Raw genomic sequence first — 70,328 nt, forward strand, 5'->3', positions numbered from 1 at the left:
TCAGCCACCTTGTGACCTGGTCCTGACAACCAGTGGCCAGCAGCCTCTGTGCAAGGCAGGGCCTGGCAACCGATCAGACCAGGGGCCAACCAAGAATGCCCACATAGCCCACCACAACAGAAGGATCCACACAGCCCTCACAGGGGGAACTCCTAACACATATAGCTTGGGTGATGAGAGGTGAGTGCACTGCTGGGATGCATGGGATGTTTCCTACAAAAGGCCACTTCTCCAAGGTTGGGAAACATAACCAACCTACCAGATACATAAAAATACAAACAGCAACTTAGACAAAGTGAGGCAACAGAGGAACATAGTACAGACAAAGGAGCCAGATAAAACCCCAGAAGAACAGCTAAGTGGAGATAGGCAACCTACCTGAGAAAGAGTTCAGGGTAGTGATTGTAAAGATGATCAAAGTATTCAGAAAAATGGATACACAGAGAGAGACGTTAGTTTTTAACAAATAGTTAGAATATATAAAGAACAACCAAACATATGAAGAAGACAATAACTGAAGTGAAATATACGTTAGAAGGCATCAACAGTAGACTAAATGATAGAGGAATGGAACAGCAAGCTGGAAGACAGAGTAGTGGAAATCACTGCCGCTGAATAGAAAAAAGAATAAAAAGAAATGAAGACAGTTTGAAAGAACTCTGGGACAACATCAAGTGCAGTAATACTCGCATTATAGGGGTTCCAAGGAGGAGAAGAGACAGAAAGGAGCTGAGAACATATTTGAAGACATAGTAGCTGAAAACTTCCCTAACCTGGAAAAGGAGACAGACATCCAAGTCCAGGGAGTGCAGAGTCCCATACAGGATTAACTCAAAGAGGAACACACCAAGACACGTTGCAACTAAAATTGCAAAAAATTAAAGAGAATATTAAAAGCAGCAGGGAAAACCAACAAATAACATACAAGGGAACTCCCATAAGGCTATCAGCTGACTTTTCAGCAGAAACTCTGCAGGCCAGAGGGGAGTGGCATGATATATTCAAAGTGATGAAAGGAAAAAACCTACAGCCAAGAATACTCTACCAAGTAAGGCTCTCATTCAGATTTGAGAGAGAGATCAAAAGCTTTACAGACAAGCAAAAGCTAAAAGAGTTTGGCACCACCAAACCAGCTTTACGACAAAAGTTAAAGGAACTTCTCTAAGCAAAAAAGAAAAGGCTGCAACTAGAAACAAGAAAATTATGAAATAGCTTACCAGTAAAGGCAAACATACAGTAAAGGTAGAAAATCATCCACACACAAAGCTAGTAGGGAGGTTAAAAGATGAAAGTACTAAAATCGTCTATATCCATGATAAGCAGTTAAGGGATACACAAAACAATTAGATGTACAACGATATCAGAAATAGTAATCATGAGGGGAGGAGAGTACAAATGCAGGGTTTTAAAAATGTATTTAAAATTAAGAGATCAGCAACTACCCACCTCCTAGATAAATGGAAATAAAAACAAAAATAAACAAATGGGACCTAATGAAACTGAAAAGATTTTGCACAGCAAAGGAAACCATAAACAAGATGAAAAGACAACCCTCAGAATGGGAGAAAATATTTGCAAACGAAGCAACTGACAAAGCATTAATCTCCAAAACTTACAAGCAGCTCATGCAGCTCAATATCAAAAGAAAAAAACCAAACAACCCAATCCAAAAATGGGCAGAAGACCTAAATAGACATTTCTCCAAAGAAGATATACAGATTGCCAACAAATATATGAAAGAATGCTCAACATCACTGATCATTAGAGAAATGCAAATCAAAACTACAATGAGGTATCACCTCACATCAATCAGAATGGACATCATCAAAAATTCTACAGGGGCTTCCCTGGTGGCGCAGTGGATGAGAATCTGCCTGCCAATGCAGGGCACACGGGTTCGAGCCCTGGTCTGGGAAGATCCCACATGCCGCGGAGCAACTAGGCCCGTGAGCCACAATTACTGAGCCTGCGCGTCTGGAGCCTGTGCTCCGCAACAAGAGAGGCCGCAATAATGAAAGGCCCGCGCACCGCGATGAAGAGTGGCCCCCACTTGCCGCAACTAGAGAAAGCCCTCGCACAGAAACGAAGACCCAACACAGCCATAAATAAATAAATAAATAAATAAATAAAAATTGTATAACTTAAAAAAAAAAATTCTACAAACAATAAATGCTGGAGAGGGTGTGGAGAAAAGGGAACCCTCTTGCACTGCTGGTAGGAATGTAAATTGATACAGCCACTATGGAGAACAGGATGGAGGTTCCTTAAAAAACTAAGAACTACCATATGACTCAGCAATCCCACTACTGGACATATACCCCGAGAAAACCATAATTCAAAAAGAGTCATGTACCACAATGTTCATTGCAGCTCTATTTACAATAGCCAGGTCATGGAAGCAACCTACGTGTCCATTGACAGATGAATGGATAAAGAAGATGTGGCACATATATATAATAGAATATTACTCAGCCATAAAAAGAAACAAAATTGAGTTATTTGTAGTGAGGTGAATGGACCTAGAGTCTGTCATACAGAGTGAAGTAAGCCAGAAAGAGAAAAACAAATACCGTATGCTAACACATATATATGGAATCCAAAAAAAAAAAAGGTTCTGAAGAACCTAGGAGCAGGACAGGAATAAAGACGAAGACATAGAGAATGGACTTGAGGACACGGAGGGGGGGAAGGGTAAGCTGGGATGAAATGAGAGAGTGGCATGGACTAATATATACTACCACATGTAAAATAGACAGCTAGTGGGAAGCAGCCGCATAACACAGGGAGATCAGCTCGGTGCTTTGTGACCACCTAGAGGGGTGGGATAGGGAGGGTGGGAGGGAGACACAAGAGGGAGGGGATATGGGGATATATGTATACGTATAGCTGATTCACTTTGTTATAAAGCAGAAACTAACACACCATTGTCAAGCAATTATACTCCAATAAAGATGTTAAAAAAAAATAAAAGGAAGTAATCAGGCAAAAAATAAAGAGATCAGCAACTTAAAACAATCATATATAATACAAAGACTGCTATATTAAAACCTCATGGTAACCTCAAACCAAAAATCTATAGTAGATACACACAAAAAAGAGAAAGGAATCCAAATATAGCACTAAAGATAATCATCAGGGGGCTTCCCTGGTGGTGCAGTGGTTAAGAATCCGCCTGCCAATGCAGGGGACGCTGGTTCAATCCCTGGTCCAGGAACATCCCACATGCCATGGAGCAATTAAGCCTGTGAGCCGTAACTACTGAGCCTGTACACCACAACTACCGAAGCCTGTGTGCCCTAGAGCCTGTGCACTGCAACTACTGAGCCCACGAGCTGCAACTACTGAAGCCTGTGCACCTAGAGCCCGTGTTCTGCAACAAAAGAAGCCACCGCAATGAGAAGCCCACGCACCTCAACGAAGAGTAGCCCCTGCTTGCCGCAACTAAAGAAAGCCTGCGTGCAGCAGCAACGACCCAACACAGCCTAAAAATAAAAATAAAAATAAAATTAAAAGATAATCATCAAATCACAGGAGAAAAGAAAGGAACAAAAAAACCTGCAAAACAAACCCCAAACAATTAACAAAATGGCAATAAGAACATACATATCAATAATTACTCTAAATGTAAATGGATTAAATGCTTCAATCAAAACACATTTTTTATACTTTTATGTCACCATCTAACAAATTTTATAAAAAATCATGACAAGAGTTTTTACCATAATCAACAGAATATATTTTGTATAATATTTTAAGTGATTAGCCAAAAGGACACAATTTTACATGCACTAAGTATCACTGCAATAGATCTCACTAATCCTATATTCATTTAATTTCTGGATTCAGGAGTTAGGTCTTATAATCACAAATATGAGTTTTTATCAAAGGAGCCACAAGCTATCTCTTATACAAGAGCCTTGACACTTGACAATAGTCTATGGCTTTTATCTCAAGATGGGGGGTGGATATATGCATTACCTCTCCTTCCTCTCAAAATATTATTGAATGCAGAGGGAATATAAGTATAACTCCATTGAGTCAAAGGCAATCAGAATAGGTGCCATGAGTGAACCAGAACCATCAAGGAACTTTTGGAAAATGTTGAGCAGATAGTCAGATTGAAGGTGAAATCCATGAACAGAGAAGTCCCAAAACATAAGCTGGTCGAAAAAGGAGATGGCACTGTTATTAAAGGGTAGTGATGTGGAATAAACTCTAACCCAGATCTATGATGACACAACCTAAATCTTCAAAACGTTAACTCGATTTCTGAAAGGGGATGCAGATGGGTTTTATTTTCTCCTCAGCCCTACTGTGATTCTAAAAGTTTGGCAATATCTATATGTGGGAAATGCCCTTGATTGTTTCTTTTCTTTCTCTGGACTAGTTTCAGCCTTTTTCATAGCGTTTGTGTTTCTATGACACTTTCACTCTCTGAAATCAGAAAGTGATCATGTCCTAACTTGATTTAACTCATTACAGAGGTGTTTCCAGGCCTATGCCATCCATATCTCTCCAAGATCTGCTTTTTCTGTTTCACAAAGAAAAATCTGACTCCTAAAAATGATAGTGCAGGCAAGAAAATAGTGAGTCAGGGTGACTCATATATACATATATTTCAGTTTTAAAATAGCAGGAATGCTGCCTCCTTTTTTTTTTTTTTTTTCCTTGTCTCCTCTCCTTCCTGAATTATGCAGGATGGTATTTTGAGACAAAGCTTCTTTAATCAGGAACAGGAACTTTATTTTAATCTCTTAATTTTTTTGTAACACTGTGGAGATTTTTCACTTTGAGGTGGCTGAGCGTGTGTTGGGTAGGGACTGTAGCTTAGAACTCCACTCCCTAAATTAGGAAACTTCAAGTCTCTGTCAGCTCCTGAAAGATAGGGATCTTTCCCCCTAGAGAATCCCTATGGTGAAGCACCTGAGTGGAGGGAATGGTGACATTAAATTTTGACTGAGACAGAGAAGCACAGGTGCGTGTGTGTGTGCGTGTGTGTGTGTGTGTGTGTGTTTTAAGGGTTGCTATATCCTGACCAAGGAGAACCAACAAGGTTCTTAGCTGACATTAATATGATCCCAAAGGCCCCTTTGCCAAAAAAGTTTCTTGGTATGTTAGGGGCTGCCAGAAGGTGATGAGACTGGAAATATGGGCTGTAGCTCCTGCCTCTACATCCAGCTCCACTGACTGCAAACTTTAAGCAGGGCTTGCAGGAATAGCGGGATTCTGAGTTCACCTTTGTCACCACTAAATAAAATCTACAGCCTGTCCAAAGTATAGTGCTGATGAGGCTAAGAGTCTCATCCCAAAGGTGCCAGTGAGTCAAACTTAGCCCCATGGTTACATGCTACTCTGCTACAAATACATGCTAAGATGTCAGAGGGTTTGGTTTAGTGTAACCCATCACCACTGCTGGATGGGAGGGAGAGTGACACAATGGAAGGTGTGAGTCACAGAATTAGAAGACTAGGACTTACTAACTGTGGGTTTGGGGCCTCAAGTTCTTTATAAGACTGGTCTAAATAATGACTAATATTTAAATTCTCTGTCTCTCAAGTCTAAACCCATGGGTTCCCCAGACAATGGGAATGTAATATCTTTATTCACTTACTTAACAAATACTGATTGCATGCCTGCTAGGTGCCAGACAATGTATCAGGCTCTGGGGCTTTGGCAACGAAAATACGGTCTCAGCCCTCATTGATTTTTACAGTCCCATGGCACCAAGAGACATGAATCAAATTTATCACCAAAACAAATGTGAAAATTGCAACTGTGACAAGAAGAGGAGTTACATGGTGCTGAGGGACCCTTTAATGGGGGTGGGGTGGAATGACAGCCAGGAAAGTCAGGGAATACTTTCCTGAGGAAATGGCACTTGAGCTGAGACCCAAAGAATAATTCGATGTTAACTGGGCAAAAATAGGATTTTAACAGGTTCTAGAGAGAAGGAATAGTATGTGCAAAGCCTGTTGTAGGAAGAGCGCAAAGAACATTTGAGAAATAGAAAGCCAGTATGGCTGGAGTAGAGACAACAAGGAGCATGGTACGAGATGAAGGTGTAAAGGAAGGTAATCACCAGACTATGCAAGGCTGGCAGACCATGGTAAGAGGATTTGGCTTTAGAATAGGATGTGTATCTTGAAGAGAGAAATCTGATTTCATTCCTGGAGAAGAATGAAAATAGATAAAGATGAACCAATTAGTAGTTGATGGTGTAGGTCAAGCAAGAGATAATGATACTTTGAACTAGGGTGCTAATATGAAAATGGAAAAAACTAGATGGATTCCAGAGATATTTAAGAGGTTAAGTAAAGATGATTTGGTAAAGAATTGTATAAATAAGGCAAGAGAGAAAGAGATCAAGGATACCTTTCTAGTTTATACATCTGGATGGATGGATGGTAGGGAACACTATAATGGGGGTGGGGAAAGGAGACTATGAGTATGGACTTGTACATGTTGGAAAGATATCAAGTAGGTAGTTGATATGTGGGTCTGGAGCTCAAAAGGGTCTGGATTGGAGACATAACAATGAGTCATCTATATATAAATGGTACTTAAAGCTATATGTGTAGGTGAGATTGTTTAGAGAAGAGACTGAGAAGAAAGCCTATGACTGAGCCAACAAGGAATTTTAATGTTACATTCTTATATTCTTTTCCATTATGGCTTATCATAGGATACTGAATATAGTTCTCTGTGCTATACAGTAGGACCTTGTTGTTTATCCATTCTATATGTAATAGTTTACATTTGCTAATCCCAAACTCCCAGTTCTTCCCTCCCCCACCTCCCTCCCCCTTGGCAACCACCAGTCTGTTCTCTATGTCTGTGATTCTGTTTTCTGTTTCATAGATAGGTTCATTTGTGTTATATTTTAGATTCCACATATAAGTGATATCATATGGTATTTTTCTTTCTGACTTACTTCACTTAGTATGATAATCTCTAGGTGCATCCATGTTGCTACAGATGGCATTATTTCATTCTTTTTTATGGCTGGGTAGTACTCCATTGTATATATGTCTTCTTTATCCATTCATCTGTCAATGGACATTTAAGTTGTTTTCGTGTCTTGGGTATTGTGAATAGTGCTGCTATGAACGTAGGGGTGCATGTATCTTTTTGAATTATAGTTTTGACTGGATATATGCCCAGGAGTGGGATTGCTGGGTCATATGGTAATTCTATTTTTAGTTTTCTGAGGAACCTCCATACTGTTTTCCACAATGACTGCACCAATTTACAAGGAATTTTAACTTTAAAGACTGGTTAGGGCTTCCCTGGTGGTGCAGTGGTTAAGAATCCACCTGCCAATGCAGGGGACATGGGTTTGAGCCCTGGTCTGGGAAGATCCCACATGCTGTGGAGCAACTAAGCCTGTGCGCCACAACTACTGAGCCCGCATGCCACAACTACTGAAGCCCGTGCACCTAGAGCCCATGCTCCGCAACAAGTCACTGCAGTGAGAGGCCCACGCACTGCAATGAGAGGCCCACGCACCGCAACGAAGAGTAGTCCCTGCTCGCCGCAACTAGAGAAAACCTGTGTGCAGCAACAAAGACTCAACACAGCCAAAAATAAATAAATTTATTTAAAAAAAAAGAAGACTGGTTAGAGTTTGAGTCTCCAAAGGTGAAAGGGAAGAGTGGTCAAAGAGAAAGGAGATATACCAGGAAGGTGTGGTATTACTGAAGCAAGAGAATAAACTCTCAAAGATTTAAGAAAGAGGCTACAACTCTCAAAGGTTGCTCAGAGTCAAGTAGGATAAGGACTGAAAATGTCCATTAGATTTAATGACATGGAATCACCGACCTCAGAGAATCCATTTTAGTGACACGATAGAGCTGAAAATAAAATAGAAAATAGTAGAGTTTAAAAGTTTGAAGGGACTGGCTGGAAGTAAAATAGAAAATAGTAGAAGAGTCTGAAAGGTTGAAAGGAATGCAAAGTTCTGAACTTGTAATTTTGGAGCATGAAAGAGTGAGACTTGACTGGAGAAACAGCATAGGACTGCTGGGTAGTTTAGAGGGCTCATTTGAGATTGGAGTCTGTAAATTTATAGTTAAAATCTGACTTACTGTGAGACTTCCCCCCAACTAGTCCTCAGCTACTTGAATGCCAGCAGATAACTGGGTTTATCCAAGGTTGGCATGCAAAGATAAAAGAACCAGAGAGTTTGATCTATTGAAAAGGGTGTTTCCAAAATGATGTACCTCTGCTATCTAAGTTAGATAGATAGAGGTAGATAGGAGAGGAAGAGAAGAAAGGAAAAATCATACATCGATTTGGAATGATTTGGAAAAATCATACATTAGTGTAGGGGTGTGTGCATCCTGATAAGATCAAAGAAACATTGAAGTAGAAGTAGCTGAACAAGCAACACAGGAGAGGAGGCTGTAGTTAGAGTGGGGTATTTGAATTAGTGACTCTGGAGGTGGCACAGCTACAGTTGATGATCAGATCCAGGATCCAAGGGAGTTTGTGGCTGAAGAAGGGTGGAGGTCACTAGAGATTAAAGGCCTTGGGTTTGACTCCATCAAATCTCTTTCACTTGCAATTGATGGAAAACCTAAATCAAACTGGGATTGGGAAAGGGGTATACAGAAGTTTTTGTTAAGAAGCAACATTGTGAAAATGACTATACTACCCAAAGAAATCTACAGATTCAATGCAATCCCTATCAAACTACCAATGGCATTTTTCACAGAACTAGAATAAAAATTTCACAATTTGTATGGAAACACAAAAGACCCCGAATAGCAAAGCAATCTTGAGAAGGAAAAACAGAGCGGAGGAATCAGGCTCCCTGACTTCAGACTATACTACAGAGCTATAGTAATCAAGACAGTATGGTACTGGCACAAAAACAGAAATATAGATCAATGGAACAGAAGAGAAAGCCCAGAGATTAATCCACACACATATGGTCACCTTATTTTTCATAAAGGAGGCATGAATATACAATGGAGAAAAGACAGCCTCTTTAGTAAGTGGTGCTGGGAAAACTGGACAGCTACAAGTAAAAGAATGAAATTAGAACACTTCCTAACACCGTACACAAAAATAGACTCAAAATGGATCAAAGACCTAAATGTAAGGCCAGACACTATAAACCTCTTAGAGGAAAACATAGGCAGAACACTCTATGACATAAATCACAGCAAGATCCTATTTGACCCACCTCCTAGAGAAATGGAAATAAAAACAATAATAAACAAATGGGACCTAATGAAACTTAAAAGCTTTTGCACAGCCAAGGAAACCATAAACAAGATAAAAAGACAACCCTCAGAATGGGAGAAAATACTTGCAAACGAAGCAACTGACAAAGGATTAATCTCCAACGTATACAAGCGGCTCATGCAGCTCAATATGAAAAACACAAACAACCCAATCCAAAAACGGGCAGAAGACCTAAATAGACATTTCTCCAAAGAAGATATACAGATTGCCAACAAACACGTGAAAGGATGCTCAACATCACTAATCATTAGAGAAATACAAATCAAAACTACAATGAGGTATCACCTCACACCAGTGAGAATGGCCATCATCAAAAAATCTACAAACGATAAATGCTGGAGAGGGTGTGGAGAAAAGGGAACCCTCCTGCACTGCTGGTGGAAGTGTAAACTGATACAGCCACTATGGAGAACAGTATGGAGCTTCCTTAGAAAACTAAAAACAGAACTGCCATATGACCCAGCAATCCCTCTACTGGGCATATACCCTGAGAAAACCATAATTCAAAAAGAGTCATGTACCACAATATTCATTGCAGCACTGTTTACAATAGCCAGGACATGGAAGCAACCTAAGTGTCCATCGACAGATTAATGGGTAAAGAAGATGTGGCACATACATTCAATGGAATATTACTCAGCCATAAAAAGGAAACGAAATTGAGTTATTTGTAGTGAGGTGGATGGACCTAGAGTCTGTCATACAGAGTGAAGTAAGTCAGAAAGAGAAAAACTAATACCGTATGCTAACACATATATATGGAATCCAAAAAAAAAAAAAAAAAAAAGGTTCTGAAGAACCTAGGGGCAGGACAGGAATAAAGATGCAGATGTAGAGAATGGACTTGAGGACATGGGGAGGGGAAAGGGTAAGCTGGGACGAAGTGAGAGAATAGCATTGATCTATATACACTACCAAATGTAAAACAGATAGCTAGTGGAAGCAGCTGCATCTCACAGGGAGATCAGCTTGGTGCTTTGTGACCACCTAGAGGGGTGGGATAGGGAGGGTGGGAAGGAGACACAAGAGGGAGGGGATATGGGAATATATGTATATGTATAGCTGACTCACTGTTATACAGCTGAAACTAACACACCACTGTAAAGCAATTATACTCCAATAAAGATGTTAAAAAAAAAAAAGAAAAAAAGGTGAAGAGGTAGTTTAGCTTCAGGCAGAGCTCGTAGGATGTGATCAGGATCTGACTCTCCATCTTTCAGCTCTGTTGTCCTCTATATGGGTTCCAATCTCAGGCAAGCTCTGCTCTAGTGGGAGCAAAACGGCTGCCAGCAACCTCCAGACTTTCATCCTCACCAGTCTAAGATGAGCAGAGAAGAATAAGTGTCTCCTCCCCAACTATTTAAGTCAGAGTCCTGGGCCTCATTCTTACTGGTTCAAATTTGGGTCACATTTCCATCTCTAAACCAATCACTGTGATCACAGGCACTTAGTGCTGTGATGGGCCAGACCTGAGTCTCATTTCGACTTGGAAGATGGTTCATCAGAGGAAAAATGGGGTGTTCTTACCAGAAGAAGAATCAATGTATCCTGGCCAGTAAAAACAGATGTCTTACTTCTTCTAGTGTTGAGCAGGTTGTTCATGAGGCCATTCATGTTGGGAGCAGAGCTTGGCGTAGAGAGGAATCCCATTAAGCCAGAATCTTTGAAAGAGGAGGCATGGCCTGGCGTCAGTGACTACATGTGTAAAACAGAACTTGGAGTGTTTGTACAGTGCCTATTAATAACTCTTCAGACTTGAAAGATCCTTGAGGGCAAAGGATTTTGTATCCCTGGTACCAAGTAGTGAGCCTGATACTCAAAAAATGCTTGTAAATGATGGATGGATGGATGGTAGATGAATGGATGATGAATGAACAAATGAATCACTGAGTTTGAAAATATCTTAGGAATAGGCTCACAGTATTTGACAAAGTTTTCAACACACAAATGCATTTTGAAAATGTATCTCTTCAATTATGTCAGAAATGAAGCATTGTGAAAATAGCATGGACTCTGAAGTCACACAAACCAAGATTTGAATTCTGGCTCTGTGTGACCTCGTGCAAATGATTTAGCCACCCTAAGTCTGTTTCCCCATCTATAAAATTGGGCAGTGTTAGGGTGCCACCCTGAGGGGGAGTAGCCAATGAAACAATTTCCCAAGAAGATCCATGGGTGGCATTCATTATTTTGATAACTTATTATAAATGAGGCCTAGCTCTCAGCCTGACAGAATAAACTTCATCAGCACTCGGAGAGGGAAGTCATTTCCCAGACAGAGGCCCACATTAACCAAATTAGAAAGGCAGAGAAATCAGAATGCCAATGTATTAACTTACCATGAGAAGTTATTTGGAGTATTCACGTAACTAGCACATTTTCTTCCTGCGCTCAGCTCTATTGGGAAGTAAAATCACAACCAGAAGATTGCTTGTGCTCAGGCAAGGGAACTTGGGGTGGCCCCTGCATGTAGCGATGGACCAGCCATTGGGAAACCCTAGAAAGAAAGTTCTTGGGTGGTCACTGACAAGGTTTATCTCTGTCTCCTAGAATGAGTTTGTATATCTTTGCTTTGTTCATTATATATTTATGTCTTGGAGGGCATCTTCTTTCCTTCACTTGTAATGTCTTGGGAAAAGGCTCACCTCAGCCCCTAAAATGTCAACAATAGAGAAGAACACCTTTCCCATCAGTGCAGCCTGCATCAGCAGCGAGGGTCTCCCTGGCCCTCAGGATCTGGGTCAGACGGCTTAACTACCCAAGTCCACAGCCTGTGACATTCCCAAGCCCATCCCAGATTTCAGCAAGTCCCTGGGAGACTGGTGTTCTTGTGGTCTCCTCTCCTGCTCGCTCATGATCTCTGCCCAGAGTTATGTTAATCCAGACATGAATCACAGATTCTTCACCGGCTTCCACCAAAATAAAAAAATAAAAAATTCCACTTACACAAAACATTCATGAGTAGACTTTTCTAAAGAACCAAGGAGGTAGGGTGAGGTCTCAGGAAGGATTCATATACACACATGAGACGGCAAGCTGTTTAGAGCCCTATTAGACCTTCCTATTCTTCTAAATTTCCTCTGACCACACTGACACGGGGGTTCCTATTCTCACCAGCAGACCCAAGTCTCACTTCCCCACGCCTCTTTTCTGCCTCCCCCCCCCCAATCCCCACCCCAATGGAAAGTCAAAACAAACGCTCCACCTCTCTCCCTGTCTGCTCGACCCTGACACAGGCACAGCAGCCCCGGCGAGCAGGAACCTAAAGTCATACAAGGGCGACTCAAGTCAGAAGAAGGTCCTCTCTGCAGGAGTGTGTACTTAAAGGAGGAAGCAAGTCAGCCAGGGAAACCCGTCTCCACCTAGTCCAAGGCAGTGAGCCCGTGAGACAGAAGGAGAACAACTGCAAAGAAATAAAGGGTCCTGGGGACTTTATTCAGAAGCAAATGATCCTGGTGACTGTTCTTGTGGGATCTACCCCCTGCCAGAGTCCAATTTTAGCATCTGCAGGGACACACAGGGCTGGCAGGACCTCCCCCTCTCTCCCTTGGCGCTGGGGTTTAAGGACAAAGCCTCCAGGCTGGGACCCACGCTGGTTTGGGTCCTGTGCTGGCTCGGGTCCTGTGCTGGCTCCTGGACCTTTAATTCAGGTGCTCAAAGCAGGACTCTTCTCCAAGAGGCCTTTGTCTTGGAGGAAGGGCTGAGCCTAGCTGCTCCTGAGGGTTTTGTCTGGGGGTTTTGTTTGTTTTTTTGTTGCTGTTGTTGTTGAACTGTGGTAAGAACACTTAACATGAGAGTTTCCCTCTTAACAAATTTTAAAGTGTATATAGTGTTACTGACTGTAAATACAATGTTGTACAGCAGATCTCTGGAGCTTCTTCGTTTAGCTTGACTGAAACTTTATGCTACTTGATTAGTAATTCCCCATTTCTCCCTCCCTCCGCCCCCAATCCCTGGCACCCACCATTCCACTCTATGAATCTGACAATTTTAGATACCTCATATGGGAACTCATGTAGCATTTGTCTTTCTACAACAGGTTTATTTCACTTAGCATAATGTCCTCAAGGTTGATCCATGTTGACACAAATCTCAGGATTTCCTTCTTTTTAAAGGCTGAATAACATTCAGTTGTATTTATATACCACATGCTCTTTTTCCGTTCATCCGTCAGTGGACACTTAGGTTGCTTCCACATCTTGCCTATTGTGAATAGTGCTGCAACGAACACAGGAGTACTAATCTCTCTTCAGGAACCTAAAAATAGGACTTCCCTGGTGGCGCGGTGGTTAAGAATCCGCCTGCCAAGGCAGGGGACATGGGTTCGAGCCCTGGTCCAGGAAGATCCCACATGCCGTGGAGCAACTAAGCCTGTGCGCCACAACTACTGAGCCTGTGCTCTAGAGCCCGCAAGCCACAACTACTGAAGCCCGCGCGCCTAGAGCCCATGCTCCGCAACAGAAGCCACCGCACCGCAACGAAGAGTAGCCCCCGCTCGCCGCAACTAGAGAAGGCCCGTGCGCAGCAACAAAGACCCAATGCAGCCAAAAATAAATAAATTTATATATTAAAAAAAAAAAAACCCTAAAAATAAACAAGTGGGACTACATCAAACTAAAAAGCTTCTGCACTGCAAAAGAAAAAAAATCAACAGAGTGAAAAGGCAACCTACAGAATGGGAGAAAATATTGCACATCATATATCTGAAAGGGAGTTCATCTCCGACATATATAAGAATTCCTACAATTCAGTTGTAAAACAAACATGGGCTAAGGACTTGGATAGACATTTCTCCAAAGAAGATACACACATGGCCAAGAAGCACATGAAAAGATAAGCTAATCATCAGGGAAATGCAAATCAAAACCACAGTGAGGTTATCACCCCACACCTGTCAAGATGGCTATTTATCAGAATAGATAAGTGTTGGTGAGGAGGTGAGACATTGGAACCCTTGTGCACTGGTGCTGTGAAAGGAAAATGGGGCAGCTGCTATGGAAAACAACGAAGTTTCCTCAAAAAAATAAAAGCAGCACTATGATCTAGCAATCCCACTGCTGGGTCTCTATCCAAAAGAATTGAAATCAGCACCTCAAAGAGATACCAGGGCTCCTGAGTTTTAAAATTTTCTCTCAAAGTCTCTGCTACCCAGCTCCCCACAGCACATAGGTCCCTGTCACTTTTAAACCCCAAAATAAAACCTCACCGCCAACCCCCCCCCCCCGCCCCAACCCGCTGATCCCAGGCACCTCACTGCTTGCCCCAAACCGCCTTCCAGGGACAGAATTTTGCCCCCTGCCTCGGGGGGCGGGGGTGTCTCAGGCCAGGCCAAGTCCCAGGGGAAGGTGCCCAGCGACCTGCGGGAGGTCCAGGCACGCCCGGCCGTGCGGAAATCGGCCCTTCAGGCGGCCGCGCTGCCCGGAGCAGCGTGACGCGGGGGCGCAGCGGAGACTCCAGACTCGCCGCGCGCTCCCCCGCGCCCGGCTTCCCTGGGCCGCCGCCAGTCCTGCTCCGCCGCCGGGGGCGGAGCGTGGCCCTTTTTGGTCCGGGGAGGCGTGGCCGCGGTGCCGGAGATCACTCGGCTGCCTGGCTGGCTGCTGTCACTTGCGCCCTGCGCCTGGCTCAGCTCGGCTCGCAGGTTTCCCCGCGCGCACCCGGACTGCGCCCCCGCCCTCCGGAACAACAGCGGCAGCGGCAGCGGGCAAGCCCCTCCCTCCATCCCCCATCAGACAGACCACATGGGCCTGGGGACCATCTGCCCGTGCAGGGGCCCCCTGCCTCGCCTCCAGGCATGGACCTGGGTCGAACCCGTGGTGGCCTCCACCCAGATGGCCACCTCTCTCTACGACGCGGGGCTGCTCCTCGTGGTGAAGGCGTCCTTCGGAGTCGGGGTCTTGTCCAACCACAGCTCCAGCCCACCGCCCCCGGGGGCTCTAGAGAACCAAGAGCAGAGAGCCATCTCCAACTTCTACATCATCTACAACCTTGTGATGGGCCTGACACCCCTGCTGTCGGCCTATGGGCTGGGCTGGCTCAGCGACCGCTACCACCGCAAGATCTCCATCTGCATGCCTCTGCTGGGCTTCACGCTCTCCCGCCTCGCGCTGCTGCTCAAGGTGCTGCTGGACTGGCCCGTGGAGATGCTATACGGGGCGGCGGCGCTGAACGGCCTGTGTGGTGGCTTCTCGGCGTTCTGGTCGGGGGTCATGGCCCTGGGATCCCTCGGCTCCTCGGAGGGCCGCCGCTCCCTGCGCCTCATTGTGATTGACTTGATCCTGGGCTTGGCGGGATTCTGCGGGAGCATGATCTCTGGGCACCTCTTCAAGCAGATAGTCGGGCACTCCAGCCAGGGCCTGCTGCTGACCGCCTTCAGCGTGAGCTGTGCCACCTGTGCCCTTTTCTACAGCCTCTTGGTGCTGAAGGTCCCTGAGTCCAAGGCCAAGCCCAGCAAGGCTGTGGATACGGTGTCTGGCACAGTCGGCACCTATAACACCCTGGATCCTGATCCGACAGACACGCAGAGTGTGGTGAGGCACCCTTCATCTCCTGCAAAAGCAAAGCCCGAGAAAACCATTATTGCCCTGCTCTTTGTGGGTGCCATCATATATGACCTGGCAGTGGTGGGCACAGTGGACGTGATACCCCTTTTTGTGCTGAGGGAGCCTCTGAGTTGGAACCAAGTGCAGGTGGGCTATGGTATGGCTGCAGGGTACACCATCTTCATCACCAGCTTCCTGGGTGTCCTGGTCTTCTCCCGTTACTTCCAGGACACCACCATGATCATAATAGGAATGGTCTCCTTTGCGTCTGGAGCCCTTCTCTTGGCTTTTGTGAAAGAGACATACATGTTCTACATTGGTGAGTCTGGCATTCTTGGGGAGGCAGGACAAGGACACGGCGCATCCCCCGAGTCACGGGGCTGACCCCAGGGATGCTGTGGTCTAGGTGTCCCAGCTCAGCACCGGAGATTATACCTGCTACCTAGGAGACACAAGGGAGACAGGATTATGTGCACTTGAGTTTGTCGGTATTGTTACCTGTGTGGCCCCTGAAATGTTACCAGAGTGGTGCCCATAGCTCTAGGAAGTCAAGGGAGGGCTGGTCAGTGGTGCCTGGAGTCAGCAGGAGAGCCTTCGGGATGCCCTCGAGTGGAGGAGATGGGGTTGAGTTTCTTCTCCCCAGTTTTAAAGGGATAAAACTTTAAGTAATCCAGCTGAAAAAGTCCTTTAATTAAAATCATTTCAATCATTTTGGGTCAAGCACAGGCTTTTTAAAAAGAGAGAAAAATTCTCCATAAATGCCTTCCACAACCAATGTAATACATTCATTCCCTCAAGGAAGCAGAATGAAGTTCCCATCTGAGAACAAAGACAACCACAAGCAGAGAGCCCTGGCCCATGCTCCAACAGACCTTTCTACAATGATAGACATGTTCTGTATCTGTTCTGCCTAATACAATAGCCATTAGCCACGTGTGGCTATGAAGCCCTTGAAATGTGGCCAGTGCAACTTAAAGAACAGAACTTTTCATACTATTTCATTTAAATTAATTTAAATAGTCACGTGGCTGGCTAGTGGCTAACATATTCGAACAACTCTAGGTGGTTCCCAGAGACCGTCCTTTGGCGGAGGTCACACAACTCAGAAAAACCCCTCACAAAATGGCAAGATTACCTTTAGCCAGCTCCCAGTTCAACAGGCCGTGTGCAAGGGCCAGAGTCCCCCCTCCCCTTCCCTCCCCACCACCTCACACACACACACCCCCGCCAAGGGATAATGAACAGGGCTTGAGGGAAGGAGGGGTGTGGCAGGTGTGTTAGTGGCACACATTTCTAGATGCAGTTTGCCAAAGCTCCTGGGACCACCTCCCAGAGGTGACGATGAACGGCGAGGGCAGACACCTCTCTCCCAGGAGGCAAGGAGTTGAGTGACATCAGCTCCACTTCCCTAGAAACAACTTAACTCTACCAATAAAGACACCCTTCATCCTCTGTCACCACTGTGCTTGGCACCTTGCAGATGGGTCTGCAGCAATGTGCTCAGAGAATCAGCCTGCCCAGGGCGGGCGGAGGAGGTGGGGGGGGGGGGCGGTCCTAGTCTGCCAGCAGAGAAACCATTTCTTCAAGGCCACATAGGACTGTGGGAGAGGGGGGTTCTAGAGGAGGCCTTTGCTCTATTCTAATTTACTCTTTGGCCAAGGCTGGGCTACAGTGAGGAGTGTTCTCCTGTGATTCCTTTCCAGCTCGGGCCGTCATGCTGTTCGCTCTCATCCCCATCACAACCATCCGATCGGCAATGTCCAAACTCATCAAGGGCTCCTCTTATGGTGAGTGAAAGGAATTTCTCGGAGGTTCTCTCTGTCTGGACGGTTTCAGAGCCACTTGGCTTGAGGCACAGGGTTTGGACTGGCAGAAGGCACAGGAGAGAGTTCCAGAAGCAGCCGTGAAGACACTAGAAACACACTGGTGTCCATCCAGAGTGGAGGGAGTGAGAGCAGCAGGGTGGGAAAGACTCGGAAAGTCAGCCTCTGAAAAGCCACAGTCAAAGGGAGATACTACCATCCACGGGCCACGGGAAGAGTCAGCTGGGTGGAGGCAAGAATCCTGTAAAATGAGCCATGAAGACAGAGGGAGTCTGGGAAGGGTGAGGGGTCTCCTGAGAACCCCCCCCGAGACTCAGCTCTCAGGGAACATGGAGGGACAGCTTAGTAACCTTGGTAACCTTGGTCCCTTCCACAGGAAAGGTGTTTGTCATCCTGCAGCTGTCCCTGGCTCTGACCGGGGTGGTGACATCCACAGTGTACAACAAGATCTATCAGCTCACCATGGAGAAGTTTGTTGGCACCTGCTTTGCACTCTCCTCCTTTCTCTCCTGCCTGGCCATCATCCCGATTGGGTAAGACAGGACCAGCATCTGCTCTTTGGGCTGGGGCCTGGGGCTTAGGTCAAGGACTGTTGGAACATTTCCAGCCCATTATCATAAAGTATTATTTATTTTCAACAATTACACAATGGGTTCTGAGTAGGCTCTCTCACAGTGAAAAAGTTCTCCTGTTCCCCCAAACTAATAGTCTGGCAATTTGGAAATTCCCTGAAGTTATAAGTAATAAACAGAGGGCCCTAACAAGCTGGCTCACTTCCTGGTGGTTTTGTAATACAATTTATTTATAGGCAACTCATATACTTCCTCGTAATCAGGGGCTGGGATTAGAAACCTTCTTGTACCACTCAGACCTCTTTTGTTTAGTCTCCTTTAGGTGAGAGTCAGCCGGCCTCACTTCCAGGTACTCCTTCTTCTCTGTACCTTCCAAGGGCTTGGCAACTTCTGTGCTCAGTGCCCTTTAAATCTCACGGCCACCGGACTGTGTGAGCTCCCCTGTAGGACGTGGGCAGTTCCTTTGACCTCTCTGGGGGAATTGTCTTGCTTGCAAAACAAGAGCGCTAAAGTCTGGAAGATAACAGGCAGGAGGAAGGCTAGAGAAGGAAAGGAGGGGCACTCCAGGCCCATGGGGAGAGTGCCAGCCTAGATCATCACCAAAATGGACCACATGGAACAGTCTGGTCTTCGACCAGCCCCATCCAAGGGAAATATGGTATGAGCCACAAGTACAAGCCATATTATGTGATTTAAAATTTTCTAGTAGCCACGTTTAAAAACAGTAAAAGTAGCAGGTGAAATGATTTTAATAACATTTGATTTGGCCCAATAGATCCAAAATATCTTTGTAATCAATTTATGAAATCAATGAGTCTTTTAAACTAAATCTTCAAAATCTGGTATTTTATACTGACAGCACACCTCAATTTGGACTCCATTTGAACACCTTTCAAGTGTTCAGTAGCCAATGTAACAACTAGTGGCTACATATTAGCTCAGTTTTGGTCTGTTTAGGCCCTTTTATCCTTTCCTAAGGTGTGGTTATCTCACACTTGTATCAGTCCTACCAGAGGATTATTGATATCCACAGCAAGATACAAGGGACTTGATATCGATTTGCATTTTAAAGGGACCAGTAGCACACCAGAGCCCTACATATCAGTAATGGTGGTGTTACAGGCAGCAGAGTAGACCAGAATTGAAGGCAGGTTGAAAGTGGGAAAAGTGGATGGTGGAATTCTCACCATCTTCTTTGAATTCTCACATCACATTGCATAGGTCCCTGCCTGCATAGAAGGCTGAGCCTCCTGAGACAGGAGCCATCAATCATGAAGGCTCTTTGCTTTATTTCATAGCTGAGAAAATATAAGATATGAGGATCAAACAGCTGAGAGAATTTGTACAAAACAGCAGACTCGATTACTAGTGCCTTCTTGGGCCAGTTCTCATTTTCTCAAGGTGTAGGACTGAGCCAGACCTGTCCTCAAGCTGCCCAGCCCTTAGGCCTTTTCATGTGCCGCTGTTTTCATGAGAGTCTCAGCTGAGTAGGTTGGGTTTAGCTAGAGCTGACCCACAGTGCAAACTTCTCAGGAGTCCCAGCTCTTTGTCCATGTGAGTAATGGGTTAGTAGCCGTGCCACCTGGAAGTTATCCAGTCCTGTCTGATTGGCAGTTGGTTGAAATATAGTCTCTTTGACCTAAACAAATCAACAAAAAACAACAAAAGAAAACAAGTCTGACTAGTTAATGTGTGTCATAGCTAGAGATATAAGCACATGAAAGCAATGAGAATATGCAATAATTGGTTCCTTTCTGCAGTTTCATTGCTTCATATGTGTGCTAAGGAGATGCTTTCCCTTTTTAAGAGACTTTGGGGTGCATGAAACAGGTGTGCTGCCCTTGACACCTACCCCCCAACGTACTATGTAATATGCACTTGGACCCAGTCCTACACTGTGTGCATGGAATCTTGATTAAGATATGCATGATCTTCATGATCTTATATCACAGAAACAGGGACAGAATCTTGAACCAGTCATAAGTAACTGAATGCTCATGTGAATTGAGGCACTTAAGTAGTTGCTAATTGTTTTCCTCTGTTGTAGACATTTAGCTATAGAGGGACCCATGTGCAAACGAAGCCTCCTTTGCTTGCTGTACACTGGAATCACCTGGAGAGATTTAAAAACTACTGATGTCTGGCTCCTACCCGCAGAGATTTTGACTCAGTTGATCTGGGATGCAGCCTGGGCACAGGAATTTTTTAAAGCTCTCCAGTTTATTCGGATATACAACCAAGGTTGAGAACCTCTGGCATAAAGGGAGTTTTTCTATTACCTTTCCCTTCCACGAAGTCACAAGTAAATAAGATCCTGAAAAATTATTACAAGAGGCCAAGGCTGCACCATCAATCATTAAGCGCTATTAGCAGGAAAGACCAGAACTCTCTAACCACAGAAAGAAAAGCTACATTCCAATGACATAAAAGCCCAGGAAGACATGTCAGAGCAGGGAGTGGAGGAGGCCATGGAGGGCAGAAGGCTGGGAGGAGAGGTTCCTGGGCTGAGCTGCCAACAGCCCAGCTGCAGGAAGGGAGTGTGGCCCCAGCCCTTCCTGGTACCAAAGTGAGTCAATTTCATGTCACTGTGAGAACCTGCCCTCTCCTGCCTGCTCGTCTTTACATGCGACAGGGAGATGCTGCGGGAATCACTGTCTGGCTCTGCCCATCCGCAACCCACTGGCCGCCTGACACACATGCGCTCGGCTGCGGCCTCGTGCTCCTTAGAGAAAACAGACGCCATCAGAGGGGAGTGGGCTCATCTTCTCCAAGCCTACGTTCTTTTGCACCCATCCTGTCCTTCTCCTCCCCCCAACCTGTCTCTGAAAGATAATAATAGCAAACACTTAAACAGCCCTTATTATGTGCCAGGCACTACTTTAAATATTTCATATATTTTAACCTTGTCAAACAATCCTCTGAGACAACTACCATTTTATCCCCATTGTGCAGACGAAGAAACCGACTCTCAGATGTCATGTAACTTGCCAAAGATTACAGAGCTAATAAGTGGCAGAGACAGGATTTGAACCCAGGCAGTTGGTTCTCAGCCACTACTTGACTCGCTTCTTAGAAGTCACTGGGTATCTGGGTGCCACCTCTCCCCTCTCCTTAGAGAGCTTACTTGCACTACTTAGCTGCTTCCTCTCCTGAATTCTTCCTATCAGAAGTGACACGTGATCTACCACCCTCTCTCCTCCTCCTTTTTATGGCCAGGTTCTCCAGTGCTGGTCTGCACCTGCTGTCTCGTCCTCACCTCCCATTTACTTTTCAACCCACTATACAGACTGATTTCCCCCTTCAGTGCCACCAGGGCTACGCTAAGATCTGACTTCCTCACAGCTGAATGCAGTGGACTCCCTGCCATCCTCATATTGCGTGGATTCTCAGAGGCCCCCGGCACTGTTGGTCACTTTCCTTGGAAGGCACTTGTCACTGTCACTTGACTTTCTTAACACCTCCCCTCCCGGGTCTCTCCTACCTCTCTGACTTCTCTATAAACCTCCACATGGAAGAATTCTTTGGGGCTCTGCTCTGGGTTGTCATCTCATGTCATGTCCTCTCTAAACAATCTAAAGTATGTTCAAAACCTCAAATTACCATTTCAATTTCCAAAATTGGGTCCTTGATGCCCTCCTAAAGTCTGCTCCCCTCCAGTCTTTCCCATCTCATTAAATGGCACCAGCACTCACCCAGGGTAGAAACTGGAGAGTCACTAATGTCCTCTCTCTTGTTCATCTCCCCACACCTCCCATCCATTAAGCCTCACTGATTCTACCTCCAACATATGCCTCCAATTCATCCTTTTCTCTTTATCTCTACTGCTGCCACCCAAGCACTTGGGGGACCAAATTCGCCTCTGAGCCATTCTCCCCACATCCACACGTGTTCCCCTCTCATCCTCTCTCCGTCAGGTGGCCAGAGCAGTTTCCTTAGAGTGTACATCAGTTCACATCATCTCCTGCCCAAAGCTCTGCGCTTGGCTTTCACTGCTCTTAAGACCCAAATTTCTTACCGTGGACCACAGGTCCTTCATAATCTAGCCTCCCATTCTATGCTTCAGCCCCAGGAGCCTACCCTCATGCTCTTCCCCCTTCCTTACCCACACATCTTTCTTAACACAACTTAGTTGTGGTCTTAACTTGAACACCATTTTCTCAAAGAGGATTTGAGAAAATCCCCTTCTCAATCTAACTTCGATCCTTCTATTATATGCTCCCCAAGCCTCCTATACTTTTCCTTCATAGCATGAGAGTTGATGATTATTTAGTGATTATCATGTTTTACAAGCTTGCTCACTAGACTGTAGGCTCCCTGAGGGCAGGAACCACACCTGTTTGGCTCACCTCGTATCCTGTGTCCAGCAGAGAGCTTAGCGTGTACTCAAAGTATTTAGTGAACGAACAATCTGTCAGAAGGGTGTGACACCTACTAGCCAGCACTGCTGACCATCTGTATCCCAGAGCTGCCTGTTGACTGGCCATGAAGTCAGGGGTTGGCCATCACCATATCAATGAAAATTGATCAACAGTCAATCTAAGAAAGAAATAGAAAATTTTAGTCATGCTATCCCAAGGATTATAACCCGGGAGACAGTATTTCAGAAAACTCTGAGGACTGTTCCACCTGTTAGAGGTCAAGGCACAGTTACATAAGTTGTTTTTTGGGTTTTTTTAAAATTAATTTATTTTATTTATTTTTGGCTGCATTGGGTCTTCATTGCTGTGCACGGGCTTTCTCTAGTTGTGGCGAGTGGGGGCTACTCTAGGTTGTGGTGCACAGGTTTCTCATTGCGGTGGCTTCTCTTGTTGCAGAGCACGGGCTCTAGGCATGTGGGCTTCAGTAGTTGTGGCACACAGTCTCAGTAGTTGTGACTCGCAGGCTTAGTTGCCCCGCGGCAATGTGGGATCTTCCCGGACCAGGGCTTGAACCCGTGTCCCCTGCATTGGCAGGCTGATTCTTAACCACTGCACCACCAGGGAAGCCCTACATAAGTTTTTCAGACAATGGGTTATACATCAAAGTAACATATTGCGGGGGCGGGGGGGGGGGGCGGCGAGGGATAAACTAAGAGTTTGGGATTAACATATACACACTACCGTATATAAAGTAGGTAAACAAGGACGTACTTTATAGCACAGGGAACTATATTCAGTATCTTGTAATAAACTATAATGGAAAAGAATATATACATGAATCACTTTGCTGTACACTTGAAACTAACACAACATTGTAAATTAACTATACTCCAATTTGAAAAGATTTCCCAATATGGACCAGAAAAGAAAACCAAAGTAACATACTGACAGTTTACATAGTCCAACAAGGTGAGCAGTGGGTTATTATGACCCCTTACAGGATTGAGAAAGGAATGTTAACTCCTAGGGAGTTACCTTGCTGGCACCAGGAGGAAATTGCTTTTTTTTTTTTTTTTGGTGAGTAGGAATTCCTGTGTCTTTTAAGGGGATCTAGTTAGCGTATAATGCAGGCACACAATGCACACTAAAGGGGAGGAGGCAGTTGCTCAAATGGGCAGAGAATCTTATGTTTACAAGTTTTCTTGTCCTGCCTTAATTTAATTCATCAACCACGTGGCTGTGCCGTCGTGGTCCACAGTAGGGAGGGGTGAGCTGTGGAGTCGGGCCTGCAACCGGAGTTCATGTGGTCCTGGGCTAGCAGCCTCTAAGTCTTGGCTTGCCTCTTACCAGCTCTGTCATACCATGAGCTCTAAGTACAGTAAGTGCTCCCCCCTGGAGAGCCCTGGGGCTCATGGAAGGTGGGGAATCAGTGTTTGGAAGTTTCCACAAAGCTTTTCCTTAGAAGGGTTTGGATTTATGCTCACACCCCATCCAGCAGCTCCAGATGTGGTCCATCCATCAGGAAGAACTGTGTGCCAGCTTAGAACCTGAGGTTCCTAGAGCTCAAACAGTTGAGAAAACCGGGGACACCAGAGGTTGAAGGACATGCCAAAGGTCACACAGATCCAAGACTTCAACTAGAGCTCCTCATTCCTATGCATTCACTTATCTCCAAATATTTTTAAACAATGTAATGATTTATGGAAGAGAGAAAAGGGCTATGGAAAGGCAAAAGAGGATGCAGCTAATTCTGCTTGGGGTGAGCAAAACTTGATCTTGAGGTCCACATGGGAGTTCATCATCGGGCAGAAGTGAGATGGAGAGAGACTCCAAGAAAAGGAAAATGTAGATGCAAAGGGCTCTTGATGTTATGGGACAGGAAGGAGGCTGGAGTGAGAGAAGTTCCCTCGGGCCATCTCCCTTCATGCCGTACAGCATTCTGCTGCCATAATGGATAGAACCTCCTAGTCTACCAGTGATAAAGAGATGGCCAGAGACCTCCCCGCCCCATTCCAGCTGTTCTCTCATAATTCTCTATTGTAAATTCTTACAGCATCGTGGCCTATAAGCAAGCCTCATGGTTGCAGCATGGAGACATCGCAGAGAAAGGAAGGTCCTGATCTGCGGGAGCCGGAAACACCAGCAATGGCTGGGGCCCTCTGAAGACCAAGGAAGGGAACAGGAACTGGAACCAAAGTAACCCATTGCTCAAGAAACCCGAGTTCCAGCCAGAGTCAGCCTCAGAGTGACTTGCTCTGGCTCAAGGGTCCCTGGTGGGTAGGGAAAAGCATTTCCCCTGATGGAGTAACTTTCTCAGCTTTCAGACGTCACTATCAGTCAGAGGTTAGGTTCTGCAGACAGTAGAGTGTGAACTTTCAAGGGTGATATGAAGGCCACACACACAGCCACACCAGACACTGAAGCCCCTTTTCTTCCAGGAACGGAAGGGCTTCAGTGTCTGGTATGAGGGCTCCAACATATGGTAACTAGTCACCCAGGAGTCCTGCGTGAGAACTGAAAGGCACACATTTTCAACAGCCTGAGGGGAATAGGGAAGGGATGTTTTGTAAGAACTGCCAACAGTGAACGTCAGTCAATATTTTTTAAATTAAAATAGAAACTTGAAAAAAAGTTAGTCTTCTTCCCGGAGGCCTTGTTAGCTGTGAACAACTCCAGAGAAATCTGGAGCTCAGGCATTTGACTTCAGGGTAGTTTTGCTGTTACTGTTGTTTTTAAGAAGCAAATATCAAAAGGCTTTCTTCAAAGGAATATAATTGGATACTTTCAGTCAACAGTATTTCCTAAAGGGAGAGGGGTGATATACTAAGAGCCATTTTATTTTGAGGTACTTATTTTTATAGCCTATTTTAATTATGTGTATAAAAGACTCACCTCCTAATAAAATCAACATTGACAGCATGAGTGTGTGAATCATTCTTTCTTTGGTCAGTTTCCCACTAGAACTCAGACACAGCATTCTTAGACTAGCGTTAAACTTAAAGCTTGCAAATGCTTAAAAGCTAGCATTTAAATCTCAGAGCATTTGGGCTCAGAGTTGTATAGCTGATCCCTTGCAGGGACTGGTCAAAACTTTATGGCACATCTACTAAGGTCCCGGCACCATGCTAGGTGCTGAGGTACAGCAAGAACACGACAGCTCCTGCCCTACCAGTGTATTATCGAATGGGTGGAGCAGACAGAACAGGAGGCAACAATGATGTATCCTATAATAAACGCTAACATAAGGGAGCATATAATCCAGATACAAGAGCGCAGGGAGGGCTTCTCAGAAGAAGTGGCATAAGACTGGAAAGATAAGGAGTTACCAAGGTGGGACGTTGAGGGACATTCCAGGCAGAAAGAACACGCTGGAAGGCCTGAAGGTGAAAATATCCCAAAATATACGAAATCAATGTGAGGGGAGAAAAGAGGGACGGAGGGAGAGGTATCCAGGGCAGTGGAATCAAGAGGTGAGATTGGAACAGTGAGGAGGAACAACATCAAGACAGAGCCTTTAAAAAGTCTCTTTATACCTAGAATAGTCGAATTCAGAGTCAGAAAGTACACTGGTATGCCAGCAGGTGGTGGGGTGGGGAGGCGGAATGGGGGGTCAGTGTTTAAAGGGGACAGAGTTTCAGTTTAGGAAGGTGAAAAATTCGGGAGATGGATGATGGTGAGAGTTGCACAACAATGTGAATGCACTTAGTGCCACTGAACTGTACAGTTAAATATGGGTAAAATAGTATGTTTTATATTATGTGACTTTTACCACAATAAAAAAAATTTTTTTTAAGTTTCTCTTTAGAAATGCAAATCAACACTACAATGAGATACCACCTCATGCCAGTCAGAATGGCCATCATTTAAAAGTCTACAAATAGCACATGCTGGAGAGGGTGGGGAAACCCTCTTACACTGTTGGTGGGAATGTAAATTGGTGCAGCCACTATGGAAAACAGTATGGAGGTTCCTCAAAAACTAAAAAGAGAGTCACCATATGATCCTGCAATCCCACTCCTGGGCATGTATCTGGAGAAAACCGTAATTCGAAAAGATATATGCACCCTAATGTTCACTGCAGCACTACCTACAACAGCCATACATGGAAACAACCTAAATGTCCATTGACAGATGAATGGATAAAGAAGATGTGATACATATGTACAATGGAATACTGCTCAGCCATTGAAAAGCATGAAATAATGCCATTTGCAGCAACATGGATGGACCTAGACATTATCATACTAAGCGAAGTAAGTCGGACAGAGAAAGACAAATACCACATGATATCACTTATATGTGGAATCTAAAATGCAATACAAATCAACATATCTATGAAACAAAAACAGGCTCACGGATATAGAGAACAGACTTGAGGTTGCCAAGGGAAAGGCGGGGGAGGGAAGGAATGGTAGTTTGGGATTAGCAGAGGCAAACTATTATATAGGATGGATAAACAACAATGTCCTATGGCATAGTACAGCGAACTATATTCAACATCCTGTGACAAACCACAATGGAAAATAATATGAAAAAGAATATATATAACAGAAGAAATTAACAACATGGTAAATCAACTCTACTTCAACAGAAAGTTTTTTTAAAAGGAAAAAATAGTTTCTCTTTAGAGTAATGGCATAGGTGTTGAAAGGTTTTAAGCAGGAACATGGAATGCTTACCTCTTTATCTTAGAAAGAGGACTCCGGCAGCACTGAGAATGAATTGGTGGAGGAAGGAGTGAGCGAGGCTTGCAGAAGGAAGACAAGCAGAGAGGCCTCTGCATGAATCCAGGTGAAGGATGGTGGTGGACTGACACTGGGTAAGAAGCTATGAGGATGGAGAAAGGTTAGGTGGACTTGGAGAAATATTTGCAAGCTAAAGGTCAACAGAAGTTGGTGATGGATGAACTGCAAAGGGTGAGGTAGAGGGAGGCAAGAATGACTCAGATCTGGGGTTCAGGCAACCCCAAATCTCCTTCCTAAGGAGGCAGAGATCCTCGCTGAGACAGGCAACATCGGCAGAGAAGGTGGGATGGGGCAGACGAGTTCAAGGCCATGCTCTACCTCTCTAAACAAACTCTCACCAATATGCTCATTCCTCTGGACTCCTGGCCTCCCCAACCCTAGCCCCGGAACCGGTTCCCCAACCTAAATGAATCTAATCATTGGCTTCTCCATTCCTGTCCTAAAAAACTTGCTCTCCACATCTAGAAAAATTTCCGTACTTGTCCACATTGACCCTGCCATAAACTTGTGGGTTTTCACCTAAGCTGGGCTCTCAACACCCTAGTATTGACTCTTTTTCAACCCCACCTGTCACCAGGGTAGTAGTGTCAAACCTTTTCAGCTTTCTCCAGGTCTTCTAGCAGATGTTCTAACCCATTAGTTCTCAGTGTGGTTCCTGGATCGGCGTCATCAGCATCCCATGGGAACCTGTTAGACATGCAAATTCTCAGGCCCCACCCAAATCAAACTCTAGGGCTGGGGCCCCAAAATTGGTGTTCTCACAAGCTCTCAGGCTTAGGAACCACTGTTCTAATCTATGGGCCTTTTTCTCCTTACAAACTTTTGCTGAGTCCCCCTCCTCCTCTCCCTGCATCCTTAATTCTTGAGGCCCCCAAAGCCCTGCCCTTGGTTCCCTTCCCAGGTCATCTAGTCTACCAGAGCTCTCTTTCCGGCAATCTAGTCAACACCTTCCCCTGGGTTTCCTCAGACGTTAAGTCCAAACCAAATTCTTCTCCTACCCCACCATCTAAGCCTATACTTCACCTTCTGTTTTTCTCTTGATTGATTTCATATTTCAGTAAATGGCATCACCTCCCAGCTCCCAGGCTGGAAATCTCCAAGTAATCTCTGACCCCTTCCCCTCACCACAGAAATCCATCTCCCTTTCTATCACTTCTTTTTTATGATCTAGTCCCATCTATTCCCCCAGACCTTCAGTCTGACTACAATCCTCCAGCATACTATTTTCATAATCTTCTTAAAAGGAAAACAGTTTAAAAAATGATATATCTCCCTTTTAAATTTTCAACTGGCAAAGCACACAGGAAGGACTGTTACCGGAACATCCTTGATATTTAAGTTGGCCATATTTGAACAATAGGACAAGTCTTTCCATAAGGGTTATCACATAATGAGGGCCCAGCAGACACTTAGGTGCTTTGTATACATTACTGCTAGTCCTATCAGCAACCCTTCAGGAAAGGCATGTCTTCATTTCAAAGGTCATAATACTGAATTTCAGAGAGATGTGACTTGCCCAAAGCCACATACCTAGAAAGTAGAAAAGCTGACATTTGATCCCAAATCTTTTATCCCACACCTTGCTGCCTCATTTTGTATAACTGAAGTCTTATATTAATGGTGTCTACTATCAGTAAGCCAAGTTTAGCACCAGTTTAAGTCCATTTCCAGTGCATTGCCATCATTAGGTAAGCTTAACTGAGCATTCTGGTCTCTAATTTACAACACACTCGAACGCTCTAATGAGCTACAGAAGTTTCTTCTTTCTTTACAGATTTTTTAAAAACACAGGAATCAAAAAAAAAAAAAAAAAATCAGGAAATGACTGGCTCTGACTCAGAATATGACATTGTGCTTTGCTACGGGATAGAATATGAAGAAATCCTTCATGTACTTACCTGGGCTGGCTGCCAGCCTTCCTGCCAATCACGGTTACAGATGGACACTGGGTGGTTTCTTCATGTCCTCAGATTGGTGCCACCTTGTAAGATGTAGGAGAGGGCAAACTGAGGATAAGTCCAAAAAGAAATGAAGAATAAAAACAGTTAAATTATAGGTTTTTTTCCTGTCGCTATGCATATCCTGATTCTTGAAGGCAAATGGATAACTCTTCAGAGAAAATAAGAAAACAGAACAAGAGGCACGCATGTTTTCCTGTCCTATAAAGCCGTACAAACGGAACGTGACTCAAGGTAAAGAAAGCGTCTTTTATAGGTTTATTGGTCCATTACTTTAAGTTAATTGAGGTAAAGAAACCTGTTTTAAATTTACAAGCTAATAGTTTATCAAGCAATACAAATTCTTTTGTTTACCTTGAAATGTAATACTAATCCCATAGTACACAATGGACAGAATTTTTTATACGCAGATATATGAAAAAAAGTGGACAAAAACCTCATGCCAGCATCAAAAATGCAACAAGAACTTTTTTCTCTTTATAATCTCTGGGTTCCATAACAAAGGAAAAAAAAAAAGGTGACGTTCTTTTTAAAGTTTGGTAGCTTCATGAAACAAAGACTTTGATCTGTAAATAAGTTGCCTTCTCATCTACAACACACATTCTCAAGCACATTTCCCCCCCCCCCCCCCCACAGCTTTTGATTTGGCTTAACAGCAGCATGGAGAGAAGAGAACACATTTACACGGAGGACTTGATCAATACCTCAGGGTTTTTCTTTTAAAATTTTAAACGTAAAGAATGATTTCTAAAATAATAAACAGTCCCTAATTTGGACATGACCTAAGCAAAAGGGTTTTTTTGCTTGTTTGTTTGTTTTTCCAACAGTTAAAATACAAGTTAGAAAGTTTGCTGGCAGTTTATTTCACGGGAATGTATCAGATGTACATCATGTCTGAACGCATTCCCGACACACAGACGTCAAGGGAACAGGTACAAGGGTACAACGGACAGGGTGCTATAGGACAGGACCAAAACCTCAGGGGTGCCCAGGAGAACGGTGCTGACTGCTAAGAACTGCTGGTTTGTTATTCGATGGGGGCCCAGCTGACACGGGCCTTGTTTTATCCCACTGAGTCACATTTTTTTGTTTGCAATGTACTTTCCCCTCCCCACTTCCCCACTGGGGAAAAAGCAATCCCCCTTCCCTCCTTGGAGTATCATCTGTGACTGGAGGGATGGTCTGAGACTGTGAGCCAGCCTGTCACACAGGGGAGCGGGCAGGTGTTACCTGCTCACACCTGGCCTACAGGCCGCCCAGAATCACCTGGTGAGAGGGCAGCGCCGCCCAGAGAGGCACACGTGCTGTACCCAATCACTGGTTTTAATAGTAAAAGCTCTATGACAAAGGACTAAATTACGTGAGTCAACAGCACGTTTCGTGTTTTTGGCATTTCAACCTGCGGAGAACTTCTATGTAAAATATGCTGCTCTGAGGCCCCCACGGTATCTTTTAAGAAGCTGTTCTACAGAATCAGGGTAAACATTTAATATTGTCATAATCTATAGAGTTCTCTGTATCTAAGTGATTTGTCGATGCTGATACCGTAATATCAAAAATGTGCCAAAAGGCACTAAATTAATCTTTCACACTTTAAAACAACAACGACAACAACAAAAAAAGGTTTTGTGGTCCCTGTGTTTCCTTACATTATCAAAAATATCATTTGGCAATAGCAATGCTTAGCTTTCTCCTCCCAAAAGGCAGCCCTAATCATGAACCTCAATTTCTTGCTTGTTTCTTTAAGAGGAACAAAGACTGGCTATGTTAGGCCTCAAGTACTTAAACTGAACAACTGATTACAACTCTAAAAACCCTTTCTATCCAGAATCTAAAAAACAGTAGTTGAAGAATAAGGCATATTAGCAGGTGTTGACAACTTCTCAAAAAGTAGAGTTAGGCTTTTAACAGTCTGTGGCATTTCTAAAAGTCTGGATTTGTTGACTTTCAAGTGCTAAATACACAAACTGTTTATGAATGAGACAAATATCTTACTGGTTTGTTAACGTTATTTCTTCAAAGCACTTATTTACAGACTATCTATAGTAGTAAAAACTACCTCGATAACATATTTCTTTTGCCACACAGAAGGGGTCAGACAGTCACACCCAGAGAGCATTTCAAAGACATATGATTAAGAAAAAACAGTCACACCCTCTGTAACTGCTCCCCACCCCAAACCTTTTCTAATGTAGACAGCCCTGCGCATGCTCTGATCTGTGCAACTATGGAGAGACCAGATATCCTTAATACAGAAAGCAAACCACCTATTGGGTGGGTTGATGAAAAATCAGGTTCCTGGTTTATTCACTGAATTAACAAACCACAAAGAGGTGAACAACTCCCAACACACCCAGCTCAATCTGTAGGTCTGGCCCGGGGGATGGCAGGTAAATTTGAGGGAAATGTCGTCTGAATAGAGAAAACACAGTAAGTGAGAGGGCGTGTTCAACCTGGTGGCACACTGAGGATTTTTGAAAGTGAGAAGGTACACCCAAATTCCCAAAATAATTTTGCAGATAGGGAAGGCCAAAGCAGTGTTACCCCAGCCTTAGGATGAGATTACCCAGTTTCCACAGACCTTGAAAGTAGGTGTCTGGGAAGGTGGGGACCAGGACTGGTGTGCTGTACGCTGACAACAGGCAGACCTGTGTTGGGTCTTGGGATGGGTTAAAACTGGGCTCTACTCTGGCTGCTCTAAAGGGCTGTTTCTGCTCAGAAGACAGGCTGCTCTGGCCCTGGCTCTCCCTCCACTCTCACCAGCTCAGGACACAGGGCAGAGAATGACTCTTGTGTGGCCCTTCGAATGGCATCGAAACAGAGCCAGGTGCCCATGATTTCAATGCTATCAACAGCAGGGCCAAGTCACACAACCTCTGGGTGCCTCTTGGGCTGATACGGTCCCCAGAGAAAGTCCATGTGCACACCGCCACACGGCACCGTGCCCTTCTCTAAACAGAGCAGCCCATCGTCCCAACACAAATGGCAGCCTCACAAGAAACGAGCAGCAGGTGTGCGTTTAATTCCCTCGTGTGGACAGCCACTGAGAAAACACAGTCAAGTCAATAACACGAAGGACACACTCTGGGTGCGGCTGAAATTTGGCATGGAGACAAACTTAGGTTACATTCACCACCATCCCCAGAGTCGTGCTGGTTTTTGTTATTTCGGTTAAAGAAAGGTGTGTGGTGGGTTCAATGAGCAGCACGGTGAAATACGAGCCCGTCACGTCCATAATCGCACTTTTCTGAGGTCACCAGGAATCATCGTTAAGTCTTAAAAAATGATAAAATCCAACCCCAAACCTGGCTCGAGCAGGAGCAGTGGTTCCTTGCTTTGAGCAGAGTAGCCTAGAGTCTTCTTGGAGATCCAGCGTGTGGTAAGGACGAGCGGTGTCCATATCTGCTGCAAATCGCAACTGCTCTCTTCAACCTCATCTGCATCTTTAAGATCTGCTCAGTTTCTAGGAATTCTCGCTTCTGCCCTAGCCTGGATTTCTAACCCAGGTGAACGGAACCTTTCACTTTCCCGGCCCAGGGACAGTTGACAGGGATGACTTTCCACTCCACTGCCACGTGCTCAAGTCTCAACCAGTCCACGTGTGTCTGCCTGAGGTAAGATACATCCTCAAGCAAAAACCTCTTGGAAAATAAATACAAGAGAGGAGTCGGTGATTTCAGCACCCCGACTTCTGTGGAGCCAAGAAGGATGGGGTGACAAAGCCTCTACGAGGCAGTCTTTGGCACAGAAGTCTCTGGGTTACACTTCTCACAGGGAATCACCTTCGTGCTGATGGAGATGGAGAGGTGAATGCTTGGGGCTGCTGACCCTCGGGGGCCCGAGGGAGCCGCGGGGGTGGGAAGGGCTGGAGGGCCTCCTCCACTGCCTACTGTCCCTTGCCTTCTGGGCCAGCCTCCTCACCTCATCAGATGCCAGCCAGAAGTAAGGGACAAAGGTCCCTTTTCTGGAAAGACCATTTCTCCAAGGAAGGCTGCAAGACACCCTGGTCCTCCAAGCTCTGCTATCAATGGCACGCTGGAGGTCGGTTTGCCTTGTTCCAGCTCTCTGGAGTGTTAAAGCACAGGCACATGACAGGGCGACCAAACAGAGAAAGATAAAAGCCCAAGATGCCTGCATCCCTTCAGAACCAGTCTTCTGCCTCCAATAATGTAAGGGGATGACTCTGTACCCCACCCCCTTCCTATGTCCTAGGCAAGGAACCTGATGGTTTTTTCTTTTTTTTTTTTTTTTTTGGTAGGGCTGCCTTCTCGCCCATCTAACCCTTCCACAGGAATGTGCCTGGGCTTTGGCAACTAGCAGCAGACTAGAGTCTAGTCTTCCTGTAACTCCTTCCACAGTTCTTTCCAAGCATTTGTCACACTGGACAACATTTATAAAGCATACGTTCCACCAGGAAAGACTTCACACGTTCCCAAAGATGAGCATTCGCCTCTGGGTCAGCCTAGTGTTTTCTGCCAAATATCCATAGAAGGCCATCAACCCACTATCACATACATGCCCCGAGTCTACCAGCAAGCTGTCAGGCTGGACCTGGACATCGACACCCACACCAACAGGATGGTTTAGAGGTAGAATGAAACACTGACTCACCACTCGGGGTCTATGGACTGTTCTTACCCTTCTGCTTCAATGAATCGTCTCTAATTGTACCAAACAGAAAATTCACATCAAAGGATTTTAGAATGGCACAAATGGGGTCTAACAGTGTGCGCAAGTACCAACTGATATACAAATTATCACTTAAACCGCGACTTTTTCAAACACGATGAAGCAGAACCAAACTGTCCTGGGCTGTCCAACGGCTGCCCCACCAGCATCACAGCCGTGGCTGCCCCAAGATCCGCAGCTAGAAGCGGAATGCAGTGACCTCAGCAGTCTGCACGTTGACCAGTATTTGCAGGTTCACTTGCAAACGCAGCAGTGTCTCAGCACAGCTGTTTCATTAAAAAAATAGTACTACCGCTTATTTGAGGCTCAGATGTGTAATTTTAAAGAGACGAGCCACAGACGAGCGAACACAAACATGACACAGGTAGTTTTACTTCATGAGGGGAAAAAAACGAGCTGGAAGAGAGATCCTCTTTGTCTGTTTTGTGTTGACACACTTGAAAAGGAAACCTGCTGATAGTTTGCAATGAAGACTTTAGATGCAGCCATCCCCAGGAACGTGGCTGCAAGCTGAGGAGGTTTCAGCTTAACTAGTAGCAAAGAGTTCGCTGTCACACTTGTCATCTCCGAGGCCCACCTGGATACAGACTCTTCTTCCTGACTAGGAAAGAGTAAGGTTAAAGCACTTCACGTAGAGCATTCAGACTGAGTTTACAAATCTTGACTGTATCATAAGAATATGCCAGCCTCTCCCCAAAAGGTTGCCCAAACATTCAATGGACACAGCAGGAGACATTAAGCTAGGAGTTTTTGGTGAGGTAAAGGCAAATTGCACAAGGCAGACATGGGAGGTGGGGCTTGGTATATGCCCGCTGACCTCAACACCTCGGAGCTACTCTGACTTCAAGACAACAGATGACCCCTAACAGGCCTAACCCTCTACCCTGATGACATTTAACAAGCAAAAGAACATCGAAGAACGTCACAGAGAAAAATGCACCTTTTTTTCATTTTACACAAAACAGCTTCCCAATCTACTACGTTTTAGTGTCAGAAACAAGTTCGGGGAGCACTGCCCCCTCAGCTTCCCAAGGCATCACATAAGGACAAGGATGCTGGCTTGCTTGCTCTAGCATGGATGCACCTAGACACTGATTAAACGGTCCTACGCGAACCGGAAACCATAACACAGGTGTCACTCATGACAGGCAGGCAGCAGGCCACACTCAGAGCTACGCTGCACATTAAGGGCTTTCCACGGAGGCGCCGACACCTCCTTCTAGGCCAAGACGAGTCAAGGCCCATGGAGGTCAATTCCAGAGCCACTGTGCATCCACGGAAAGCAGGAGCTGCCTTCTGTTCATGCCTTCCTCACGGCCTTGCAAAGCAGGACCCGGGTTCTCTTCCATGGCAGGCAACTCTGCTGTCCCCAAAGAGGGGACTGTAACGAGGTGTCAGAATGTCAGCTGAGGGCTGTCTTGTCCCTCAGTTTCAAATCTTCGTAGTGTCCCACCGAACAGGTTCCTTCACACCACGGAGGTATGCTTCTTCTGCTGAGAGATGATGACAGCCTTACAGACGCCACCGAGGAATAAATACTCATTGAAAACAACTGTCGGACAAAGGTGTGGGGAAGGGAAAGAAATACACGAAAGAGAGATGTTTCTGTGGTTGTCTTCTTGGTGCCACCGCTCTAGCACTGCAGGGACATTCCAGTGTGGGCGCCATGCCCTGCGTAGGTAGGAGAGTCTCTGTCCCAAGAAGGAGCTTACTTGGCCTCTTGCTTCTCCTGCAGTAGCGGGATAATCGACTCCCAAGCCATGAGGCACTGGAACGACAACACACACACAGAGCGTCAGCGTGGAGTTTCAGATTTCAGGGTCAGCGTCTTCATTCTGCTTTGGTCTATACCCTCACACTGTCAATCCTGCTGGGTCACCTTTGTCTAATGACACCTACATGTATTATCCAGAGCTAGCAGAGAGAGGGGAGGCAACAGGTGTTTGACTACATCTCCCCCTGCCCCCGTCTCTATGAAAGACTGCAGCATCTCTATGAGGCCTAAATGCACTGTCCATAAAGCTCACATCAGTGAGTGGAAATGGTTTCACTGCAAGAAATACCCTCCATTCCAAAAGCAGACGAGAGGGCAGGCTGCAAACCCTTGGTGAGGCCCTAGGTTCTCAGCCAGGATGGAGACACTGCTCCAGGTGTGGGTGGTGCCTGCAGGAACATATAAGTTATCTTGGAACGGGCCAGCCACCTGACTCAGAGGGGCCGGAAAACCCGCTCTTCTTCAGCCACCTCAGACCCGCTTGTATGGGCCACTCCTGGATCTCCCATAACGGAAAATGGGGGCGGGGAACTCTATGTATCGAGTTTTATCATGGCCAGACACTGCCATGCATGTTACATTCATTGCCGCTAGTCCTCGGAACAACTGTAGGAAGTAGAAGTCTTATTGTTTATTACACACACACTTCACAGGTGGGGAAAATAAGACCCAGAGAGGTTAAAAAAAAAAAAACTTTCCCAAGACATACAAGCTCGTTAAGTGGCAGAGCTCATGATTCCAAAGTGGATGTCCTTTCCGCTACACACATGCCTTTCACTGCAGACCCTTCAGAAGAGCCAAGAACTTGGAAGACGCTGGCCCTCTTCTCTGAGAGCATGCCGCTCAGCAGGAATGACCCGCCCTCTGAGCAGCCTCTTGCGTAAAGAGGAGAGAAGAACTACATAGGCCTTTCTTAGGAGCAGCCCAAGGGTGAAGCAAGGCTTTGTGTTAAGTCATCTGGCGAGGAGACCTGAGGACGGGGGAGGAGAGACCCATCCTTAGATCAAGCCGGGTGAAGGGAGTGGTGAAATGGCTCCTTGCTTCCTTCCTTGGTGACCCTGAGGTTGGAGAAGAAGCTGGACTCAGACGCTGCCCTACAGAAGGAAGCCCAGGGGGGAAAAAAAAAAAAAAAAAGACGAAGGAAGCCCAGGGAGCCTCAAGGAGCTTGCTGTCAGCAAGAGACCCAGTGTGGGGTCCGTGGCATCCTGGGTCCTGCTCTCTCCCTCGGCCATCATCTCTGATATGGAAGGTTCTTCTATGTCAATGATGGGAACCAAGGCCACACCAGCTTGCTTTTTCTTTCTTTCTTTCTCTTCTTTTTAGCGTTTTTAAAATGTATTTTATTATACAACTATTACATGGAAACGTTTTCATTGCAAAAAACTTCAAAAACTACAAAGGAAGCAAAAGGTCCCCTTGACCACAGACCTAACTAAATACCAGCTTTCTTCACAAAGTTAACTATTGGACAAACACTCAAGCTTTTTCCCACCCCAGGACCCTTAAATATGTTGCTCCCTTTGCCTGGAATACTTGTTCTTTGTCTCCGAGACCCAGGTTAAATGTTACTTCCTCAGATTGGCCTTTCCTGCCCACTCTACTTGCCCCCTTCCATCCTGATCTGAATGATGCCCCCTAGTCTCTCCTCCCAGTTTCCTGTTCTTTTCCTGTAGGGCACGTATCTCTCTGAAGAGGTGGGATTCTTGGATTAACGTCTATCCTCCACTAGACAGACGGCTCCTTAATGGCAGGAGTCCTGCCACTTTGTTTACCAATGTGTACCTAGTCCCTTGTACACAGACATTACACAAAAAGCATTTGTTAAATATAAGTAGGAGCCAAGACGAGGCCCCAAGACAGTGGCCCTGATTGCAGTATAGTGGCAAGACGAGGATAAAGGCCCTGGGTTTGAGTCCTAGGACCCGGGCCTTGGGAACACTGGAATTAATCACCAAGAGGAGGAATGAATGTCCAAACTGAGTCAGCACTGGTGCAGTGGGAAGCGGGGCTAGAGTGAGTGCATGAGGGAAGGAAGCACCATTCACTGAGTATCCACCATTTGCCAGGCACATTAGAGGTTCTCAGGCATCATTTCATTATTTCTTCACCATCATTCAGTGGATAAGGATCACTCCCATCTTGCAGATGAAGAAACAAAGGCACAGAGAGGCACCCTGTCTAAGAGCACAGTCAGTAGAGGAATGAGGCCTTGGCTGCACATGGAATGATGTTTCCACCTTTGGGCAGTCAGGACTGTCCCCAAAGATCCGTGGTCTCTGTCCCCTTCACTGACAGTGTGTGGGAATTCTCAGACCTGTGGACCCGGAGAGCCAAGTCCGATCCTAGTTCAGTCATTCACAAGGTGAGTGACCTTGGGCAGAGTTTTAAAACCTTGCTGAACTTCTATTTCTTCAGCTTTCAATTGAAAGCCCCTAAAACCCACTTCACAGTGTCATGGTGAGGGTTAATTTTAAATTTAATGAGATCACACATGCAAAGCATTCAGCCCAGTGCCAATGCAGACACACAGTGGGGATCCCATGAGAAAGGTACTGAGGAAAGGCGTATGCCACCTTCCCCCTTCCCTATGAAACAGCCCTAAGACCTGGCAAGTAAGGGCCATTCCATGACTCTCTTCCTTAAGCCTCCTCCCAATCAAGATGCAGACACACTGCCTCTGCACAGCAGCCAGAACCAGCAAAGCTTTTGAAAAAGACGGATTCTTCTAGTTTGAGATGAGGACATGTTTCTAGAATTGTGATGGGAGTAGCTGAGTTAATGCTTGTTCGGCTGGATTTTAAGTCTACAGGTTACTTGTTGAATTACCATTGGGCCATTCTTCATCGCTAACTTTAAGCTTTAAGGAATATCAGGATTTGTTAGCAGAAATGATCTAGGGTTGGATATGCTAGGAGCAAACTTTGATTGAGGATACTCAGCTGCAGCTTGATGACAGCTGTATGTGTGTGAGGGTGGTGGGCGGGATGCTTAACTTGAAGCCCACAGATCAAGGGGACTCAGCAAAAATACTGTTTTTAATAGTTTTCTTTTGTAATCCTACATCCCTTTGTTTTAGGTATTTAAAAACAGTATTTCAAAGTCTATTTAAAACAAAAACAAACGGTATTTCGATAAGGGGTCTCTAGGCTTCACCAGATGACCAAAGGGATCCATAGCACAATGAAGGGAAGAACCCCTGTGTGAAGAACCACAGAACAGCTTAAAGGAACCCCGAAGCCTCTATCAACTGGGGACATCCCTGCGCTGCAGGCCTGACTGACTGGGAAGCAGCCGCTGGAAGAACTAAGGGGCTTGGAGGATAAAACTACTGCTTCCATCAGCAGGGTGTGCAAGTGAAACCCCTGTGGGCACCCAGGGCCCCCCTGCCCCACCCCCCCGGCTTCCAAACCCAGCACCACATCTAGCACAGCAGGGTGAGGACACACAGGGGTTGCTAAGGCTAAACACATAAATTAAGGGAAGGAGATGGGCCCGGCAGGACCCTTCTGGACATCTGGCAGGCCCTGACCAGAGGCTCTGGCTATTAGAAACGCTTCCTTAAGGAGAGGACTGTCATCGTGTCAGCCTGCTCATTACCTTCTCGTAATACTGGATGTTCTTGTCGGCCATTCCCATGAGCAGCTGCCGGAAGTCCTGCCTCTTGCTGTTCTGCCACCTCTCCATGTCGGCTTTCAGATCAGCATTGAAACACTCCATCCGATCCTGACATTTCTCCACATCTGCTGGTACCTGGAAGGGGGATGCATACACGGGAGCTTTGTATGTGTAACGGGTACCTCATGCCCCTGTCTCACACATTTGTGAGAGGCCAGATTACTGCCTTAAAATGCCATGGACACACTCCCTACTCTGGAGGCATTTACTTGCAGGCACAGCCTTAGGTTTCCAGATGTAAGAAAGAATTCTGAAAAGTGCTATCCTGACCCAAATTTTTAAACTCATCCAAGCCAAACAGCGACTTGTGGGGGAAACACCTGCCTGTTTACAAACAGGAAGAAGAAACGCTGTGATTCAGAGTCATATGTCTTTGGCTCCTTTTAGGAGTTACTCATCCAAAAGTGAAAATGTGTGCAGATTTTGCAAGTGTACGGCAGTATTTGGTATTGCGCTGCTATTCTCCTATGTCCCATATTGAAACTAGAAAAGAGGGTTTTCCGTATCACATGAACTGTTCCGTTAACCGTGACGTTTTGATGATGCCTATCTCCATTAACCAGAGAATTCATTGCAATAAGAAGACTACTGGCCCACTTTATAAATCAACTGGAGACTTGTCCACGCAACCCCCAGATAGCAGATAACCAAAAATAAAGAATTAAAATTGGGTAATTCTGGGGAAATGGGGGGAAAGTTGTTTATGCATGTCAAAAACCGTGAAATACAAAGAAGAAATATACAGCAGGCTATTTCTAGTTTTTCTTAAGGAAGTTTAGAAGACTTTCTCAAAATGGAACTAGGTCCCCTGAATTTCACAACTTTCACTTTGCTTTGGTGAGTTTCATCTGTCCTACACAGCTAGAAAGAAAATACCCAATATTATAAGAAGGTAATGGGAAATGATCACCCAAAGCACAAAGCTGGCTCCTCTCCCAACTCAGGAGCTCCACTGGACTTTGATGGTGCCTGGGAGTGGGGGGTGGGGCGGTCAACATGCCCAAAGCTGGGTCACACATCCACCTGCCAAATGCTTTCCCAAAACAAGTGAGGCCTTGTACATTTTGTGTGCTGGGGCCTCTGATCCCAAATGTAACCATCAAGGTCAATCTCTACCAACCAGGGAAGTTTTATACCCAGACCTTATGGGCAGGAGCTGACCCAGAAACACCTCAGGCAAGGCCAAGCCTGGGGGAGCCAACCCCTTCAGGGCTTGCAAAGTGCTGAGGGCACTTAGCCGTCTGCCACACAGACCATTTGGCCATGGCTGCAGAACACAGGAGCAGGGAAAGTGGAGCCACCTAGGTGAGGGGATTCAAATGTGCCTGGCATGGGCACTAAACTTGGGAGAGGCAAGGATGAGTCAGAGAGGAAGATATACAGTCAGGCATCCTGGGCGACTTAAAAGCAAGGAACTTTTGGGAATTCCCTGGCGTCCAGTGGTTAGGACTCGGTGCTTTCACTGCCATGGGCCCAGATTCTATCCCTGGTTGGGGAACTAAGATTCCACAAGCCGCTCAGCATGGCCGGAAAAAACCAAAACAAAACCAAAAACCAAAAACAAGGAACCTTTTTTTGGGGGGTGGGGGAGGGGGAGCGTTCTCCAAAGCACTTAAACTTCTGGAAGAAATTTTAAAAAGGACTTGATTTTCCCTCCTGATCTAGGACTGAAGTCACTTTGCCTTTCCCTGCTGATTGACCTGTTACTGTTGGCCACCTTGGGGGAAACCGAAGTGTAAACAAGAGTGCCCTGGCTTTGCCTCTCCAGAGCCATTCCCTGACAAACATCCCAGGAACCAGCCTCAACAGGCACCCAGCGAACCAGTCTCTGGGCTGACACCCTTCCCTCCCCGCAGGCACAGTCCAGTTCCCTTATTCCTCTCCTGGCCACTGCTCATTTTAGCATCTGGGGAAAAGTGCCCACGATCAACTTCCTGTTTAGTTAACGACTGCAGCGAGGAGGAAAGCAAAGCACTGAAAGGAAAACCTCCTGGGACACGGTGAGAAGAGAGGAGCTAGGCTCTTTGATTCCAAGGAGTGCTCACCTAGCAAAGATTCCTGGGTCTGGTCTGGGGATGGAAACTCTGGATTGCATGACTGCCTGAGCCTCGACGTGGGAAGTATTTTTTAGCTTATCGTTTTCCCAACACACTCCTTGCTGGGCACAGAGGGAAAGTGCTTAGGTCTCAGCAGGCAAATCTTATCTCAAGTCACCCAGTCTAGTTGGGAAGAAAATGAACATGGCTGGACACTGAGGGGAGATGTTTCGAGTGCTTTCAATTCACTTGGAGCCTGAGATACACACACTGTGAGGGGGAGCTGGAGGGTGAGGACAACTTGGATGGGGGAGCCGGCTTCCTTGAAGAAATACCAAAGAGGCGACTCTTAAAAGATGATGGAAGTGGGGCCCGTGACTCCAGAGGGACCGTACATGCAAGTGACAGAGGTGAGACAACACCTGGACCCCCCTCAGGAACAGCTCACAGGCCACAGAGCCCTCAAAGGCAGAGAGAGAGAGAGAACCCCAGCTGGCGGGGAGCAGATGAGAAACCTGGGGCTCTTCCTGAAGGCCAGGGGATCTGAGGCTCATTTAACTCATGCGTCCTTTCTGGAAAATAGAAAAGCCTTGTGCTTCCTCTTACTATAGAGACAGTTCTAGAGCCAGACTTCCAGGGTGTGAATACGGCATCTACCACTTCCTAGATGGGTGACGTTGGGCCTCTCTATGCCTCAGTTTCTTTTTCTGGATAATACCCTCCACCTTATAAGGTTGGAATGAGGTTAGATGAGGTAGTATATGCATAAAACTCCTGGTGCCTGGCATGTGTTAAGCGCCGAACCAATTATTTGTTAGTTCTGATCAGTATCAATATTGTAAAGCGCTGTTCACAAAAGAGAATCTATCATTTGCATAACCCCTCAAGTCAAGAATATTTGACTGAACTTTATTCCATGTCACATCAAAAGGTTTCTTTTTCATTTTCCAAATATAAAATATTATAATACTATTAAACATGTTCTTTCAAACTTCATGCCACCCTTCACCCGTGCTACCTCACCCCAAGATTTCACCAGAGATGAGAGAGATGAGTCAACACCAAACTATACTGGCCTGGGATCACCCTCAGCATCCTGGAGCCAGGGTGATGGCTGAAACACCAGAAGGGACAGAGCAGACCAGCCTGGTGGAGACAGAACTGACAGATTTGGCAACCAACTGCACACAAGAAATAAAACATAGGAAGTCCGAGAGGAGCCTGAAGTTTGGGTGGCAGTAGTCTACCATACGGCTCACGGTGAAGGACAGGTCCACAGACCAGATAAAGGAGGTAGCTGCAGCCATGGGAAGGGTGAGACCTCCCTCCACAAGAGGGGGCTGAGACAACTCAACAACAAAAAAAACAAATAACCCATTTTAAAATGAGTAAAGGTCTCAAACAGACATTTCTCCAAAGAAGTTATATAAATGGCCAACAAGCACATGAAAAGATGTTCCGTATCACAAATCCTTAGGGAAATGCAAATCAAAACCACAGTAGGCCACCATCTCACATCCATTAGGATGGCTACTGTTAAAAAACAAACAAACCAGAAAATACAAGTAATGGCAAGGATGTAGAAAATTGAAACCTTTGCACATGTGGAAGAAAGTATGGCAGTTCAACAAAAAATTAAAAATAGAATTACCATATGATCCAGCAATTCCACTTCTAGGTATATATCCAAAAGACTGAAAGCAGGGCCTCAAAGAGATATCTGTACACCTATGTTCACTGCAGCATTATTCGCAAAAGACAGAAGCTACTAAAGTGTTCGTCCACAGATGAATGGACAAATAAAATGTGATATACACCTACAACGTAATATCATTCGGCCTTAAAGAGGAAGAAAATTCTGACACATGCTACAACATGGATGAACCTTGAGGGCATTATGCTAAGTGAAATAATCCAGTCACAAAAAAACAAATACTACTTCATTACAACTACTTATAAGAGATACCTAGAGTAGTCAAATTCATAGAAACAGAAAGTAGGAGAATGGTGGTTGCCAGGGACCAGAGGGAGGGGAAACAGGGCTTTGTTGTTTAATGAATACGGAGTCTGAGTTCCATAAGATGAAAGGAATTCTAGAGATTGGTTGCAACAATAATGTGAATTTACTATAACACTACTGAACTGTACAGTTAATAATGGTTAAGATGGTATATTTTACGTTTTGTGTATTTTGCCATGATTAAAAAAATTTTTTAATATATGGGGGAATAAAAGAGGGGGCTAAGGAGGGGAGAGCCAAAGGGTAGAACTCATGGAAAAGCCTACATGTATAGGCTTAATAAAGGAGTCAGCAAAAGTTACTAAGAAATATGGGCACAGAAGCAGGAAGTGAGTCAGAGACAGCAGAGCCACAGAAGCACAAGGGTGGAGGGGGTTAGAAGAGGGAGGAGATGGGAGGGCTTAAAAAGAAGAGAATAAGAGGGATTGCGTGAGCTGTCTGAAGTGACCAGCTGCTGAAGTTGCCCAACTCTACGGAGAGGAGGGCTTCTGGCAGCAGACGCTTGGGCTTGCATTCCTCTCACTTTTGTTTCTTTCTGGATGGTGTCTTTGTGACAATCAATTCACTGACTAGTAACACCCTGCATTCCTTCCTATCTCAATGTTCTGATTTTTTGACTGAGGTACTGTTAGAGTTATGTATGCTACTTTGTATTTGGAGGGGGTAGAGATGGGAATATCCAACGCTAACGGTCAGGTGTTGCTGATCACAAGATACCAAGAAGGGAAAAGAATCTCCAGACAAGACCTCAAAAGACAACAATTTCTAAACAGAGGACAAGACTGCATTCTTCACATTGGTTCCCCTACCTCTAGTGAGAAGTTCCATTACAGAATATTGGTTGTGGAGCAATGGGAGAAGGGTAACACGGGATGAGATTAAGCATGTGTGTGCTGGAGAGCAGGGTGGTAATGTGAATTCACTCAACATTCACTGAAAAATGTATTAATGAACTCTTTCCACGTACCAGGCATCTCTCAGCCCTACGATATGAATCTCTACCTAAGTATCCTTCTTGGAGCTAGACTGGAGGCATCACATTATCTGCTCCCATGAGGACAGTAGGTTAATAAAGTCCCCAAAGATTATATAAGGCAGACATGATCCCAGTATTGGGGGACAGGTGCCAGGACCAATGACAGAACCAATTCAAAATGGTTGTCTTCTCGGCTATATGCCACTAAGTGAAAAGCAGGGCACAGCTTCCTAACTGGTGCTGTGTGAACGACAGCAATATTATCCCCCCAGCCCTCGGGGAAGCCAGAGTTCCAGGCTGGCCACCTCCAGTTTCAAGCAACCTGGTCTTTGATCCCAGTGTGCCACACAAATATTTTCATTTTCTATGGGAGCTGTGAGATGAAGAGAAGTTGAGAAAACACTGAGGCAGGGTAAAGATTGAGAAGAGGCTACTGAATTTGGCAAATAGGAAGTCACTGGTGCCCTGAAAAAATGCTTTTTAAAAAAAATACATAAAAAGAAACAAACTTCAGAGAATGGCAGCTGAGGAGGGAAAAGCGAGCGGCCAGGTGGAGAGCAGCTGCGCTGAGAACAGGAGCCACGAGCTCCCCTGCCCCCGCTGAATGGACCAGCAGACACAGACTGAAGAGCCAGCGGCAGGCCAGGTGCTCTGCCCAGTCCCTCTCACACCAGCCATGCAGCTTACAAAAGCCGGAAGCCTCACCCCTCAGTGAAGCAAAGACTGCTGGGAGCCCTTGCAGTGGGGATAAAGGGCTCCCACTTTGGAACCAGGTACATCCGTGGCCCAATTCCAGCTCCACCGTGTGTGAGCACTGGCGTGTAAGTCATGTAACTCCCCTGAGCGCTGGTTCCTCATCTGTAAGATGGGAACCGCATTGACAGAAGGCTGTGGTAGGAATCCAGTAAGGTAGGTGACGGAGTCCTGCCCTTCTGTGGCTGATGAGTCTGGTTTCCTAAGCTAGGCTGAGATCACAGCCGCCGTGGACAGGACTGGGAATTATCAGGTGTGTGTCTCCTCACTTGTCGAAAGTATCTGGAAACAACAGATACCCCTGCAAAACTCTCAGGTCTGTCGAAGCTTCATATTAACGAGTCTCCCTGTTCCTAGCCGCTGCTTCACAACTGGAGTTCTTGCTCTCTGCCACATCCTCCCCATTCCACAGTGTGCACCATTCTGGTGATTCTAAGAGACTCTGAAGGTCCACAGCCTTCAAGAGGCCTGTCCAGCTGACCCCAGGGGCTCCTTCCCCTCCTCACCTGCTCTCACCCCGAGGAGCAACCCGGCCCCGCACCACACACCTCAGCTCCACCATGACACGACCCACTCCCAACAGCCTCTGCACCTGGCCCCGTAGCCAGTACCAGCTACCAGTGGGTCAGGGCCTGAAATAGTCCCTCTCTTTCTTTCTTTTTTAACCTTTTATAAAGCATTCTCTCCTGGCATCCCTTCTTTTTTTATTTTTTGAACCAGCAACATGTGACTATATTAGCATGTGAAAAGAGTCAAATGCAGAATAAAATGTGCACGTTCCCCCCCATGGTCTACCCTCATATGAGTCCACAATAGACTGTGCATGCCTGCCGTCCAGTTTTAAATGCCATTCCTCAGCCCCCCTGTGTTTCTAGTAATAGCTTTGTTTCAAGCTTCTAAGGAGGGGCAAATTCTCAGATTTCCCCACGTCTGTGGTCCTGACAGATGCAGCAGAAGGCAGCCAGCCCCCTTACTGAGTGCCTGTAACTTCTCCAACCTCAAAATTAAAGTGAGGAAAGCCAAGCTTGCAAAATCAAAGCTCCATCTTCCTGAAAATAAACCACCTCGGGGTCTGCTGAGTTTCAGCAACCTAAAGACAAAGCAAAACTTCAAATTCTGCGATACAAACATTTTCCCTCAGCTCTACAGGCCCCACCGCTGCCTGCCCTCAGCACACGCCGAGGAGCTGCAGCCACGGGGCTCTCCGTCCGTCCGGCAGCTGGAGCCAGGGGGCTCAGTCCTCTGTCCTCAGATGTCCACTCCAGTGTGAAATCCCAGTGAGGGACACGGAGACCCAAGAGGCCATTTCCTTCTTCTGGGTTACAGAGAAGTGACCTCTCCATGGCTTCACACAAAATCAACTTTCCCTCACTCCTCAGAGCAACTTTTCAAGATTTCACCTCAAAACAAAAATCAGCCCCGAGATTCCCTCAGATCTTCTGTTAACATGCCCAGACCCGGGGCCTCCCTGTGAAAACTCTCCATCTTTCGGTGGGAATCCTCTCCTCCCCTGCAGCCCTGAGATGGACCTGTGAGCAATCTTGCTCCCATGACAGTTACCAACAGTACAACTCATTGAGTCCTGCGGGGAGAATCAGCCCTGACCCGCTTCCCGATACCCTGGCTTTTCTCTCACCAAAAGCAGCTCTGGAAAGTGAAGCTCAAAACATAAAACAATAAACAAAGCACAGCAAAATCTTAAGCTACTCATTTCCTACAACAGGTCTCTCCCTGCTGATGGGTGGTCAGGGAGGAAAGACGCTCAGGAGGCGTGGAGAAGCAGGGGACACTTTGGGACACAAGGAAACAATGCCCCCAACGGTGCAGTGAGAAAAAACATTTTTAATAATTTAAATAAAAAAAAAAAGGGGGCAACAAACCCAGAAAACGAAGCTCTCATTCAGCAGTCCTACTAGAGGCAACAGGAGCTAGTTTGGAAAACAGAGGATCTACCAATGAAGCACCTGTTACTACATCAGACACTGGGCTGATCTTTCCATCTTCACAGCAATCACACGTACGAATCCCACAAAGGCTAATGAGCAAACCAGTCCAAGCTGGGGGACAGAGCTGGGATTCAAACCCAGGGCCATGTGATTCTAAATCCTGTGCTCTGGGGCTTCCCTGGTGGCGCAGTGGTTGAGAATCTGCCTGCTAATGGAGGGGACACGGGTTCGAGCCCTGGTCTGGGAAGATCCCACATGCCACGGAGCAGCTGGGCCCGTGAGCCACAACTACTGAGCATGCGCATCTGGAGCCTGTGCCCCGCAACGGGAGGGGCCGCGATAGTGAGAGGCCCGCGCACCGCGATGAAGAGCGGTCCCCGCACCGCGATGGACAGTGGTCCCCACTTGCCGCAACTAGAGAAAGCCCTCGCACGAACCGAAGACCCAACACAGCCAAAAATAAATAAATAAATAAAGTAGCTATAAAATTTTTTTAAAAAAATAAATAAATAAATCCTGTGCTCTGTCTACCAAACCATGGTTGACTTGGACAGGCTGCCAACTGAGCCCTCCTTTGCCCACCAAAGTAGCGGCTGCCCCAGACCCCAAACCGGAGACACAATTTCTGCTGCCCCCACTGTTGGATCCCACTCACTGGGACACGGTCGGGACAGCGCCTGTTTTGTTAAGTGTCACCACTGCTAAATAAGTAGCCAAGTTCGGTCTGGTGTGGCTCAGCATCCCACGAGAGAGAAGGAAGACAAACTCCGCCTCCCCACGGTGTGCTGAGGGTAGAGGCGTGTTTGGGACCTACTGGTTGGTCTCCTTGGCTGGAAAGAAACCCTTCCCCATCTCGTAAGGACTCCTGTGGCCAAGAGAATGAGTCGTATGGGTAAGTGATGCCCCAGGGAGGTGGGAACAGCAGCAGCAGGAAGATTTCAACATTCCCTGGGAGGAGAAGGGAAGTCACCCCGGCCGGCAAGAAGGGTACAGCACGAGGCGGGAGCTCTCCCAGGTGGAACGCGTGAGCCAGAAACAGCTGTTTCCTCTGCTCCGTCTGCCCCAGAGTGGGTGTGACCTGTAGGCAGCCAGCAATCCAGGGCACGGTCAACATTTAATTCGGCCTATTACTCATAACCTTTAGCTCCTGTCTTTGGAAAGGAGCTGTCCCCAATAGGGCTGAACATATACTAAATGCCAAAACCAGCCTCTGAGAAAGCTTGCATTCGGTGCTGAGCAGGTACGAATGCTGACAGAACTATTTCAGTGGCATCTTTTAAATACAGGATCTTCAGCTTCCAAACTAGGCTAGTGGCAGAACTTGCTGTCTCTCCTTCCCTCCCTAGCCAGGAAGAGTGACTTCTATACTTATATTTAGAAGCTAGATTGTTAAGAGTGAACTTCTGAAATACAGTATGCCACGTCATCCCTTTAAACGAGACGGAGACGTGGGCTCAGCAGGCCGTGTTGCACAGTATCAGAGGGACAGCTAGGAATCAGTCGGCGGGACGGGCTGCTGAAGACAGAGGGCAGCTGTGCGCACAGGGCTGTAAAAGCGCTCACTCTCAGCTTCTGTGCTTTCCTCCTCCTGGGCTGGTTACAGTTTGTGGACCAGTCCGCAAATCACACTTTTGAGAACACTGATCTAGACTGTTCTTCCCCGGTCTCCTCAGCCCCATTTCATAGACAGGAACTGCCTATGAATGGCAGAGCTGGAAACCTTAAAAAAAAAAAAAAAACAACCCAGGAAACAGCAGGAAAGTCAACCCCCAATGTACATTAGACATAAAAGGGAGCAAAAAGAGGAAAAGAACACCATCAGCCCCGCCCAGCTAGCACTGACCATCTTGGTCGTATGGATCTAGGGACACGAATTCACTCGTCATCCGTGGGGCATCACTGCCGGAAGCCCGGAGCAGCCCGCCCGCCCTGGGGGGTGGGGGGTTCCCCTGACCTTGGGCCGCTCTTCCTTCCTCAGAGCCACAGCTTCCAGTTTGGCTTCGTACTCGGCTTGCACTTGGTCCCTTTTCTTCAGCACGCTCTGTGGGAGGGAGAAAGGGCAGCGTGAACACAGCTGTTGCTTCTGTACCCCGTTCCTCCTTGAATCATGGCCCCAGCCAGCCACGTGCTCCTAGGACGGTCTGGCTGCAGCAGGACACGGGCTCTGGAGGCAGCAGGGGTGGAAGAGGGAGAGAGGGAGAACCGCGCTCAGAGACGGAGCTTTCTAGCACGGTAACTCAGCCTGACGCTGAAAGCGACAGAAGCCCAGGAAAGGGCGAGGTAGGGGGAGCGGAGCGGTGCCCACCAGCAGGCATGCGCACGAGAGGACTCTCGGCCTCCCTGTGCACAGGGAGAACTCAGCTGTGCCAAGACGTGGAGCCTGGCAGGTGACAAGGCGGGACGTTCTCTGAACCATTAATGAGAAAGTCTAAGTCACAAGAGTTCTTGTCTCTTTAATTCACTGAGTTGACCCCTGGTGGACCGATTTGCTCATTGATCATTATTAGCTACTTATCTGTCCTCCACTCTGGGCCGGGTATGCAAAGAGCAAAGAGATACAGCTCGTATCTGAGGGGTTCCAGCTAAGGGAGAGGTTCAGACACGGTAGGAGGCTGGTTGTGCTCAAAGAGCCACGGACGAGGCCAGAAGCCCTGCAACCATGTGGCGAGCCTGCCAGAGTGAGCGGTGACGGGGCTCGGGAGCCAGCCTGGGTGGGACTAGGCGGAGGCAAGCCAGGCACCCAGGATGCAAAATTTAAGGAGACGCTCAGTCTTGGGCCCTGTGCAAGTTCAAGGTTGGCACCTGAGTGTGTTTCCCTAAATCTGTGCCCTGGGCGCCTCCCTCGCCTCATCCGCTCCTGGCTCTGCCGCTACGACCTCACCAGGTAGAACAGAAAAGCTTTCGGTCGACCTTCTAGAAAAGTATCGGTTTCATCCCAGGGTTTCTTTTTTCTTCTTTTAGTAGAACCACAAGTGACAAACCCAGAGTAATAAGAACTTTCTTTGCCACTAACTCAGAAGACACAAACTGCTATGAGAGCTTCGAATCTCACGTTCTCTGGCAGAGCATGGAGTCCGGGCAGGAAGGAGCCATTCCTTGGCTAAAGAAGAGGACACCTTGTGTCCCTAGCACGTGCTAAAAGGTGATGAGTGACTGAACCACTGAGAACGCTCTGGGGACAACCTTCTAATGGAAGGAGTCAGCATGGGGAACCTCAAGTCTCCCCTAAGTATTTACTTGGAGAAGTGTTTCACCACAAGAAGGACATGAAGTAAAACTTGCAATAGCTTCCCTTTTCACTGTTTGTCACTCAGCATTCTGTTCGGTGCTCTGAAGTTACCTCCCCACACTCGTCAGCCTCTGAGCAGGAACACTGATGGTGCTGTTCACGGAACTCTGTGTTGTGATGGAAACATTCCATGATCTGCACTATCCAGTACAGTGGCTGCCAGTCCCACGTGCCGACTGAGCTCTTGAAGTGTGGCTGGTGTGACTGAGGAACTGGATTTAAATTTTTATTACTTTTACCTAATTTGATTAAACTGAAATAACAGGACTTCCCTGGTGGTCCAGTGGTTAAGAATCCGCCTTCCAATGCAGGGGATGTGGGTTCGATCCCTGGTGGGGGAACTAAGATCCCACAGGCCGCGGGGCAACTAAGCCCACATGCCACAACTACTGAGCCCGTGCGCCACAATGAGTGAGGCTGCATGCTGCAACTACCGAGCCCGTGCGCTCTGGAACCTGTGCGCCACAACTACTGAGCCCACATGCTCTGGAGCCTGCACGCCACAACTAGAGAGAAGCCCGCACGCCGCAACTAAGACCCGACGCAGCCAAAAATAAAATAAAATAAAAAAATAAATATTTAAACTGAAATAGCCACCTATGGCAAGGGGCTGCCATATTGGACAGAACAAATCAATACAGTAAGAAAAAAATAGAACAAAAAAACAGGGGTCCCTTCTGGATTTCACAGAGCCGAAAGCATTCTAAATCTCCTGGTCTGGTATCAGCACTAGCTGCTCTCCATGGAGACACAAAGATGGGTCCCTCAGGGCCAGGGGTGGGGGCACCTAGAATCTGTGCCACGGACTCCCTTCACAGGACGCCGCACATCTTACTGGGAAAGCGCACATCCAGGCTAGGAGCAGGGTTCCAGGAACAAGGATGAGTTGTTCCAGTGACACACCCCTGTCAGTGTGGCAAGAACCTCACAACCAAAGCTAGAAATGCTCTTAAAACAATACCTTGGAACACAGCACAGCTGTGTGTGTTTTGCTCTCTGCTGTATCCCCGGCACTTGGGTAAGTGAATGAAGGAACAGTAAGGCAAGGCAGAAACAGGGTGAGGATGGCTGTGCAGGGCGGGGCAGAGGCATGCAGAGTGGACGCAAGCATCTCCATGCCCTTCACCTTGTTGATTTCTGGTATCCACTAGAATCAGAGATCCCTACAGATCTCTGTGAGAAGCTCAGATGGTAAATGTCTGTAGGGACTAGCCTCCCACTCAAAACAGCACAGATTCTGCCAATAAACCTGGCCACACTAGCCTGTGGTTGAGGGGACCTGAGCCTACAATGGACTGAAAGGGCCAAGATACTGTGTCAGCATCCGCAGAGAGGTTCCTCTATCACTGAGTGACAAGCAAAAGACATTTACCATCTGAGCTTCTCACAGAGATCTATAGGGATCTCTGATTCTAGTGGATACCAGAAATCAACAAGGTGAAGGGCATGGAGATACTTGGTTCCACTCTGCATGCCTCTGCCCCTGCTCTACACAGTCATCCTCACCCTGTTTCTGCCTTGCCTTAACATTCCTTCATTCACTTACCCAAGTGCTGGGGATACAGCACAGAGCAAAACACACAAAACCCCTGCCTACCTGGAGCTTACATTCTAGAGGGGAGGCAGATAATACACAAGTAAAATATAACAATACAGCACGTGTAAGGTAGTGCTAGGTGTCCAGGAGGAAAAATAAAATAGGAAAGGAGAATGTAAAGCACTGAGGGTTTGGGAGATGGAGAACTGTACACTGGGTGGCCAGGGAGGACCTCAATGAGAGGTGACTTTTTTTTTTTTTAAATAAATTTATTTTCTTTTATTTATTTTTGGCTGAGTTGGGTCTTTGTTACTGCGCACGGGCTTTCCCCAGCTGCAGCGAGCGGGGGCTGCTCCTCGTTGTGGTGCGCGGGCTTCTCATTGCAGTGGCCTCTCCCGCTGCGGAGCACAGGCTCTACGCGCGAGGGCTTCATTAGTTGTGACACACGGGCTCTAGAGTGCAGGCTCAGTAGTTGTGGTGCACGGGCTTAGCCGCTCCATGGCATGTGGGATCTTCCCTGACCAGGGCACAAACCCGGTCCCCTGCATTGGCAGGTGGATTATCAACCACTGCGCCACCAGGGAAGCCCGAGAGGTGACTTTTAATTAGAGACATGGAATACATTTCTCTCAAACGCTATATATATTTTTCAATGTAGAGCATTTCATCACAATTTCAAAATGATCCTAGTAATCTGGAACTTCACTACCCTTCTTTTCAAATGCAGAGGAAAAAAAATGACTTGTTTCTTTAATAAATAAACTGCAAGGAAAAACAGAGGGGGAGGGATTCTTAAAATATTTAAAAAACATATCAAGCAATGTATGGATTTTATTTATATCCCAATTTGGGAAAAAACTATAAAAAACAGTGTCTGAGACAACTGGGGAAATTGAACACTAACTGGATATTTGAGGAAATATTAAGGGAAAAAATCTGTTTAGGTGTGATAATAATGTTGTCCTTTTTCTTTTTTAAAAGAATGCTTGTATTTCAGAGATACGTATTTTTGTATGAAGTGATGTGATGCCTGGGATTTGCTTTAAAATAACCCAGAGGGCGGGGGCTGGGAGCGGGCGGAGGAGAGCTAGAACAAGACGGACCGTGAGTGGGCGACTGCTGCAGCCGGCTGATGGGTACGTGGGGGACGGTTATACTTCCACTCTACTTTTGGATATGTTTGAATTTTTCCATAATAAAAAAGTTAAGCAATGGAAACATAACACCTGTCATCCAAAATGTTTACTTTACAAACTAATAACAGCCATTAAACAAAAGTGTTTGGAAGTTCAATCATAGATACATTCTGTGTTTTGGCTCTCAACATCTGCACTGGATTTTCTCCAAGAACGTGCCACAACGGTCAGTATCAACAGGAAAGCCCAACATCCAGGAAACAGTAAAGTCTCCACCCCCAGAGCTCATGCCCATGTCTCCCCTTGAGGAGGCTGTCGGCTCACAAACGTGGAGGAGGTGGAGGAGGAGAGAGCAGCCAAAAACAGCCCCAATGCAAATGGTCAGCAGCTACCAAAAAGCCTCCGCAGGTCCGGAAGGTTTTTAAGCTTCAAATCTTTTTGTAAGAGGGACATTAGGATGCAGGGTTGACAGTACAGAATGGCTTGTATTCTGGTGCGCCAAGGGCTGACAGCCCAAAAGACCCAGTAGGAATTTGTGTGGAATAATGAGTGTTCCATAATAAAGAAGCTCAAATGAGAATAAAAATCAAACACCCAAAACCAAACAAAACCCAGACTCACAGATACAGAGAAAAGATCGGTGGTTGCCAGAGGGAAGAAGGGTTAGGAGGGTTACAAAATGGGTGAAGGGTATCAAGAGGTACAAACTTCCAGGTAAAAAAATAAGTAAGTGGACTTCCCTGGTGGCGCAGCGGTTAAGAATCCGCCTGCCAATGCAGGGGACACGGGTTCAATACCTGGTCTGGGAAGATCCCACATGCCACGGAGCCACTAAGCCCGTGTGCCACAACTACTGAGCCTGTGCTCTAGAGACCGCGAGGCACAACTACTGAAGCCTGCACGCTCTAAGGCCCGTGTGCCACAACTACTGAGCCTGCATGCTGCAACTACTGAAGCCTGCACAACTAGAACCCGTGCTCCGCAACTAGAGAAGCCACTTCAATGAGAAGCCCGCGCACCGCAACAAAGAGTAGCCCCTGCTCACCACAACTAGAGAAAGCCCATGCGCAGCAACAAAGACCCAATGCAGCCAAAAATAAATAAAATTTAAAAAATAAAATAAATAAAATAAGTAAGTCATGGGGATGTACTATATAGCATGGAGAATACAGTCAATAACACTGTATTAACTTTGTAAGGTGACAGAGGGTAAATAAAGTTATTTTGGTGATTGTTTTGCAACATATACAAATGTGGAATCATTATGTTGTACACATGAAACTAATATTATATGTCAAATATACTTCAATTTTTAAAATTTATAACAATTTAAAAAGAAATCTGACACACGACAGAGCCCTATGGCCTGTCTTTGGGTGCCCCTCTAGGAGAGCATTTTCCTATGGGGAGGAAAATTAGTCTGAACTTGGTCCTGATGACATAATTTCTGATTAAATGACTGAACTTAGGTTGCCCCATTCAACATGCTCTTTTTACATATTCATTCTTTGATGACAGACAACCTGTGAGTTAAATTTTCTAGGGCAATGTTGGTAATACTAAAACCACACATCTTGCCTTAGTTTTAAAAAATACTTCTTACAGAAAATTTGGAAAATAAAGAAAAAGGTAGAGGAGGGGGGAAAAAGCACCCACCATCTCATCTTTCAGGCACAACCAGTAACACGTTTTGTCTTTACTTTTAGTCTTTTCTCTTGAATGACTCCTTTGATGCTCCCCATTTCTCTGTGCCTCTTCCTGGCACTTCTGTTTTTCAGATGTTGGGTATCTGAAATATTTTGGTCTGGCCCTCTCATTTTTATATTCTTTTTCTCTCCAATCCTCCATCTGTCTTTTTGTTTCACTTTAAAGTGATTTCCTTAACTTTTTCTGCTAGCTCTTCTATTGATTTTTTTTCATTTCTATCATGATCTTCACTTCCATGAGCTCTTTGTTTATTCTCTGGATTTTAAAAAATGCTTGTTTTATGGCTGTGACATCTCTTCTCTTTCTGAAGAGACTGATTTCTTTTTTCCTGGAAATTTTCTTCTCCCTCAATGATGCTTTATGTTTTTCCTTCTTTGTATTTACTTGATACTCATATTAGAACCTTCCCTTAAATATTTGGCGACCCTTATCTGCACACTCACCTAAGAGGGAAACACTAAAAAACTGGTTGAAAGCTCTGTGACTTCGAGGTCTGGCTGACAGTTCTCTACAGGGACTCTGCTGGGTCATTTCACTGAAGATTCCCCCATCCCTCTCAATATCAGTATATTCTAGTCTCTTCTCCCAACTTGTTTAGATTTTTCTAAAAGGCTCTTCTAATGCTTGCAGGGAAGGTATAAGGCTGAGAGCCAAGCAGAGGAAGACGACTAAGAATCTCAACTTTCAGCAACCTTTTGCTTTAGATTTTAGGATCTTAGCCCCCACCCTCAACTGTGCCTTGCGTCTCTCGGTCGAGAGACCCTCTATTTTTTTATCACCCTCCAGCTCTGCCCGAGTGGCGAAGCGATAGTGGCCCCTGTGTGAGGAGGGAGGACAGAATCGGAAGCTCTAACTGCTTCTGAAACAGACCCCAGACTAATCCTTCTCTTTCGCTCCATCTTTCCCTCAGTCCCGAGGTACTTGGTGCTGGCCATTCTTGACCATTTTGAAGGAGTCCCCGGTGTAAACCAGGTGGCTTCTTAGTCCTTCCCCACCGTCAGCCTAGGCGGCTTTGAGTCACCTGAGTCCCTATCACCTCTCAATTTGCTTTTAGTTCCTAACTGTACTGCTATTGTTTCCCTTCCTGCTGCTCTCTGTCTTTGCAGAAGCATACCTTAAAAAAAAAAAATCATTCTAGTGTCATTTTGGTTTCATGAAAAAAAGGAAGTTTCAACATGTATCCAGTCTGCCCTAACTCAGAATCTCAGAGTTTTAATTTTTATACTTTTCTAATTTTTAAAAACATTTGAGCTCATCATGTACATTTCTACATCCTGATTCTTCACATTTTCAAGAAATCAGGCCCTCAGTCTATAACCACTTTTGTTTAGGAAGGAGGACTTTTCTCCCCCAAATCAATCTTCCCGAAAATCTCCTTTTTGGTTTTTGAAAGGCACCAGAAGCGGGCAACCTAAAGCATTGACTAGTCACTCGACTCATTAGCTCCGCCTTGTGGCCTCTGAGGAGAAAAGGTGGGCAGGCTGAAGAAACCATCCGGCAATTAAATAGCCAGCATTTGAAAACAGCAATCCTGGAACGTTGCTCAAAGTATTTATCTCCAACTCAAACTGTCCTCAAACCCAAACTTCTGCATCCACATCTTACACCTCTAATCACCATCAGCAATGACTTCCATATTATTAAATCCGATGGCCACCGTTTATCACGCTCTTTCTAAAAACATTTCTCTTGGTTTCCCTAAGGTCATCCTCTACTCTTTTTCTCCTACCACACTGACCATTCCTTCTCAGGCTCCTTTCCTACTTGTTCCACCCCCTAATTAGGTGCTAGACCACTAAATATTGCCAATGCCTCAGGAAGCAGTCCTGGACTATTTACCTCGATCTCATCTCACCAGATAATCTCCCCGACTCTAGTAGATTTAAATGCCATCTACACAGAAATGACTCCCAAATTTCTATTCCCACTCTAAACTCATAACCAGCTGCCATGACATCACTACGTTAATGACTAACAGGCATTTTCTTAACTGAATATGGCCAAAACAACCTGATTCCCAACTCCCCAATCTGTTCCACCCCAAACTTCCCCATCTCACTAAACAGGACCACTATCAACACGGCTGCTGAAGCCAAATACCCAGGAGTCATCCTCAATTCCTCCATTTCTCACTTCACATTAATACAGCAGCAAGTCTAGTCGGCCCTTCATACAAAATATACCCCAAATCCACCCACTTCTCCAAGCTCCACCACCTCAGTTATCTGCCACCTGGCTCCTCGCAACAGTCTCCTAATGGTCTCCGGACCTCCTCTTCCCCCCAACCCCCCGCCCAACAACCCATTCTCCATACTGCAGCACTAGCTGTCTTCTTAAAGTAAAAACTGTATCCTGTCATTTTCCTGCAGGAAACTAACTGGCTTCTCTTTTATTCCTAAGAACAAAATCCAGATGCTTACCAACCATGACCTTTAAGATAATACTGTATGTCCTGGCCTTTACTTATCTCTTTGACCTCCCCACCTGCCACCTGCTCCCTTGCTCAACTGGCCCCACTCACACTGGCCTTTACCTTATCACCCACTCTTCTGACTCTCACCTCACTAGTCATCACCAAGACCTCTGAGATAAGCATGCTCTTTGACTTGCAGATAAAACTCTCTTAAAAATAACAAGATACATAACAATGAGCAGAGTTCCCTATGCTTTGAAAAAGAATAGATACAGGTATATGTATAACTGAATCACTTTGCTGTACACCTGAAACTATCACAACACTGTTAATCAACTATACTCCAATATAAAATCAAAAGTTAAAAAAAAAGATACATGACATACAATAGTTATATATCTGTAAATGTTCTAAATGTACCACACTGCCAACTACCTTCTATGAATGAGGCAGTGTGGGATATGAAGTATAGGGCCTGGCCCTAACCTTCTTAAATAAAAATTCTCCAACTCTTGGCCTGGTCATAGTGATGCCACTACTCAAAAGGCACTGCCAGAACTTTGCTAAAGACTCTTAACGTGTTCTCTCTTAGCCCATTACTATCATAATTACATTTTACACACACATTGTGTATAGGATGTGAGCCCATAGAAGGGCTCACCTGCAGATGTCTACAGTGTGTTTAACTTGAGTCCTAAGCCTGAGGGTAACTTTGGTACCCCTCTCTCTCAAGCACTGTTCACTCCGTAGCAACCTTGGAGTACACATCTTCAACCATCTTTCCTGTACAAGCTGTCCTCATTGTTCACTGAACATTATTCATCTGTTCCACATGGCCTGATAACGACCCTCCTTTTTCTGTGCTTTCTCTCTGCCTCCAAAGGGAACAGAATGTACCCGGCCACAATTATACTTAGAGAGAGATAATTTGAGCCTCAGCTTTGAACAGCAGGAACTGATCCAGTTTCTCTCGCCAACAGTAAAGACACAAATATAAGGTGGCTGCTCATTAGAATTGGGGCCATGGAACAGAGAAAAGATTTATCCATGGGGCTCTGCTTCTTCATCTATAAAATGAGCAAGTTAGACAGGATGAACCTTGTCTACAATCGTAGTAGTACCCAGAAGCTATGCTCTCCAACTAGTCTAAGTGCAGGCTGGGGCAGTTTCTAATGTGGACATTAATGCATTTGATCCTTACCACTTTTGTTCTAAAATTTTACAATGATATGCTTTGTGTTGGTTCTCTGTCCATTCCTTTTGCTGGGTAATTAACCTGTCACGGCCTTCAGCTTAGGGAGATTTTCTTGTATTATTTCTTTCATAATTTCCTTCCCTCAGTTTTCTCTGTTCTCTCAATCAGCACTCCTATCAGTTGGATGCTGAACTTCTGAGATTAACCCCCCACGTCTCTTATCATTCTTTCACATTTTCAGTATTTTTGCATTTTTGTTCTACTTTCCAACTACTTTTATTTATTTTTTATTTTTTATACAGCAGGTTCTTATTAGTTATTTATTTTATACATAGTAGTGTATATATGTCAATCCCGATCTCCCAGTTCATCACACCACCACCACCACCCGCCCCCGCTTTCCCCCCATGGTGTCCATACAATTTTTTTTTATATAAATTTATTTATTTTATTTATTTTTGGCTGCTTTGGGTCTTCGTTGCTACGCATGTGCTTTCTCTAGTTGCAGCGAGCAGGGGCTATTCTTCGTTGCAGTGCGCAGGCTTCTCATTGAGGTGGCTTCTCTTGTTGTGGAGCACAGGCTCTAGGCACGTGGGCTTCAGCAGTTGTGGCACACGGGCTCAGTAGTTGTGGCTCGTGGGCTCTAGAGTGCAGGTTCAGTAGTTGTGGTGCACGGGCTTAGCTGCTCCACAGCATGTGGAATCTTCCCAGACCAGGGCTCAAACCTGTGTCCCCTGCATTGGCAGGCGGATTCTTAACCAGTGCACCACCAGGGAAGCCTGGTGTCCATATGTTTGTTCTCTACATCTGTGTCTCTATCTCTGCCTTGCAAACCAGTTCATCTGTACTATTTTTCTAGATTCCACATATATGCATTAATATAAAATATTTGTTTGTCGCTTTCTGACTTACTTCACTCTGTATGACAGTCTCTAGGTCCATCCACATATCTACAAATGACCCAATGTCTGAGTAATATTCCATTGTATATATGTACCACATCTTCTTTCTCCATTCGTCTATCGATGGGCATTAAGGTTGCTTCCATGACCTAGCTATTGTAAATAGTGCTGCAGTGAGCACTGGGATGCATGTGTCTTTTTGAATTATGGTTTTTCTCTGGGTATATGCCCAGTAGTGTGATTGCTGCGTCATATGGTAATTCTATTTTTAGTTTTTTAAGGAACCTCCATACTGTTCTCCATAGTGGCTGTATCAATTTACATTCCCACCAACAGTGCAAGAGGGTTCCCTTTTCTCCACACCCTCTCCAGCATTTACTGTTTGTATGTTTTCTGATGATGCCCATTCTAACCAGTGTGAGGTGATACCTCATTGTGGTTTTGACTTGCATTTCTCTAATAATTAGTGGTGTTGAGCAGCTTTTCATGTGCCTCTTGGCCATCTGTCTGTCTTCTTTGGAAAAATGTCTATTTAGGTCTTCTGTCCATTTTTGGATTGCGTTGCTTTTTTGATACTGAGCAGCATGAGCTGTTTATATATTTTGGAGATTAATCCTTTGTCCACTGATTCATTTGCAAATATTTTCTCCCATTATGAGGGTTGTCTTTTCATCTTGTTTATAGTTTCCTTTGCTGTGCAAAAGCTTTTAAGTTTCATTAGGTCCCATTTGTTTATTTTTGTTTTATTTCCATTACTCTAGGAGGTGGGTCAAAAAAGATCTTGCTGTGATTTATGTCAAAGAGTGTTCTTCCTATGTTTTCCTCTAAGAGTTTTGTAGTGTCCGGTCTTATATTTAGGTAAGACTTTAATCCATTTTGAGTTTACTTTTGTGTATGGTGTTAGGGAGTGTTCTAATTTCATTCTTTTACATATGGCTGTCCAGTTTTCCCAGCACCACTTACTGAAGAGGCTATCTTTTCTCTATTTTATATCCTTGCCTTCTTTGTCATAGATTAGGTGACCACAGCTGCGTGGGTTTATCTCTGGGCTTTCTATCCTGTTCCATTGATCTATATTTCTGTTTTTGTGCTAGTACCATACTGTCTTGATTACTATAGCTTTGTAGTATAGTCTGAAGTCAGGGAGTCTGATTCCTCCAGCTCCATTTTTTCCCCTCAGGATTGGCTATTTGGGGTCTTTTGTGTCTCCATACAAATTTTAAGATTTTTTGTTCTAGTTCTGTAAAAACATGCCATTGGTAATTTGATAGGGATGGCACTGAATCTGTAGACTGCTTTGGGTAGTATAGTCATTTTCACGATATTGATTCTTCCAGTCCAAGAACATGGTGTATCTCTCCATCTATTTGTGTCATCTTTGATTTCTTTCATCAGTGTCTTATAGTTTTCTGAGTATAGGTCTTTTACCTCCTTAGGTAGGTTTATTCCTAGGTATTTGATTCTCTTTGGTGCAGTGGTGAATGGGATCGTTTCCTTAATTTCTCTTTCTCATCTTCCGTTGTTAGTGTATAGGAATGCAAGAGATTTCTGTGCATTAATTTTGTGTCCTGCAACTTTCCCAAATTCATTGATTAGCTCTAGTAGTTTTCTGGTGGCATCTTTAGGATTATCTATGTATAAAATCATGTCATCTGCAAACAGTGACAGTTTTACTTCTTCTTTTCTAATTTGGATTCCTTTTATTTCTTTTTCTTCTCTGACTGCTGTGGCTAGGACTTCCAAAACGATGTTGAATAAAAGTGGAGAGGGTGGACATCCTTGTCTCGTTCCTGATCTTAGAGGAAATGCTTTCAGTTTTCACCCCTGAGAATGATGTTTACTGTGGGTTTGTCCTATATGGCCTTTATTATGTTGAGGTAGGTTCCCTTTATGCCCAGCCTCTGGATAGGTTTTATCATATATGGGTATTGAATTTTGTCAAAAGCTTTTTCTGCATCTATTGAGATGATCATATGGTTTTTATTCTTCAATTTGTTAAGATGGTGTATCACATTGATTGATTTGCGTATATTGAAGAATCCTTGCATCCCTGGGATAAATCCCACTTGATCATGGTGTATGATCCTTTTAATGTGTTGTTGGATTGTGTTTGCTAGTATTTTGTCGAGGATTTTTGCATCTATATTCATCAGTGATATTGGTCTGTAATTTTCTTTTTTTGCAGTATTTTTGTCTGGTTTTGGTATCAGGGTGATGGTGGCCTCGTAGAATGAGTTTGGGAGTGTTCCTTCCTCTGCAATTTTTTGGAAGAGTTTGAGAAGGATGGGTGTTAGCTCTTCTCTAAATGTTTGATAGAATTCACCTGTGAAGCCATCTGGTCCTGGACTTTTGTTTGTTGGAAGATTTTTAACCACAGTTTCAATTTCATTGCTTGTGATTGGTCTGTTCATATTTTCTATTTCTTCCTGGTTCAGTCTTGGAAGGCTATACCTTTCTAAGAATTTGTCCATTTCTTCCAGGCTGTCCATTTTATTGGCATAGAGTTGTTTGTAGTAGTCTCTTATGATGCTTTGTATTTCTGCAGTGTCTGTTGTAACTTCTCCTTTTTCATTTCTGATTTTATTGATTTGAGTCCTCTCCCTCTTTTTCTTGAAGAGTCTGGCTAAAAGGTTTATCAATTTTGTTTATCTTCTCAAAGAACCAGCTTTTAATTTTATTGATCTTTGCTACTGTTTTCTTTGTTTCTATTTCATTTACTTCTGCTCTGATCTTTATGATTTCTTTCCTTCTACTAACTTTGGGATTTGTTTGTTCTTCTTTGTCTAGTTCCTTTAGGTGTAAGGTTAGATGGTTTGAGATTTTTCTTGCTTTTTGAGGTAGGACTGTATTGCTATAAACTTCCCTCTTAGAACTGCTTTTGCTGCATCCCATAGGTTTTGGATTGTCGTGTTTTCATTGTCATTTGTCTCTAGGTATTTTTTGATTTCCTCTTTGATTTCTTCTGTGATCTCTTGGTTATTCAGTAACATATTGTTTATCCTCCATGTGTTTGTGTTTTTTACATTTTTTTCCCTATAATTTATTTCTGATCTCACAGCGTTGTGGTCAGAAACGATGCTTGATATGATTTCAGTTTTCTTAAATTTACTGAGTTTTGATTTGTGACCCAAGATGTGATCTATCCTGGTGAATGTTCTATGTGCACTTGAGAAGAAAGTGTAATCTGCTGTTTTCGGATGGAATGTCCTATAAATATCAATTAAATCTATCTGGTTTGTTGTGTCATTTAAACCTTGTGCTTCCTTATTAATTTTCTGTCTGGATGATCTGTCCATTGGTGTAAGTGAGGTGTTAAAGTCCCCCACTATTATTGTGTTGCTGTCAATTTCCTCTTTTATAGCTGTTAGCAGTTGCCGTATGTATTGAGGTGCTCCCATGTTGGGTGCATATATATTTACACTTGTTATATCTTCTTCTTGGATTGATCCCTTGATCATTATGTAGTGTCCTTCCTTGTCTCTTGTAACATTCTTTATTTTAAAGTCTATTTTATCTGATATGAGTATTGCTACTCCAGCTTTCTTTTGACTTCCATTTGCATGGAATATCTTTTTCCATCCCCTCACTTTCAGTCTGTATGTTTCCCTAGGTCTGAAGTGGGTCTCTTGTAGACAACATATATGTGGGTCTTGTTTTTGTATCCATTCAGCAAGCCTGTGTCTTTTGGTTGGAGCATTTAATCCATTCACGTTTAAGGTAATTATCGATATGTATGTTCCTATGACCATTTTCTAAATTGTTTTGGGTTTGTTTTTGTAGGTCCTTTTCTTCTCTTGTGTTTCCCACTTAGAGAAGTTCCTTTAACATCTGTTGTAGAGCTGGTTTGCTGGTGCTGAATTCTCTTAGCTTTTGCTTGCCTATAAAGCCTTTGATTTCTCTGACAAATCTGAATGAGATCCTTGCCAGGTAGAGTATTCTTGGTGGTAGGTTCTTCCCTTTCATCACTCTAAATACACTGTGCCACTCCCTTCTGGTTTGTAGAGTTTCTGCTGAGAAATCAGCTGTTAACCTTATGGGAGTTCTCTTGTATGTTATTTGTTGTATTTCCCTTGTTGCTTTTAATAATTTTTGTCTTTAATTTTTGTCCATTTGATTACTATGTGTCTTGGCATGTTTCTCTCTGGGTTTATCCTGCCTGGGACTCTCTGCGTTTCCTGGACTTGGGTGGCTATTTCCCTACCCATGTTAGGGAAGTTTTCAACTATAATCTTTTCAAATATTTTCTCGGGTCCTTTCTCTCTCTCTTCTCTCTTCTGGGACCCCTATAATGCGAATGTGGTGTGTTTAATGTTGTCCCAGAGGTCTCCTAGGCTGTCTTCATTTCTTTTTCTTTTTTTTTTTTTTAAAGAATTATTTATTTATTTATTTTTGGCTGTGTTGGGTCTTCGTTTCTGTGGGAGGGCTTTCTCTAGTTGTGGCGAGCGGGAGCCACTCTTCATCGTGGTGCGCGGGCCTCTCACTGTCGCGGCCTCTCTTGTTGCGGAGCACAGGCTCCAGACGCGCAGGCTCAGTAGTTGTGGCTCACGGGCCTAGTTGCTCCGCGGCATGTGGGATCTTCCCAGGCCAGGGTTCGAACCCGTGTCCCCTGCACTGGCAGGCAGATTCTCAACCACTGCGCCACCAAGGAAGCCCTGTCTTCATTTCTTTTCATTCTTTTTTCTTTATTCTGTTCCACAGCAGTGAACTCCACCATTCTGTCTTCCAGGTCACTTATCCGTTCTTCTGCCTCAGTTACTCTGCTATTGATCCCTTCTAGTGTATGTTTCATTTCAGTTATTCTATTGTTCATCTCTGTTTGTTTGTTCTTTAATTCTTCTAGGTCTTTGTTAAACATTTCTTGCATCTTCTCCATCTTTGCCTCCATTCTGTTTCTGAGGTCCTGGATCATCTTCACTCTCATTATTCTAAATTCTTTTTCTGGAAGGTTGCCTATCTCCACTTCATTTGTTGTTTTGGGGTTTTATCTTGTTCCTTCATCTGGTACATAGTCCTCTGCCTTTTCATTTTATCTGTCTTTCTGTGAATGTGGTTTTCATTCCACAGGCTACAGGACTGTAGTTCTTCTTGCTTCTGCTGTCTGCCCTCTCTCCAACTACTTTTAAAATTTGTTTTACTTTCCAAGATTTCCTCAACCTCATCTTCCAACTTTACTTTTCAATTTTATTTCAGCAATCATATTTTAACCTCCAAGAGCTCTAATTATCCAATTGTTCTTTTTCCACAACATACTGTTCTTAATCAGCAGATGCTATATCTCAAACTCTCAGAGAACACTAATAAGAATCTCTTCCAAACTTTTTTCTTTCATTTAATTCACATACTTGGTTCACCATGTGTTCTTTTTACATGTCCATGAGGTCAGTCCACATGTCTGATCCTGCCCACCCAGGAAGAAGGAAATCTGTACCACATGCAAATAGGCAAGAATCAATTACTTTTTGATTAATGACTACAACAAAGGAAGTACCTAAGTACACAAGAAGTGAGTCAGCTTACCTTCATGGAGTCAGAGTATAAAATATATTCCCTGAGCACAGGTAGAAAGTCTTCTGTCATGTCCTCTGTCAGCTCTTCCAAGGCTGTAGAGCAGTTGCCGATGCAGGCTGACACACCCTCCAGGGGCTCAGCCAGCTCCCCCTCTAACGCACTCCATGTGGAGTACACAGGCCCATATTCTCTCAGCTCTACAAGGTACTCTAAAGGAAAAAGAGAAACCAATTAAGATCTGGCTGGGTAGCAATCACTGGTATTACTGCCTCAATAACCAATGCAGCCAAGAGCTCTCTGAGTATGCTTTCCCTTAAACACAACACTGTTTATAACCAATTTTTTTAATCTCCAAAAGCTGATACTACAGCTAACACTATAACATCAATCAACTCTACTCCATAATAGGAATGTCATGCCTCTGGATAATGGGGACCACAATGCCTTTGGGGGAAAGTGGTGGGAGCTACATCTACCAAATACCTTCCTAGAAACCTACTCATCTACCCCTACAGTGAAGCCATATTTTAACAGGCAATGGAGGCAGAGTTTCATATAGGTTTGGGGGGGGTGTTTTTAAAAATTAAAAAAAAATCAGTCACAATGGAAAAATAATGGAATTTTAGGAAACACTTGATACAAGAAATGTGGTCTTACATAAGCAGACTCACTCTCTCACTCAGGGGTCACTCCAACACCTTGGTCCCATCAGAATTTACCCCACATGATCTTTAGGTGTAGATGGTACCTAAAGCCATTTCCAAAACCTGCAGGCCCTACAGGATACCAGCAGCAGGTAAAGGAGAATTAAAGCACAGGGAACAAGGAAAAATGTTGTTTGATTTCCCCCACAAAAAAACCTGGCCTATCATTTGTCACCAGGATTCTTGCCATTACAACAAAATGTTGTTGCCATTTTTTTAGTAACCAATGGATGGCAACTACCGGAGAATCCTTCTCTATGTGTTTCACATCACATGCCAGCATGATCATTAACACTGTTCAGGTCTATTTGGCCTACACACGTGTAAGAAAACAAAGGGCCCCAACATTCTGGGACAGAAAAAAGCAAGTGGCCATGAGAGGGGTGGGGAGGAAGTGGTGGCAACAACCAGGAAGGTTAAAGAAAGGCCTCATAACTCCCTGGGTCAGGAAGAGTGGGTTTGAAATGAAGCAAGGGTAGGTAGGTGAGTCAATTTCAAGCCTGAAGGCTCATTAGGATCGTAACTTTGGCAAACACTGCTCTCATTTTGAACCATCTTTCTGCCAGAAAAGATACTTAAGTTTACTTTTTAAATGATCATTGCTATGGATGAAGGGAAGTTGAGCGAGAGAAAAGTGGAAAAGCCTAGAGGCTGAGTGGTTGTTTGCTATGGGGAAAGCAAACACAAGGATGAAATGCAGGGCAAGGGACGGGGTGCAAAATTTTACTCTGGTCACAACTACCTCCCCTGCTCCTTGTATTTATTTATTAGTTTTATAAGCAAAATGTGGCCTGGTTCTGTTGCTCCAGCACTTCTGCATTTTGATTCTGCTTGGCACAATGAATGCCATTTCTGCAAACGTGGTCCCTGGGCCTGATCAAGAACTCGACAGAGAGCTCACCTATTTCTTCCTTGATGATCCGCTGGGCTATTCGATCAATGGTTCCCAGCTTGAGCGCAAATGTGTCTAAGTACTCGCCTATGGCTGCAAACTCGAGAGGCCGACTCCTCAGCTTGTAGCCGCCAGTGACATGCTTGACCGACTCACCCACTCGAGTCAGCAACGCCATCCCTTGCTTCTTATGGGCATTCAGGTCCTAAGGATGACATGTGAACAAACAAACTCAAAGGGCTCAACTGCTCACGTGGCCAGGACTCGTAAGCCAACTCCTTTAGGCAGTTTCCTTTTGGAAATGGAAGACTCAGAAAATAAGGAGGTGAGTTAGGTTAAGGCGCTCACCACACACACACACACGTCTCCTCTCCTTGCCATCACAGCCATCACACAGCCATCACAGCCACCACACTCACACTCCTGCACCTTTACGCCCAGGTCTCTTTATACAGAGCTGGACTCCTACCTTTCCAATCAGGTTCACTCACCCAGCACACCTTCCTTTAAACACAACTGTTTAAATACAAGTTTTTAAAAAAGTGTCCCTTTCTCCTACACAAAATATCCTAAATTGTCTTTAGGAGCAAAATTCAAGAGCTGAGATTCATTCCATTCATTTATTTATATCCTAACCAAAGCCATATAAGGGAAGTAGAGGGTGGGAAGCAGGAGACAGTGACAGGAAAGGCAGTGCTACAAAACCCAGGCCAAGGATAGATGCTGCAAATGACAAAACATTTTACCCTGGATTTCTTGGTCGAGGCATAAATGGGAAATACGTTCAGCTGCATAATCCACTGAACTGAAACCTGAAAAGCATATTAGTCTGCCAGGTAAAATAAATGTCTTCCTATCATTAAACTCTAAGGGGAATCTGCAGTATCTTCCCGTTGTTCTATGTCACTTACTTTAATGGTGCCTTCAAAAGTGGTTTTACAGAAGATGCAGGTGTCTGTTCCTTATGTCTACCCTCGATACTAACAGAATGATAATTCCCAGTCCTAGAGGGGCAGGTCTACAGGGAGAGAAGTGAACACGGCACAAGGCCACTGCTTTCTGGTGACCTCGCCTCATGTAGGGATAGAGCAGAGGCTAACACAGCTGTCTGACAGCCCCTTCCCACATGACACACCATCCCAGGCTCAGGTCTCCAAAAGTGCCTCAAATGTAGATCCCTCCTGATTTCATGTCCTTCTCCTCCATGCAGCCAAGGCCTTCACTTCTGCTCTTGATTCTGCCCTCTCCTGTCCACACTTCCCCCACCAGCCAAGGCCCTTGCCCTCTCAAGCATCCCTTCTCTCCTGTCTATAATTTCAACTTCTAATCCTTCAGCATGTGAAATACATGCGAAGCTCACCGATCTTAAAAATGGCAGCAACCTCCTCTAAGCTCCCTCCTCCATCTCTGTCCTTCCTTTCTGTGCCACCTGCCTGAGACAAAGTTCTAAAGATCCCATCTCGGGGAATTCCCTGGCGGTCCAGTGGTTAGGACGCTGCAATTCCACTGCAGGGGGTGAGGGTTTGATCCCTGGTTGGGGAGCTAAGATCCTGCATGCCACAGACAAAGAAAAAAAATTTTAATCAAATAATGATCTTATCTCCCCTTCTAACTTCATACACTCTAGATAAAAGCATCCCCGTAGGCACCAGGCTTTCACAAGACCGTAACTGAAGCCCTGAAGTTCTAGGAATTGCTCCATAGACAATGTTTTTTTGGACCAGGGTTCGATCCAAATGGACTCACTGGACTGCATAAACTCTACTTCAAGTAGCACTTTACAAAGAACCCCCAGTTAACCAAGTTCATTAACGTGTTGAGTACAGTTATTTAGTTGTACCTATCTGACTGCTGCACCCATTCTGCCAACGATGAAAACATTGATTTGAACACAGCTGATACTAAGCACCCTCCACCTCCCCCAGCATCCGTGGTTTCTTCTTAAGGACCCTTCTAATTTGTGGTAAGATCATGTCATCACAAGGAAGAGGAAAGCTTCTGCATTCACTATGGCAGAGCATGTCAGTGGCTTATCTAAGGACAGGACCAAGTTATTCAAAGCGTCTTAAAAGAAAAGATGGGGTTATGGGGTGGGTGAGATGGGGAGTTATTGTTTAGTGGGTCCAAAGTTTCAGTTTTGCAGGATGAAAAAGTTCTGGAGATTAGATGTACGACAGGGTGAATATACTTAACATTTCCCAACTGTACACTGTACAGTGGTTAAGATGGTAAATTGTATGTCATGTGTATTTTCCCACAATTAACAAGAAAAAAAAGAAAAGATGAGGTTATTTAGTGCATTTGCTTCAGCAAATAAAACTGAACTAAGGCAGGAAGCTGTTCTTTTTAAACAAGCCAACTCCCCTGTACTCACTCACCTCAAGTTAGATTTTGATTAAGACTTTGAAGGGCTTTTAAAAAAAAAATCAGTTAACTCTGATGATAGAAATCAGGATACTGTTTAACCTGGGGAGGAGGGGGGTGGTAGTGATTGGGAGCAGAGATGAGAGAGGCTTCCAGGGTGCTGGGGATTTTCTGTCTTGATTGGGTACTGATTATAAAGGTATGTTCATTTTGTGATCATTTATTGAGCTGTGATCTGTATACTTTTCTGTATGTATGTTATACTTCAGTAACAAAATTGAGCAAATTAAAAATAAAATCAGTTCATATTGCCTGGTCTACAGATGAACACCACATATACCAAAAAAAAAAAAAAAAAAACCCACCTTTCCTACTTATTCTTTACACAAATTCCTAATGACCGGGGGTCCAAGCTTTCTCCTCCTTTGTCTCTTTATTCAATAAAAATGACGAAACTTGAGGGCCTGTCTGGACAACGGACCACTAATCTGGGTGAAACAGTGAGCTGCACTTTTGGAGAACAGAGTGGATTTTACTTTGTGTAGTCACTGGAAGAACTACGTCCAAGGAGCAGTTCACCAAGAAATACTTATTTTTAAAAAGAACACAAGTTTGACCTGTGTGGGAAAGGCTTCCAGGAAAAAAAGAAGAGGAACAGGAATGTCATCAAGGAGGCTAAGTGCCAACTGAGGTCTAGGAAAAAGTAAAAAAAAAAAAAAAAAAAAAAACCACAACACTGGAGGACTTTGCCAGGTGGCTCTTATGTCCGGAGAATGGCATCCCCTCCAACGTCTTTATGGCAACTGATGTTGTCTGTAAATATTTCTCCATTTTGCCATTTTGAAAAAGAAAACTGGAAAGTACCTGGGCCTTGATACCCTTGCCAACATGGAATGAATTACCTATGGCCTGAATGTGAGAATAGGATACATGAAAATAAACAGATGGGGCTGGAGGGAAGCTGGCACAAGAGTCTGAACACGAGCTCCCGTATCTGCAGACAATCAGAGTCGAGCACCTCAGGTTGCCGGCCAGTTCTGCCAACACGGAAGTTCAGAGAAAAGTCAGGGGCGCCAACTTGAGTTTGAATACATAGAATCTGGCAGCTGTGTAGGCCCCAACTATTTCCCTGGCAAGTGCTTGGAAAATGCCCACCGGCTAGGAACTTGGCTGCGGGCAAGTAATGCTGAACTACTCTTGGTCAGGCAGTCCGTGGAAACTGTGGCCTCAGGAGCCACACTGACCCTATTTCACATCCTAGGGATACCAGCTGAACTAGTACACACGCCCTGAACTTTAGTTTCCTTGTCTGTGAAATGAGGCTATGAGCAAATACTCACAGGGTTCCTGTGGAAAATGTGCTTACCAAACACTCGATAAACATTCTTTCCCTTTCGTGCCCACCGTTGGTCAGAATGGCCTCACCCAGTAATATCACCGGTAAGTGTGTAGGGAAACACGTATCTCTGCTTTTTGGTAAGTGAAACTATTCTAACTTCCTTGACTGTTGCAGGGGGATATTTCTCCTAAATTCTAACACAGAAACCATGCCAGGGCAGATGAGCACC

At 45.1% G+C, this 70,328-nt stretch overlaps 2 protein-coding genes and 1 long non-coding RNA gene across 3 annotated transcripts in view; 1 reads left to right on the plus strand and 2 right to left on the minus strand.

Annotated features, from left to right (window-relative positions):
* The first annotated feature begins 14,871 nt into the window (after positions 1 to 14,871).
* On the plus strand, positions 14,872 to 25,451 carry SLC46A2 (solute carrier family 46 member 2). Its single transcript, XM_068553606.1, has 4 exons — positions 14,872 to 16,107; positions 17,492 to 17,575; positions 17,988 to 18,144; positions 24,595 to 25,451. Exons 1-4 carry the CDS (start codon positions 14,988 to 14,990, stop codon positions 24,659 to 24,661), a joined length of 1,428 nt encoding a protein of 475 aa, XP_068409707.1. The 5' UTR covers positions 14,872 to 14,987; the 3' UTR covers positions 24,662 to 25,451.
* A 1,806-nt stretch (positions 25,452 to 27,257) lies between these two features.
* Positions 27,258 to 29,367, minus strand: LOC137770735 (uncharacterized). Its single transcript, XR_011075217.1, has 3 exons — positions 29,185 to 29,367; positions 27,880 to 27,973; positions 27,258 to 27,368 (listed from the first exon to the last, which is right to left on the minus strand). It is a non-coding gene; the product is annotated as an uncharacterized lncRNA (long non-coding RNA).
* Positions 29,368 to 34,289: 4,922 nt separating this feature from the next.
* The window catches only part of SNX30 (sorting nexin family member 30), a 111,929-nt gene continuing 75,890 nt past the window's right edge, over positions 34,290 to 70,328 (minus strand). The window contains exons 5-9 of the mRNA XM_068552911.1: positions 66,406 to 66,601; positions 64,810 to 65,009; positions 49,068 to 49,154; positions 39,305 to 39,457; positions 34,290 to 35,701 (exon numbers count right to left, since the gene is read on the minus strand). Coding sequence (XP_068409012.1) covers positions 35,642 to 35,701; positions 39,305 to 39,457; positions 49,068 to 49,154; positions 64,810 to 65,009; positions 66,406 to 66,601 — 696 coding nt within the window. The 3' untranslated portion in view covers positions 34,290 to 35,641. The remainder of the gene's footprint in view (positions 35,702 to 39,304; positions 39,458 to 49,067; positions 49,155 to 64,809; positions 65,010 to 66,405; positions 66,602 to 70,328) is intronic.

Source organism: Eschrichtius robustus, chromosome 10, assembly GCF_028021215.1.
Source record: "Eschrichtius robustus isolate mEscRob2 chromosome 10, mEscRob2.pri, whole genome shotgun sequence".
Classification (NCBI taxonomy): domain Eukaryota; kingdom Metazoa; phylum Chordata; class Mammalia; order Artiodactyla; family Eschrichtiidae; genus Eschrichtius; species Eschrichtius robustus.

Bases quoted from the DNA above. Each gene is read 5' to 3' on its own strand.
- SLC46A2 (XM_068553606.1), top strand. From the start codon at position 14,988: ATGGGCCTGGGGACCATCTGCCCGTGCAGGGGCCCCCTGCCTCGCCTC. The intron at 16,108-17,491 runs GTGAGTCTGGCA...ATTCCTTTCCAG, and splicing joins GACATACATGTTCTACATTG to CTCGGGCCGTCATGCTGTTC. The intron at 17,576-17,987 runs GTGAGTGAAAGG...TCCCTTCCACAG, and splicing joins CATCAAGGGCTCCTCTTATG to GAAAGGTGTTTGTCATCCTG.